This window comes from Procambarus clarkii, chromosome 18 (genome assembly GCF_040958095.1).
Source record: "Procambarus clarkii isolate CNS0578487 chromosome 18, FALCON_Pclarkii_2.0, whole genome shotgun sequence".
Classification (NCBI taxonomy): domain Eukaryota; kingdom Metazoa; phylum Arthropoda; class Malacostraca; order Decapoda; family Cambaridae; genus Procambarus; species Procambarus clarkii.
Genome location: NC_091167.1, coordinates 24911390 through 24977232, shown reverse-complemented (window position 1 = coordinate 24977232; position 65843 = coordinate 24911390). Strand labels below are relative to the sequence as shown.

General features: G+C 50.6%; 3 protein-coding genes across 3 annotated transcripts; 2 read left to right on the top strand and 1 right to left on the bottom strand.

Annotated features, from left to right (window-relative positions):
* Positions 1-7727: 7727 nt before the first annotated feature.
* LOC138366024 (keratin, type I cytoskeletal 9-like) lies at positions 7728-23231 on the bottom strand. Its single transcript, XM_069326744.1, has 2 exons — positions 23207-23231; positions 7728-8116 (listed from the first exon to the last, which is right to left on the bottom strand). The coding sequence occupies exons 1-2, from the start codon at positions 23229-23231 to the stop codon at positions 7728-7730; spliced, it is 414 nt and encodes a 137-aa protein (XP_069182845.1).
* Positions 23232-25321: 2090 nt separating this feature from the next.
* Positions 25322-26758, top strand: LOC138366023 (uncharacterized). The gene has a single exon (XM_069326743.1). It carries the CDS (start codon positions 25322-25324, stop codon positions 26756-26758), a length of 1437 nt encoding a protein of 478 aa, XP_069182844.1.
* A 7596-nt stretch (positions 26759-34354) lies between these two features.
* On the top strand, positions 34355-34747 carry LOC138366022 (probable basic-leucine zipper transcription factor K). The gene has a single exon (XM_069326742.1). The coding sequence runs from the start codon at positions 34355-34357 to the stop codon at positions 34745-34747; it is 393 nt and encodes a 130-aa protein (XP_069182843.1).
* Positions 34748-65843: the final 31096 nt, after the last annotated feature.

The window sequence follows — 65843 nt, the reverse complement described above, 5'->3', positions numbered from 1 at the left end:
TGTGTGTGTGTGTGTGTGTGTGTGTGTATGTGTGTGTGTGAGACATACATGTAATAGTAGCAGACAAAGAGGAAAAATAGATTGGCTAGAAAGGCGGGGTCCGAGCGGTAATAGCTCGATTCTGCAGGGACAAATAGTACATACACGTCATGACGACGACAGCCACACCATGGCCCGTGACGACGACAGCCACACCATGGCCCGTGACGACGACAGCCACACCATGGCCCGTGACGACGACAGCCACACCATGGCCCGTGACGACGACAGCCACACCATGGCCCGTGACGACGACAGTCACACCATGGCCCGTGACGACGACAGCCACACCATGGCCCGTGACGACAGCTCAACACACCAGCACTAGGCTGTAGCCGACCAAGGTGTGGGTAAGGCCTGAGGAAGACGCTGTAGTTACGGGTCGTAAACACTGTAAGGCTGAGCAAGATATCAAGATGATGCCATAGGGGAGAGATCCCACAAGATATCATGGACAATGAAGGTGTGGATGCACGCTCTGCCGTCTCGCCCAGCCATCAAGATATTACCCCCCGTCATAATAGCTCTACAGAGCTCCCTAGAGTGTCGGCACCCCGTAACCCTGCCCTCTACACCGCCCTTGTGAGTACCGCCGGAGTACAGAGTACCGCTGGGCTCTCTGCTCTCCCTCACAGTACCACAGAGCGTTGGTGGTGGTCTAGGAAGAACTATACGACCACAGAACTTCTTTTCCCATTTGTTTTGTTTGGGCCCCTCCCTCTATCTCCCCTCTCCTTAATCGTTCCTCTCCTCCCTCCATCCCCTCGTCCTCCCTCCCAACCACCCTTCCCACCTCCCCCCTCCCTCCATCCCCCCCTCCCCCCTTATAGAGTCGTATATTACTGGTGTGTTATCCCTGAGTATGGATGGTTGAGTGTACTCGCCTAGATGTACTCACCTAGTTGTGCTTGCGGGGGTTGAGCTTGGGCTATTTGTATATCAACTGGTGTACAGGTTCCTAAGCCTACTGGGCTCTATCATATCTACACTTGAAACTGTGTATGGAGTCAGCCTCCACCACATCACTACTTAATACATTCAATTTACTAACTACCCTGACACTGAAAAAAATCTTTGTAATGTCTCTGGGCTCATCTGGGTACTAAGTTTCCACCTGTGTCCCCTAGCTCGTGTTCCACCCGTGCTAAAGTGTTTGTCTTTGTCCACCCTGTCAATTCCCCTGAGAATTTTGTAGGTGGTTATCATTTCTCCCCTTACTCTTCTGTTTTCCAGGGACGTGAGGTTCAACTCCTTTAGCCTTTCCTCATGGCTCATACCTCTCAGTTCCGGGACGAGTTTGGTGGCATACGCTATATCTTCTCTAACTTTATCTTGTGTTTAACTAAGTATGGACTCCAGGCTGGAGCTGCATATTCCCCAGGGGGAGGAGGAGGGGGAGTGGGGAATTATCATTCCAGGTGGTCGTGAGAGCCAAAGATTATGGTCACACCACCACCTCCTCCCACACACTTGGTCAGTCTGGTCGTACGATGAGATTCTGGGAAGCGTGTATCGGGGCCCGACAGGACAGCTAATTATATCAGTTCCAGTAAGCCAAGGGCACTGCAATCAAGGGGCGACGCGAGGCCGTTTGAGTCATATCTTTAATTTTTTTTCCTACCTGGTCCTGTGATCGAACCTGTGAACTGACAGATGCTTCACTCGTACTACCAAGACACACATACCAGCCTAACCTAACCTAACCTAACCTAACCTAACCTAACCTAACCTAACCTAACCGACAGATGCTTCACTCGTACTACCAAGACACACATACCAGCCTAACCTAACCTAACCTAACCTAACCTAACCTAACCTAACCGACAGATGCTTCACTCGTACTACCAAGACACACATACCAGCCTAACCTAACCTAACCTAACCTAACCTAACCTAACCTAACCTAACCTAACCTAACCGACAGATGCTTCACTCGTACTACCAAGACACACATACCAGCCTAACCTAACCAAGGTCTACCTATGCACTAAATCTCTCTTGTAGTACACAAACTTAGTCAGTTCACAGGTCAAGATTTGTACTTATTCCAGAATAGAAAGTTTTGATTTGTACTTTGTCATAGATTGTAATTTGTGATAGATTTTACTTGTCACAGATTGTACTTGTCATTGTAGCTACAAGCCAAAGGGTGGGTTAATGTATACTCAGATGAGTATACTCTGGGGAGGTCACGCCCCCAGGGGTCACGCCCCCAGAGGCGTGACTTGTAGGTCTGAGGAGGAGGAGGGGGGGGGGGGGGGAGGTGGGAGTAACCAGTGACCCTCACTTGAGACAGGCATGTCGCTGCTTGTACTCTTCTCGTTAATTACCAATCACTGACAAGAGTCCTTAATGGCCTCGTTAGTCACCGGCTTGTTCAGTAGACTCTAATTACTCCTTAGGCCGGTACCGAGATGGTAGGTAAATCTTCGTGGTGTGTTTAGCGCGTCAAGAGAAGAAAACCTCTCACGGCCGCAGTTATACGAACATTATCGGTATTAATCTTATACGAGAGCAGTTCTTTGTTATGTTGGCTTCGTCGAGCACAAGGATGGAGAGTGGTGAGCCCCGCTGTAATGTATGGGCAGGTGGCCGTGGGCGACGCCACCCACGCTCCTCCACTCTCCAAGAAGAACTAGCAGTTAGTACCCCTCGATCGTGACTGTCAGCTGGTTGAGTGGGACGGAGGGCAGCTGGTGACAACTAGCCGTCAACTGACAAGAACTGTCAGTCAGCCGACGTCGGCAAGTAGGGCCTCATTGTCAACTAGGAGACATGACGTTAGTATCAAGGTGTGGCCCACATGACGTTAGTATCAAGGTGTGGCCCACATGACGTTAGTATCAAGGTGTGGCCCACATGACGTTAGTATCAAGGTGTGGCCCACATGACGTTAGTATCGAGGTGTGACCCACATGACGTCAGTATCAAGGTGTGGCCCGCATGACGTTAGTATCAAGGTGTGACCCAACATACCCCGATACTTGGCCCGCATTGCATGTGCTTTACGATTCCATGTGGTCCGTGTCAAAGCTTCGTATCGTGGAAATGTGAACTGAGCCACCCGCACGCGGGTAACGTGCTAGTAATGCACGCCTCCGGAGCCTCGTGCTGTCGTGATCAGGTTCAGTCCGTGTCGGTGAACACCCGGGCGACGGATCAGCTGTACGTGACGTTGTTGATCAAGTGTGTATATGAACATTTAGGAGGGGAGGTTGAGAGATTACTTCACTATCTTCTGGAATGTGAAGCAACCAATGACCTTAGAAGACCTTTAAGAGTTCCTGAATCATGCAGTGGCCACCCTGAAGCCATCAACACAGCCACTCTCCTGGTCAACAAAGGTGTCCAGCAGCTGGACACCCTCATAAAGACTGTGAAGCAGTATCCTCCCCGCGATAACAGCTTGATGGTTAAATGCAACCTCAGAATACTGAGAAAAAAAAATTGTACCACTTACGGGCTATTCATGCCCGTGCCACCTCTTAGGTGACTTTAATCTTCATCAATCGAGGTTGAGAGAGAGAGCCGGTTAGGTCACCTGGCTTCCATTAACGTCCTCTTCCACATCAGAGGGAAGAGTTTCGTCGCGTGTTGGCAAAGGGGAACAATCCCTGGCGGGATGATATGGCTGTGTGCCTGGTCGCTCTCCCTGGCCTTAACGACAGACCAGGCCGGTTATCATGTCATTAGTCGTGCCTCATCGATAACTTCAAGGGAGGGGGGGGGTAGGGTGGGGAAGGAGGGGTTTAAGGTGGTGTATTACCGTGGAAATTCTTGGCTTTTGGCAGTGACTCGTTGAGAGATTATTGCTGTCACTGTTGTGTTTCTGTGACTCTTTGATTCAGCTTGGAAATGGTTTAAACGCGCGTGTCGAAAGGTTTAGTGATGGTCGGCCTTATCACGAGACTCAGCGGTCGTGGGAGGCCTTTCCTTCTTCCGCCCTGCACACCTTCCTTCCCTCCCCTCTCCCTTCATTCTTCCTCTCCCTCCCAACACCATTACCTGCACAACAACAAAAGTAGGTGAGTACTGGCTGCTCACCCCCCCACCTACATCTCTCTCTCTCTCTCTCTCACACACACACACACACACACACACACACACACACACACACACACGCACGCACGCACGCACGCAGGAACACAAAACAATTATCCTCGCATAATCGCGACGGAGCTGATTTTGGCTACGCCTTTATAGTGTGTAAATGCAGCAGTTGGGGGGAGGGGGAGGGGGGGGGGAGGCCCGGGGCGGCAGCATGGGCACAGGACCACCAGTACTGGTACTGGTGGAGTGCCCGACGACTCCTCTGGCCCCGCACCTGGACGTCAAGTTACCGGTGTAGGGAAGCTGTTATTGTAGGAGTTAGTTGTGGCAGTGTGGCGCGGGCGGGAGGAAGACAGTGCCACGCCAAGCTTCAGGAAGCATTGGTACCTCGGTACGGTGGTGGAGGTGGGTGGGGGGGGGGGTTACGCACGAGTGCACGTGCCTTGATAAAAGGCGTACTCCGTGTTACCGTGGAATGCGTGTTACACCTGCATATGAAGATTTCGAATTCATTATGAGGGCGCCGGGCGGGTCGGACCATAGAAGCCGCCAGTTGTCGCCTGAGGAACGACGACGGCTTCGCCTGGTTAGAGGCGCGCGTGCGCATACAAGGTGCCGGTTAGGTGGTTGGGTTGTTTACTGGAGTGAACGGCGCCCTGAGTGGAAATGACCTTCTTAGGAGGGAATCGGGAACATCTTTCGGCATCTTCCCAGAATCTCAAGAACCCATATCTGCCCCAACCCCCTGCCACCCACTCACACCTTGCTTGTGTCACACCTTCGGTACACCCACACCTTGCTTGTGTCACACCTTCGGTACACCCACACCTTGCTTGCGTCACACCTACGGTACACCCACACCTTGCTTGCGTCACACCTTCGGTACACCCACACCTTGCTTGCGTCACACCTACGGTACACCCACACCTTGCTTGTGTCACACCTTCGGTACACCCACACCTTGCTAGTGTCACACCTACGGTACACCCACACCTTGCTTGTGTCACACCTACGGTACACCCACACCTTGCTTGTGTCACACCTTCGGTACACCCACAAATTGCTTGTGTCACACCTACGGTACACCCACACCTTGCTTGTGTCACACCTACGGTACACCCACACCTTGCTTGTGTCACACCTTCGGTACACCCACACCTTGCTTGTGTCACACCTACGGTACACCCACACCTTGCTTGTGTCACACCTACGGTACACCCAACAAATAACGACGCAGCGCCATCCTCAGCCTTATCGGTGCTGCTCCCAAACGGTGCTGACTAAAAACCATGAACCTTGACCTCAGAGACTAGCGGGCCACCAGTCAGGTGGGGCCCGTAGTGACCTCGCGGGGCGGCGGGTGAGGGCCCACTCTTAAGGTCCCCCTAGAAGGCCGAACGAATAAGGTACCAATTTATGTCCATCTTCCACAGTGTTAGTCCTGGATGGCTCCCCGCCCCGCCATTATCTCTCGCTCGTAATTTCAGGCTGATCTTATTAAGGTTTTGTAATTTGCGAGATGCATTTGTGTCGGGCTCCGCAGGGCTCTTTCGTCCGCCCTCAGCTCATCCCTGAACACCCGGCGCTGTATTAGGGCATCGAAGAAGTGAGGGTTAGGACTTTTAAGGGCACCAGGAAATCCAATATGAGCGCTGAATACGCCACGAAACTGGTTTGGGACTAATAGGGAATCTTCAGGATATCAAGAAAATTAAATTATTAGTCTTGATTGGCAACGAACCAGAAAATGAGTTGGTACAGGATATTAGGACTTGAGATGTTTAGAGAGTAGACACATAATATTAGGGTTTCCAGATATTTACTTCAAGTCAATAAAAACTGGATGTTCATTTTTCATACAATTTTAGAAAGAAGGTATTGTGACTAAAGGGAATCATACACAAGATTACCAATAATCGAAGAACGGGGCTCAGGAGTTGTAGCTCATCTCTTACATATACAGTTAAATAAATGCACACACAACATCCCCCCCAGAGGACGCTTTTTGTAAGCATGGGTACATGGTCATTTGTGCAGCTACCCTGGACTAGGGGTGGGCAACCCTTGGCACGCGTGCCACTTTTGGCGCGAGTGCCAAGGGTTAAACCCCTGACCTAGACTCTGAGGATGTCATAGCACTGGCACACTTAAGATTCGTTATGAGGATATTCTCATAATTGGATTGGATAAGGTCCAGCTCCAGCGACCTTATATTGGCAGGTAGGAAGGGTCTAGTAACTGGATGTTTGTAAGGTAATGTCGGAGAGCCTGGACGCAGGAGCCGGGGCGTGTTATCTGCCGCGTATCATGACGAAGGTTGGTAATCTTCACAGGCGTTACAAGAGCCAGCCGTAACAGCTCTAAGTTGACTTGATCATTCCCTCACGAACGAGGGCCCCTCGGCTGTGGTGGTGGGTGTCGAGGGCCCCTCGGCTGTGGTGGTGGGTGTCAAGGGCTCCTCGGCTGTGGTGGTGGGTGTCGAGGGCCCCTCGGCTGTGGTGGTGGGTGTCGAGGGCCCCTCGGCTGTGGTGGTGGGTGTCGAGGGCCCCTCGGCTGTGGTGGTGGGTGTCGAGGGCCCCTCGGCTGTGGTGGTGGGTGTCGAGGGCCTCTCGGCTGTGGTGGTGGGTGTCGAGGGCCCCTCGGCTGTGGTGGTGGGTGTCGAGGGCCCCTCGGCTGGACACCAACACAGTCGACGCTCTCTCCTCTTGTCATTATCGTTCGATGGAGGTTGTCTGGACGTGACGGTTGTGTGGATAACCTGGAGTGAAGATGTTAGGATAGGAGGAGGTTGTCCGGACGTTAACGGGTGTACGGATATGGAGGAGTCAGCGGTGTTCGGTTATGGAAAATACATTGATACGGGGGAGGCAGACGGTGGTGCTGGCTCCCTAAACCTTAAACTCGATTAAACCATCACAAAAGCATCCATATATTGAGTCCTTTCCCCCCCCCCTTCATCCCCCATCTCATTCCCCTTCACCCTCCCCCCTCCCCTTTAACCTTCCCCCCCCCCCCTCCCCTTCACCCTTCTACGCAAAGGAAATCGATTGCAAATAAATTTTTGCTCCAGTTTATGAGAATCCACTTTTCCGTTACATTTCTAGAGTTTCGCTAAGCAATTTGTAACCTTCATCGTGTTAAGCATTTAAGCGTCGATAATGCTCCTTTAAGACCCGGATTTGATAATGTCGTGAGGATGGAAACGGTCGTGGCGGCTTCGTCGTGGGGGCAGGAGCGCGCAGTGTTCCTAAAATACCCGGAGCTGGCTGGGTGAGCGCCGTGAGAATGAACCCAGGAGTCCTTAATGTTATTCGGTGGACTGTGCCAAGGCCGCCACATCCCGCTCCCACAAGGGCTACTCCGGCATGACAAAACGACGGATAATTTGGAAGGTGTAAGATTCTTGCTTGTGTAAGGGGCGCCATGATGGCTCCAGGTGGCCCAAGGCGGTTAGTTGGCTCGCTGCCTCCTTAACCAGCACGCCCCGTGAATGCTAACTACCGCCTTAAGAAACACTGATAATAACTGGGGGGATTTGTATTCGCGACAAGCGGGCTTTGTTTTTAACATTAGTGTTTCACCCACGTAGTCCGCTCAGTGGGTGACTTGAATGCTCTGTAAGTAGCGATCCTGCAGCTCTACGCCGCCGTGGCTGCTGCTACCGCGCTATCGTAGACGCCGCCACTGATGCCGCCGTCGTAGACGCCGCCACTAATGCCGCCGTCGTAGACGCCGCCACTAATGCCGCCGTCGTAGACGCCGCCACTAATGCCGCCGTCGTAGACGCCGCCACTAATGCCGCCGTCGTAGACGCCGCCACTAATGCCGCCGTCGTAGACGCCGCCACTAATGCCGCCGTCGTAGACGCCGCCACTAATGCCGCCGTCGTAGACGCCGCCACAAACGCCGCCGTCGTAGACGCCGCCACAAACGCCGCCGTGGTAGACGCCGCCACTAATGCCGCCGTCGTAGACGCCGCCACAAACGCCGCCGTGGTAGACGCCGCCCAGGAGCCTGGCGCTGAAGACTGGTATAGGGAGACGTGGCGTGACTCAGGGTCGGCCACTACCAAAGGGGGGTCCCCAGCTGTGTTTATGAGTGTCGATGAGGCAGGCGATGAGGATGACCCCCACAGCGACGCCCTTTGTCGCTCCACAGGCTACACACGCCGCTACCACCCCTTACATCTCCCTCCCCCCCCCCCTGCCCACCACACGCCCCTGCCCACCACACGCCCCTGCCCACCACACAGCGGCGGCCCTAAGAACATAGATCTACTAAATGGAAACAGAGCCCCACCATACATATTCCAAGATGAATTACAAGCCTGAACACCCCATAATCCCTAATGAAAAGATTCGGATCCAAACATACACGCAAGCATCTGAGTGTATATTTAAAAGCTGCACATTATTCACTCATAAACATACACATGTGTTGAAAAACGTTTGAAGAACCTTACGCGCGCGCGCGCGTACACGTTTTTTTTAAGGTTCAAGAGAGAGCAAGCTTAGCTTAGCTGCCCAGCACATACACTGTGTCAGCAAGGCGGACAGCCCGCCTGCTGTCGTAACTGTGTCAGCAAGGCGGACAGCCCGCCTGCTGTCGTAACTGTGTCAGCCAGGCGGACAGCTCGCCTGATATTTTATTTATTTCTCACCCTTTATTCCACATTTACAAAACTTTTCCTTCGCATACACCTCTCCATCAGCCTCATTCCGCCCCCCACCCCGTCCCCCCACCCCGTGACCCCACCAAAAAAAAAAAAACTTGTATTAACCCTATTATACTTACCCCTGTACACCTACACCAGTACATCTACCCCCTATATGCCTTCATCAGTACACCTGCCTACAGTACACCTGGCCACAGTACACCTGGCCACAGTACACCTGGCCACAGTACACCTGGCCACAGTACACCTGGCCACAGTACACCTGGCCACAGTACACCTGCCCACAGTACACCTGGCCACAGTACACCTGGCCACAGTACACCTGGCCACAGTACACCTGGCCACAGTACACCTCTCCCCGCGGGCTCCACACATCAACCTGTCACCCGTCTCCAAGACAAGCAGCCTCCTGAAATGATTGTACTTATTGGTACTTTTGAGCAAATAGTTACTATGATTTAGTGATGGCCTATTTTTGTACTATTCATTTGATAGTACGGAAAAAAAATTAAGCTGAAAACCAAACCTAAATATTCTTAGGCCTAGTATAACACATGTTACATTAGGCCTCAGCGTGAGTGTAGGCCTAGACGTTCTAGGAGGGATTAGGTGTTGTATTAATGTCGCTGATAAAAATGTTGCCGGTTTGTCCTAACTCAGTACCGCAAACGTCAACTTTCTGGGGGACCGTCACTACATGTTCGTACCTCCCCCCCCCCCCCACAGTTGCTTGGGCTGGGGCGGAGGGGGGGGGGGGTAGTGTGACCGCCCCCTCACCCCTCGAATTACTCCCCCCCCCCTCCCTGCCCATTCCCCCCACCCTCGTCCACCTATCCCCCCCCCCTTACGTTCAGTCAACTGACCCATATTCGAAAACAAATATCTTGACGATATTATTTTAATAATTTCCCCGGTGTCGAGTGAGTCCGGAGTCAGCACTAGCGAGGCCAGTACGGCGTGGGTGTGGGCGGGAGGGTGTGGTGGGCGGGAGGCGTGGGTGTGGGCGGGAGGGTGTGGTGGGCGGGAGGCGTGGGTGTGGTGGGCGGGAGGCGTGAGCGTGGGCGTTTACAGCACATCCTCCAACCCTCCAAAATCTTTCCAAGTTAAGAACTGTCTTAAGTGGTTTGGAACAGGTCAGTATATATATATATATATATATATATATATATATATATATATATATATATATATATATATATGGCTTGTACATCTGGCAGCCAGCTGCCGGAGTGAAGATGTACAAAAATTTAATAAATAGCGGATTTTCCCAAATGTAAATAAATATTATTGTGAATTTATGTTTATTAGGCCTATATAAGGTAGGCGATGATAAGATTAGGTGTTTTAGTTATGATAATTCAGGCAGTGTGTGTGTGTGTAGCTTGTGCCCAGACATGACTTCGAACACGGTCAAGTGTTCGATCATACGTCAAAGACTGAATTCCGTAGATTTCACTATCTCAATGATGGCCCAAACCCCACAGGATGGTTAGTCATACAGAGACATGTGATAGGCGGTCTGCACTGGCCTGTGTGATGGGGATTTTATAGCATCACCTAGTTAGCTTTTTTGACACACTGTACTCCACTTCATATAGTCTAGGGCAGCTGCACTAATGCACATGTACCTCATAACTTAAAAAAAAAAAAAAAAAAAAAAAAAAAAAAAACACACATCATCAGAAACTGAAGAAACGTCGACGTTTCGGTCCGTCCTGGACCATTGTCAAGCACGCGTCATGATCCAAGTCCAAGACGGACCGAAACGTCGTCTTTTCTCCATCTTGTGATGTGTGGTTTGGTCATCCAGCATCTTCAGCTCCGGTATTGTGACTCGTCGTCTCAATATCTCAATACTTGACTAATAGATATAATGAACCCCGCGGCCTCTTTGTGTTCGTAATGGGCTTCTCTCCCGTTTACTCTGGCGGCCGCTCGCCCACGCGTAGATGAGGTGTCCTAATAAGGCAGGCTGGGGTGGGCGGTGGGAGGTGGTTAGGGATTAATTATGGGAACAAGAACACCTGCCTCAGGGCAGGGCGGCCCGGGTAACCTGCCCTCCCCCTCCCACACACCACTACTTCTACCCCACAAACTTATTTTCACCATTATATTATATTATATTACATATATATATATATATATATATATATATATATATATATATATATATATATATATATATATATATATAAATATATATATATATATATATATATATATATATATATATATATATATATATATATATATATATATATATATATAACAGGAATTACCTTAAGTACTTTTTCGTATTTAATAATACATCTTCAGATGGGCGAGTTACATGTAAAAACATATGGACCTATATAAGCAGGAGAGAGATGAAGTGAAGTGAGGTACAATGATAACAAAATTTATGACTGGGATTGGGTGGGTATGAATAGGAGGAGCATCTTATGGGACAATAGGTTTTCTGCAGTTACCTTTATGTTCTTATGGCCCATACATGGATAATAATAGTATAAGATAGAGAATATTAACAATGAATTAGTGAGACAAATGTGTATCAATGATCCTACTCAATTCACTCTTTAACTGATCTATCAAAAATAGATCTAAATTATATAAATCCCTGCTAATGTTCAAATTACATGATATTGTAATCTGTATTAAAGCAGATTCAATTATGTTCCTATTGAAAGAGCTTTTACAATTCGTTATTGAAGAAGACATCTCCCAATCAATTTGGTGAGAATTTTCTGACAAATGAACAAACAAAGCATTAGACAATTGGCCATGTTTTACTGATTATTTATCATAGTAATTTTTTTTATTGTTCCTCACTTCACCTCTCTCCTGCCTATATATGCCCATATCTTTTTACTTGTAACTCACCCATCTGAAGATGTATTGTTAAATGCGAAAGTACTTAAGGTAATTCTTGTTTCAATTCTTCCTCCGTCGTCTGACACTGTCATATATATATATATATATATATATATATATATATATATATATATATATATATATATATATATATATATATATATATATATATATATATATATATATATATATATATAATATGGAAGGGAGTACCACCTCTAGCTGGAAGAAGGGGGACCCATAGCCTCGGAGGAAACCACGCATAACGCATTAGAGGGAATGTTTAGATCCCCTCCGATACAGTTTCTGTGTGCTTTTCTCCTACCACCCCCTTTCTTTTTTTTTGTGCTTTATTATGCATTTGATGGTTACAAGATATACATGGGATGATACAAAAATAATAATGCAAAAAGGTGCTTAAAGGTTATGGATCTCTTGAAAAACACAACAATGGGAAATATTGATGAATGTCACAGACGAGTTCGATCATTGTTGCAAGTCAAACACTTCTTCGAATTCCTCTGAAGTTGGACTAGTGCCCAAGACGCAACAGGCATTTCCCCTCTGAATCGCAACACTGAGGCGCTGGAACAAGAAACTTTTTGCTCTCTGGTCTTTTGTAGCGCTGATCAATTTGTCCCCCAATTCCTTCAGGAACTTCAATGCACATTTTCCCCACGAACCGAGGGTCTCCGAGCCGATCGGAACAAAGCTGTAGCAGTGTGCTAGACCTCTGTATTTAATAATTTTCTGCGATTCCCTGAAAGAAGCAGCACCACCGCTTTCACGTGTGCTGTAGTGGAGGTAGGTACTGGCCAGTGTGGCAGCGCACGTGTAGTCCCATACCACTTGCTTACCATCCTTCCAAGGTAGCAAGGTGACCCCATCAGGGCGCTTCTGAGGGTCGTTAGGTCTGGATAAGTGTGGTTCTCTTTGTGCCGGGCAGCGGGCTGTGGCGAGGCTCCTCTTGATGATGTCGTTGACTTCTTCATGTCGTGCAATTTTACCCTGTGATTTACGACATACCAGACCATGACGGCCATATTGGTCTGCCATCGCAGTTCCGCAGATGCACCTATGTTCGGTGAGGATGGGGGCGGCAAGGCGAAGGGCAACTCCAATGCGGAGAGCGTCATGACTGAGGCGAGTTCCCAGGGCTGCATTGGGCACAGCAAATAAGAAATCCCCAGCGTGGGGTGCTGTTACCGCTAGGAGGCGGGCTTTGTTTTCAGCATCAGCGTTGTCAATCATTGCTGTGACAGTCTTTTCCATTATGGGGCTATCCCAGTGGGCCTGCTTGTGGTCTTTTGGGACTTGTGGTCGGGGTTGAGGGTGTGCAATGGTGTCCCATTGTCTGGCTGCTTCGATGAACGTTTGATCATGAGTTCCCGCTGTCTCTCTCATACGCTCTGGTAGGATCTGCCCTACCAATTCGTTGGCTGCTGTACATGAGGATAAGAATGCTGGAAGTGCTACCTCAGTTGCCTTTCGTATGCCTATATATATATATATATATATATATATATATATATATATATATATATATATATATATATATATATATATATATATATATATATATATATATATATATATATATATATAATATATATATAATATATATTATTTCATTCACTTGGGCCATAGGAGCCTCGAACCACAGACCCCAAACGAGAGAGCGAGCGAGCGAGCATGAGATGACAGGGTGGTGGTTGAGAGGGGGCGGTGGTGAGAGGAAGAGACGCTTGGGGAGGGTAAGGGTAGGTAATGCTGGTCGGAAGAGAGGACGGTGTTTTAGGGACAGACGGAGGTTGTCTGTCAGTCTCGCTTTGCCGGGGGTGAGCTCCTGTTCCTTGTTTACCGTCTGTCTGTGATGTGGGGGTGGCCGACCCCCCCCCCCCCCCACACTCACCCTGGCCAACGCCACCCCTCCCTACTCACCCTGGCCAACGCCACCCCTCCCTACTCACCCTGGCCAACGCCACCCCCACCCCCCACACTCACCCTGGCTGTTTACCTCCTCTCATTTTATAATTAATTTTCAACTGGCGCAACATTTCTTTTGATCTGTGCCGGCATGCCTTATATGCATTCATACACGCCCTGACCCACGCCCTGATCAACACCCAAGATCACGGCAGATGCTGCTCCTCCCTCACCAGAAACAAGAGAAAAATCCTTATCACTATAGCATCCTTCTTTAGTTTGAAGTCTTGCTCTCGTAGCCCCTCTAGGCTGTCCTCTTTTCCCCCTTCCTGGAGGCCTGGTCGACGACCGGGCCGCGGGGACGCTAAGCCCCGGAAGCACCTCAAGGTAAGGTTCCTAAGAACAGCTCTGACAGGGGCTGACGCAGCAAGCACTGTTTGCTTGGCTGTTCCTGCTCTGCCTCGACCACCTCTAGTACTTAGGCTTGTGTTTAACCACGCATCAAGACGCTATACGAAGCCTTCTTTAGATTTATGAGTCTGGAAGATGCGTTGATGGCTCCGTGTTGGCGGGCAGGGGCTCTCTAAGCCTGTCTGTGCAGCGGCCCAATACTCAAGCCAGGGCGCCGGCCTCCCCCATCTCTCCCACAGACCTGCTCAACACCCTCCCCGCAGCTGGATCACCATTCAGATCACGATGGGCGCTGTGCAAATGGATCTGAAAGTCTAATTGGTAGTCTTGGCCAAGTAACAAATGAAGCTCCCACGGTTGCAAGCAGGCAGGTGGTCGACGAGTGCAACAATTGACATAAGCAACATAACAATTTAAAACGTATCCCATATTAAAATCGTGTATATCGAGAGACCTGCATTCCCACTTTCTGTCAGAGGACCAAGGGAGGTGGGGGAGACTTAACTAATACGACACCTGTTACCCGACATACATGGAAACTCATTAGGATCAGAGCGGCACTGGCACTCTGGAAGTGCCACTCAGGGAGTTATACTCTGCAAGTGGCTGGCACTGGGTTAGTAGCAGCCCCTGCTAGAGGCTGATCATATCTCTACTCCTCTCGCCAATATTAGCATTCTGCTCAACAACTTGATGGAATTTCTTGTATTACAAGTGAGTATGTAATCTCTCATCTCGGCCCAGGTACCGGTAGCACGGGTCTAGGAGCCTGGGGTACCGGTAGCACGGGTCTAGGAGCCTGGGGTACCGGTAGCACGGGTCTGGGAGCCTGGGGTACCGGTAGTACGGGTCTGGGAGCCTGGGGTACCGGTAGCACGGGTCTAGGAGCCTGGGGTACCGGTAGTACGGGTTTGGGAGCCTGGGGTACCGGTAGCACGGGTCTGGGAGCCTGGGGTACCGGTAGTACGGGTCTGGGAGCCTGGGGTACCGGTAGCACGGGTCTGGGAGCCTGAGGTACCGGTGGTGCGTACTGCCAGCAACAACAATTGGCTTAATTTACTATGAAAACAAATCTCTTCAGGGTGCCACACACACCCCTGGTCCCCCCGAGGGTGCCACACACACCCCTGACCCCCCGAGGGTGCCACACACACCCCTGACCCCCCCCCCCCCGAGGGTGCCACACCCCCCCCTGGGCCCCCCGAGGGTGCCACACACACCCCTGGGCCCCCCGAGAGTGCCACATAACCCCCTGGGTCCCCCGAGAGTGCCACACACCCACCTGGGCCCCCCGAGGGTGCCACACACCCCACCTGGGCCCCCCGAGGGTGCCACACACCCCCCTGGGCCCCCCAAGAGTGCCACACACCCCCCTGGGCCCACCGAGAGTGCCACACACACCCCTCCCCCTCCCCCCTCTGGCCCCAGGAGATAAGTCCTTAGTGATCAACATTAGCTGGAAAAGTTGAACATGTTATCAGCCGCGATAATGTTGCAGCAAGCAGAGGTGGACGTGCTCTGGGAGGGTTATAAGCGCACGACTTTGAACAATTGACTTGTTATTCTGCTTGTGAGGAGTTCACAACACCTGCTCCCTGGGGACACTTTACTAATGATCAACACTTTACAGGCTATGACGCCAGCCAACAAGGAGCACGTGTTATCTCTATTCTTGCTACAGTATAATATATATATTTATATGTGTGCGAGCGCGCTTTAATATACAAAATTGATTAGTATAGAAGAGTAAGGCATTAACATATTACAGACCTGTTGATGTGGAGTGTTGGACAGGAGGCTCACCTGGCCTGCCTGCTGGGGGCGACTCTGGGTGCTGATGGCCGCTCTTCACCTGATTGTGTTGATTTTTAGAACCCAAATCCTTGAGGACGCTCCCAGAGCGCGCTCTCTTTCCCAAGGGCAAGAGATCGGGTCTTTCTCTCTCTCTCTCGGGAGCCAAGGGCAAGAGATCGGGTCTCTCTCTCCCTCGGGAGCCAAGGGCAAGAGATCGGGTCTCTCTCTCCCTCGGGAGCCAAGGGCAAGAGATCGGGTCTCTCTCTCCCTCGGGAGCCAAGGGCAAGAGATCGGGTCTCTCTCTCTCGGGAGCCAAGGGCAAGAGATCGGGTCTCTCTCTCCCTCGGGAGCCAAGGACAAGAGATCGGGTCTCTCTCTCTCTCGGGAGCCAAGGGCAAGAGATCGGGTCTCTCTCTCTCGGGAGCCAAGGGCAAGAGATCGGGTCTCTCTCTCTCGGGAGCCAAGGGCAAGAGATCGGGTCTCTCTCTCCCTCGGGAGCCAAGGGCAAGAGATCGGGTCTCTCTCTCGGGAGCCAAGGGCAAGAGATCGGGTCTCTCTCTCCCTGGGGAGCCAAGGGCAAGAGATCGGGTCTCTCTCTCGGGAGCCAAGGGCAAGAGATCGGGTCTCTCTCTCCCTGGGGAGCCAAGGGCAAGAGATCGGGTCTCTCTCTCGGGAGCCAAGGGCAAGAGATCGGGTCTCTCTCTCTCTCTCTCTCTCTCTCTCTCTCTCTCTCTCTCTCTCTCTCTCTCTCTCTCTCTCTCTCTCTCTCTCTCTCTCTCTCTCTCTCTCTCTCTCTCTCTCTCTCGGGAGCCAAGGGCAATAGATTTTTGCGCTCCTTCTCTCGGCCCGACGGGAGAGAGCGTCCTTCATGCTGCTGCTGACTTCGCTGTATCTTGCGAAACATCGCAGGAAGTGTCCGTTGTTCACACTCTGCTTCCCATATTAAGGAATTTTCTGCCTGGGCGCTAATTTAGTTAATTGTTGTGTGTACTGTGGCAACAAGGTGGAGTGCCACTGTGGTGGGGACGGTTGCCGGCCGGAGACGCGTGCCTCTGGCCCGTATGGCAACTGGTTGTCATCTTGAGGACTCTTAGTCTCGGAGAAGAGAATGATTAGCATTCAGGGGAGTCTTGAAGGCTCTCAACACACACACACACTGCTTTGTTGTCTTCTATCTTTGCTTTCTTTTTTCGCCTCCTTTCTCATTCTTCCTCCCGCGTCTCCCTCATTCTTTCTCCCGCGTCTCCCTCATTCTTCCTCCCGCGTCTCCCTCATTCTTCCTCCCGCGTCTCCCTCATTCTTCCTCCCGCGTCTCCCTCATTCTTCCTCCTGCGTCTCCCTCATTCTTCCTCCCGCGTCTCCCTCATTCTTCCTCCTGCGTCTCCCTCATGGTTCTCCCTCATTCTTTCTCCCGCCTCTCCATACATAGTGGCCACCGTGCTGCCCACACACACGGTGGCCACCCAAAGTCTTAATTATTTTTGTTTAGCAATAATTATTCCAAATTTACTTTTAGACTATTTTAAGAATAAACTGCTTGTTCTCCCCATCGGTATAGACGGTGGTTGTAGGTATTTTGGTGCTTGTTTAAACGGCAGGAATTTTAGTAAGCAGCTGGTCCAGGTGGTCGTAGATTGACTGACTGGGTGGTACTTGTGCTTGTGCGTGTGGGTGGTGCTTGTGCGTGTGGGTGGTGCGTGTGGGTGGTACTTGTGCTTGTGGGTGGTGGGTGTTGCGTGTGGGTGGTACTTGTGCGTGTGGGTGATACTTGTGCGTGTGGGTGGTGCGTGTGGGTGGTACTTGTGCTTGTGGGTGGTGGGTGTTGCGTGTGGGTGGTACTTGTGCGTGTGGGTGATACTTGTGCGTGTGGGTGGTGCGTGTGGGTGGTACTTGTGCTTGTGGGTGGTGGGTGTTGCGTGTGGGTGGTACTTGTGCGTGTGGGTGATACTTGTGCATGTGGGTGGTGCGTGTGGGTGGTACTTGTGCGTGTGGGTGGTGGGTGTTGCGTGTGGGTGGTGGGTGCGTGTGGGAGCGGCTGCTTTGTGTGACAGAGATAAGACTGACTCGGTCCACGACGATTTACCTAACTAGACTTAAACGTCAGGATCAATTGAGCCAGAAATTGCTAACTTGTCTAGCACTGCCCTTTGTGTAGACGCCGTGTGCTGTGGGGCGTCTCAGGACGGGATCCACCCAACTGTTTGGTGGTGTTTTAAGATTCAGCTCCTCGGTACAAAGCAGCACGGGCTATGGTGAGCCCGTCGTACACACCCAGCACAGATGTGCCTGGCCAAGCAACTCTTCTTGTACATTAATGGAGAAAGCTCTTCCGTGGGGGACTGGAGATATGGGAGTGAAGCAGGTGTGCCAGAGTAGAGTTGTGATGCTGCCTAGCGTGATGGGAAGTGTGCTAGAGCAGAGTTGGTTGTAACACAGAGTGTTTTATGGTGGTGGCGGTGTGCGTGTTGCCCACCATTGCCTTAGACGCAGTCCCAGGTGATTGGGATCTCTGTGAGGCTTCATCTTCATCTGACTATCTGTTGCACGCTCTCTACCCTGTTGCATCGTCCACGCCCACCCCCTCTACCTGCCCACCCCCTCTACCTGCCCACTACTCTACCTGCCCACCCCCTCTACCTGCCCACCCCCCTCTACCTGCCAACCCCCCCTCTACCTGCCCACCCCCCTCTACCTGCCCAGCCGCCCACATCCAAGAGTGTCGGGCCGTAAGCCTGGCCGCCCACGCCCACAGCACCGGCAGATGCAGCCCAGGATTGGTTAATAAGGAGCGTCCAGCCCCCAATAGCTCTAATTATCAGGTATTAAATAAAGATACGAACAAATAAAGACCAGACCCAATCCTCTCGTCTGACGCCGCCCACAACCCCCCCTTCCCAGTCCTCACTACTCTGCCCACTCTACTACTATTCTTTCCAATCTCCCAGTTCTTTCTAGTTCTTCTATTCTGGTCCCTAGTTGTCCCTTGGCCTAGTTGTCCCTGGCCTAGTTGTCCCTGGCCTAGTTGTCCCTGGCCTAGTTGTCCCTTGGCCTAGTTGTCCCTTGGCCTAGTTGTCCCTTGGCCTAGTTGTCCCTGGCCTAATTGTCCCTGGCCTAGTTGTCCCTGGCCTAGTTGTCCCTGGCCTAGTTGTCCCTGACCTAGTTGTCCCTGACCTAGTTGTCCCTGACGTAGTTGTCCCTGGCCTAGTTGTCCCTGGCCTAGTTGTCCCTGACGTAGTTGTCCCTGGCCTAGTTGTCCCTGGCCTAGTTGTCCCTGACGTAGTTGTCCCTGGCCTAGTTGTCCCTGGCCTAGTTGTCCCTGGCCTAGTTGTCCCTGGCCTAGTTGTCCCTGGCCTAGTTGTCCCTGGCCTAGTTGTCCCTGGCCTAGTTGTCCCTGACCTAGTTGTCCCTGGCCTAGTTGTCCCTGACCTGGCTGTATTTGTGGGGGATGAACTAGGGCTACCTGGTTGATACCTGGTTGATGGGGTTCTGGGAGTTCTTCTACTCCCCAAGCCCGGCCCGAGGCCAGGCTCGACTTGTGAGAGTTTGGTCCACCAGGCTGTTGCTTGGAGCGGCCCGCAGGGCCACGTACCCACCACAGCCCGGCTGATCCGGAACTTCTCTTAGAAAACCGTCCAGTTTTCTCTTGAAGATGTCCACGGTTGTTCCGGCAATATTTCTTATGCTCGCTGGGAGGACGTTGAACAACCGCGGACCCCTGATGTTTATACAGTGCTCTCTGATTGTGCCTATGACACCTCTGCTCTTCACAGGTTCAATCTTGCATTTTCTTCCATATCGTTCACTCCAGTACGTTGTTATTTTACTGTGTAGATTTGGGACCTGACCCTCCAGTATTTTCCAGGTGTATATTATTTGGTATCTCTCTCTCGTCTCCTTTCTAGAGAGTACATTTGGAGAGCTTTGAGACGATCCCAATAATTTAGGTGTTTTATCTCGTCTATGCGTGCCGTATATGTTCTCTGTATTCCCTCTATTTCAGCAATCTCTCCTGCTCTGAAGGGGGAAGTGAGTACTGAGCAGTACTCGAGACGGGACAGCACAAGTGACTTGAAGAGTACAACCATTGTGATGGGATCCCTGGATTTGAAAATTCTCGTAATCCATCCGATCATTTTTCTGGCTGACGCGATATTTGCTTGGTTATGCTCCCTAAACGTTAGATCGTCGGACATCATTATTCCCAAATCCTTGACATGCTGTTTTCCTACTATGGGAAGATTCGATTGTGTTTTGTACCCTGTATTATGTTTCAGATCCTCATTTTTGCCGTACCTGAGTACCTGAAATTTATCACTGTTAAACATCATGTTATTTTCTGCTGCCCAATCAAAAACTTTGTTGACATCTGCTTGTAGTTTTTCAATGTCTTCAGCAGAGGTAATTTTCATGCTGATTTTTGTGTCATCTGCAAAGGACGACACGAAGCTGTGGCGTGTATTTTTGTCTATATCAGATATGAGAATAAGGAACAGTAGCGGTGCAAGGACTGTACCTTGAGGTACAGAGCTTTTAACATCGCTTGGACTCGATTTTATCTGATTGACTGTTACTCTTTGTGTTCTGTTCGACAGGAAATTGAGTATCCAGCGTCCTACTTTTCCAGTTATTCCCATTGACCTCATTTTGTGAGCTATCACCCCATGGTCACATTTGTCGAACGCCTTTGCAAAGTCTGTGTATACAACATCTGCATTTTGCTTTTCTTCTAGGGCTTCTGTGATTTTGTCATAGTGGTTGAGTAACTGTGACAGACAGGATCTTCCCGCTCTAAATCCATGTTGTCCTGGATTGTGCAATTCATTGTTTTCCATAAAACTAGAAATTTGATTCCTAATCACTCTTTCAAACACTTTTATTATGTGTGATGTTAGTGCAACTGGCCTATAATTTTTTGCCAAGGCTTTACTCCCCCCCTTGTGCAACGGAGCTATATCTGCAGATTTAAGTGCTGCTGGTATCTCCCCTGTATCCAGGCTCTTTCTCCATATTACGCTGAGTGCTCTCGCTACTGGTACTTTACATTTCTTTATGAATATTGAATTCCATGAGTCAGGCCTTGAGTCAGTTCCATGAGTCAGGCTCTTGGTTGTTATTGATGGTAGAGTGTGTGTGTGTGTGTGTGTGTGTGTGTGTGTGTGTGTGTGTGTGTGTGTGTGTGTGTGTGTGTGGCATTTATTCACATTGAATTCCATTTGGCACAGGATGCAAAACCCTTGAAGCATCACATACACACACCACACACCACATACCACACACCACACACCACACACCACACACCACATACCACACACCACATACCACACGCACACACACAGAGGAAGCAGTCAGTAACAGCTGTCTAACTCCAGGTACCTACCTATTTACTGCTAGGAGAACAGGAGCATCAGGGTGAAAGAAACTCTGCCCATTTGCTCCTGCATCCGCCGGGGATTGAACCCGGAACCTTAGGACTACGAATGCCAAGCGCTGTCCACTCAGCTATCGGGCCCCTTCCCTACCACCAGTTGTCTAATTTAAAGGCTCCTGACCTATCAAAGCTCCTTTTTAAAGTATGAATGTCGTTTTCTTCAGCGCCTAATGCTTTAATTAGTTCTATTTTCCTACTACTACTACTACTACTACTACTACTACTATTACGCTCAAAAATAACAACCTAACCCCTCTCTGGCTGCCTGCGCGAGTTGACGCGCGCGTTAAAGATTCTGTCTAATATTAAGAACCTTAATTCGGAGGAAGATGATAAAATGGTAGATTATGGGAGACTTGCGCACGAAGGTGGAGTTGATAGCAGGTCCTGCGTCCCGGTCCAGTCCTGCCCGGACTGCCCTCCCCAGGTCCAGTCCTGCCCGGACTGCCCACTCCAGGTCCAGTCCTGCCTGGCCTGCCCACCCCAGGTCCAGTCCTACCTGGACTGCCCACCCCAGGTCCAGTCCTGCCTGGATTGGACCTGACCTAACAGCCATAATGGCTGTTAGCCCTTCGGAGCGCCTCCATTATGCAGCCAATCAAGCCACGTTTTGTAGAGTAAGATCTCGCTAATTACCCCAGCTGAGATCTCTTCATCTTTCAAGTAAAAAAATGACTTAATTCCCCCGCCCGGTGGAAGCAGTCTGATCATGGGGCCGATGACTGGAAGTCTGTTATTAGCGAGTTGTGTACGAGGGGGACCCGCCTGGGGCCGTTATTAGCGAGTTGTGTACGAGGGGGACCCGCCTGGGGCCGTTATTAGCGAGTTGTGTACGAGGGGGACCCGCCTGGGGCCGGCACCGCTCAGTTTTCTCTGCTGTTTGAGGTCTTCTGCCCGGCTGCTGCTGGAGCGCCAGGCTCCATCCGGCCGCGGCTGGCACCTCCAGGAATACTGCCCGGGCTTGACACTTTGACACCTGACACACCCTTGTCAAGACCTATGGAGGGAAGGGGGGAAGGGTGGCTGCCCCCAGGGAAGATCCAATTCGAAATCAGTCGACTCAGGGGCGTAGGCCCGGAATCGCTCACCTGTCCAGATGACGGATGAGAGGTGAGAGAGACGGGAAGATATATAGAAGGGACGGAAGCAGACAGAAGGATGTACAGGGGAGCCATGAAACACTCGGTGCCGTCATTGTGTTGTAGTCCCTCACAAGGTCAACACGAAGTATGTTGAGAGTACAGTACACTTGACTTTTTGTAAACCCAAGTATTCCTTAAACCGATTGTACTCCTTAACCAACTAAAGATCACATAACAATCTTCATTTTAGATAAAGACGAGGTACTGGTCGCGGGAACATCTCTGAACTGATGCCATTGGCATCTTTAGCCGCCACTAAACCCATCACTTGGTTCAGTAGTTTCTTTATGAATAAGTGACTGTAACCCTCGGCCTCCAGCCAGTCACAGGACTCTCTCAATCAAACAATTCGGAACAAATAAAGCACTGTCTTGCCCCAATTGATATCCTCAACCAATCGGCAATAATCCCGCTCACAGCCTCGACCAATCACCAATACATCGCATCAAGACAGCGACCCGTATCCTTAACCAATCAACAGCGTTCCTGCCCTCCGTCTTCAACCACTCAGCAACTTTTCCGTTCTAATCCACCAATCCGTCCTCCTAAGGTTTCCCAACGTCCAGAAAACGGTCAATTTGAAGTTCCCTTCTCCTAACCTACCAGAGGACCCAAAACAGAAAACGGGACAGTACGTCACTTTGGCCAGCCGCTTCCATTGTCTAGTACGACAATTTTTTGGCCTTGTGTAACGCCTACGAGCGAAAAGCGACGCTCTTTTGTCGCTTTTATTTATCAAGAATTTGTTTTAAACTCATTTTTTGGGGGGTAGGAGGGGGGGGGGGAATCATGACTTTTTTTTTATTTTCGTGGTATTATTTTTTATTTTGCAATATTCGTTTACTTTATTGATCTCTTGTAATTATTTACTTTGTTGCTTGGCTTCTTCCTCCATCTTTCCCTGCAGGTGTTGTGGTTGTTGCTGTTGTTACTACTGCTAGTACTTGTGGTAGTACTTGTGGTAGTACTTGTGGTAGTACTTGTGGTAGTACTTGTGGTAGTACTTGTAGTAGTACTTGTGGTAGTACTTGTGGTAGTACTTGTAGTAGTACTTGTGGTAGTACAAGTACAAGTACACCACAAGCAACACACTGTGGGTGAGGGGTGGGTGAGGGGGAGGGGGGAGGGGGGGAGGGGGAGGGGAGGGGGGGAGGGGAGGGGGAGGAGCGTTGGGAGGAGACACGGGGAGATGGGCGATAAAGATGAAGAATGTGGAAGACCGAGGAAGCAACAAATATATGCGACAAGCAACATTATTCGCAAAAACACTCCCATGTGTTGTAGCTGTCGGCTGGTGCGTTTGTTTGTTTGTTTGTAACAGGGGTGGAGAGAGAGGGGGGGGGGGGGAGAGGGGGGATGACTAGTGTTGGTAGATTGTGTTTTGCTTCACGTTTTCTACTTATTTTGTTCTCTTGTATTGCTCTTGTTTTTCTCCGTTTGTTCTATTTTCTTTGGGTTCTTATCATTGAAGGTCGACGCCGTCCAAGTCTTACCTGATCTTGCGAGGAGTTCCTCTCATTACCTGTTTCTTGATGCGTCAAACACAATTATGTTCATGAAGGACATCTTCTATATCATTATAACTGACACCCCGGAGGTCACGAAGCCCGCCCCGCCAGGCGCGCGGCCCCGGCTGGAACATCCTCCCTGGAACACCCTTCCTGGAACACTCTCCCTGGAACACTCTCCCTGCAACACTCTCCCTGCAACACTCTCCCTGCAACACCCTCCCTGGAACATCCTCCCTGGAACATCCTCCCTGGAACACCCTCCCTGGAACATCCTCCCCGGAACACCCTCCCTGGAACACCCTCCCTGGAACACCCTCCCTGGAACATTCTCCCTGGAACATCCTCCCTGGAACACCCTCCCTGGAACACCCACCCTGGAACACCCTCCCTGGAACACCCCTCCCTAGAACACCCCTCCCTGGAACACTCTCCCTGGAACACCCTCCCTGGAACACCCTCCCTGGAACATCCTCCCTGGAACACCCTCCCTGGAACACCCTCCCTGGAACACTCTCCCTGGAACACCCACCCTGGAACACCCTCCCTGGAACACCCTCCCTGGAACATCCTCCCTGGAACACCCTCCCTGGAACACCCTCCTTGGAACACCCTCCCTGGAACACCCACCCTGGAACACCCTCCCAGGACACTTCAGGGAGCGCCTTCGGGTCTGGACAGCGTGTGTGTGGTCGAGGACGTTTATCGTGGCCTAAGACGCTGTCATTCTTGATGCTGAACCAAGTGACAGGAGCAGCATGATGAAGATACTTATCACTATCATGATGAGCCAATTCCCCTGTTTTGCAACTACGCATGTGTGTGTGTGTGTGCCCCTTCATACGCACTGTGACACAGTGCTTATTTCTGACACTGCGTAAGGATCTGGCACAACCCGCGCATGGCTCCACGGCCACATTTATAAATTTTCAGCATTTATATATTTTTCTCACAGTTTCTTATCGCGTCATCTAGAGTCGTGTTCCCGCCTAGTGAGATAAGCCGATAACGCACAAATTAGAGCGTAGAACAGTGACATGTAATAAGAGGTGAAATAGTAGCGCCTTGCGCAAGGATAATTTCGTGCAAGCAGATTACAGACGTGTAATTATGATTAAACCATTGCGTATCAGATTATGCTTGTGTGAACCCGAGCCTTCACCACACGCAACCACAGTTAAAGTAGCCGGCAGCAGCAGCAGCAGCTGGAGGCGAGGCAGCAGCAGCAGCAGCAGCTGGAGGCGAGGCAGCAGCAGCAGCAGACGAGGCAGCAGCAGCAGCAGCAGACAAGGCAGCAGCAGCTGGAGACGAGGCAGCAGCAGTGAATGCTGTATTGTGCTTTATATCGCCTCTATTCTTATAATTGTGTGCATACATGTAGTTGAGTAAGCTCTGTCCTCCGGCGAAGAGAAATGTAATTAAAGCCATTTTAGCAGATGTTTCAAGCTGTTATTGCTCTTGAGAGTGGAATATTTAAATGAGCTGCCCATCTCTCTCTCTCTTCTACAACGCCTCAACATCCGCAGCCCCTGCCACCGGCAGTCCCTGCCACCGGCAGTCCCTGCCACCGGCAGTCCCTGCCACCGGCAGTCCCTGCCACCGGCAGTCCCTGCCACCGGCAGCCCCTGCCACCGGCAGCCCCTGCCACCGGCAGCCCCTGCCACCGGCAGCCCCTGCCACCGGCAGTCCCTGCCACCGGCAGTCCCTGCCACCGGCAGTCCCTGCCACCGGCAGCCCCTGCCACCGGCAGCCCCTGCCACCGCAGCCCCTGCCACCGCAGCCCCTGCCACCGCAGCCCCTGCCACCGGCAGTCCCTGCCACCGCAGCCCCTGCCACCGCAGCCCCTGCCACCGGCAGCCCCTGCCACCGGCAGCCCCTGCCACCGGCAGCCCCTGCCACCGGCAGCCCCTGCCACCGGCAGCCCCTGCCACCGCAGCCCCTGCCACCGGCAGCCCCTGCCACCGCAGCCCCTGCCACCGGCAGCCCCTGCCACCGCAGCCCCTGCCACCGGCAGCCCCTGCCACCGGCAGCCCCTGCCACCGGCAGCCCCTGCCACCGGCAGCCCCTGCCACCGGCAGCCCCTGCCACCGGCAGCCCCTGCCACCGGCAGCCCCTGCCACCGGCAGCCCCTGCCACCGCAGCCCCTGCCACCGGCAGCCCCTGCCACCGCAGCCCCTGCCACCGGCAGCCCCTGCCACCGCAGCCCCTGCCACCGCAGCCCCTGCCACCGGCAGCCCCTGCCACCGGCAGCCCCTGCCACCGGCAGCCCCTGCCACCGCAGCCCCTGCCACCGGCAGCCCCTGCCACCGCAGCCCCTGCCACCGGCAGCCCCTGCCACCGGCAGCCCCTGCCACCGGCAGCCCCTGCCACCGGCAGCCCCTGCCACCGGCAGCCCCTGCCACCGGCAGCCCCTGCCACCGGCAGCCCCTGCCACCGGCAGCCCCTGCCACCGGCAGCCCCTGCCACCGGCAGCCCCTGCCACCGGCAGCCCCTGCCACCGCAGCCCCTGCCACCGGCAGCCCCTGCCACCGGCAGCCCCTGCCACCGGCAGCCCCTGCCACCGGCAGCCCCTGCCACCGGCAGCCCCTGCCACCGGCAGCCCCTGCCACCGGCAGCCCCTGCCACCGGCAGCCCCTGCCACCGGCAGCCCCTGCCACTGGCAGCCCCTGCCACCGCAGCCCCTGCCACTGGCAGCCCCTGCCACCGCAGCCCCTGCCACTGGCAGCCCCTGCCACCGCAGCCCCTGCCACCGCAGCCCCTGCCACCGGCAGCCCCTGCCACCGGCAGCCCCTGCCACCGGCAGCCCCTGCCACTGGCAGCCCCTGCCACCGCAGCCCCTGCCACTGGCAGCCCCTGCCACCGCAGCCCCTGCCACTGGCAGCCCCTCCACGACTGCCTCTGCCATTTTCAGTGAAAAGTCAGTTCCATTGTTTATATTGTTTTATCCATCTTCGTGTCGTTTCGTTTTTTAAATGTTTTTAACCAATTTGATCAATCGAAAATTGTTCTCTGAGATTCGTATTCTCGTCCTGCTGTGGGAGGCGTGGCCGTGGGGGGGGGGGCGTGGCCGTGGGGGGGCGTGGCCGTGGGGGGGCGTGGCCGTGGGGGGGCGTGGCCATGGGGGCGTGTGGGTGCCGCGGCCACGCCCCCCCACGACCGGTGGCCGAGGTCACCATAAATCACACAGAAGCGCTGTTGGGACGAGTTTTACGACGGGCCTGAGCGACTTGTGGGTTGCCCGCTTCCATAGTTTTAATTACTCGGGTACACACCAAACGGCTCTTCCTCCGGCTCGATCCTCACCCCCCCCCCTCCCCTCCTTCATCCCAAGTATCGTATCTACCCATTCTCGTTTTACCATAAAATGTTAATGACAACATTTTCCGTTCGTGCGAAGGTGGAGGGGGGGGGGGGAGGGGAGGGGAGGGGGCAGGCTCAGGCCTCGTGGGGGGGGGGGGGGTGCACGTCGTCCCTCCCCCCCCCCCCCATCGCCTTTATCAAGTTGTGTGTAAAATTATCTGTCAACATTGAGGGGCCGAATATGGCGACCGTCACTATGGTCCGTGACTTTCAACTTCTGTTTTGTATTAATAATTGCCAGTGGGGGGGGGGGGGAGGGGTGAAGGTGTTCCTCCAGCATGGTGATGGAGGAACACCTTTTTCACCCGGCAGTGTTCACCCTGGGTGCTGGAGGAGCACCTTGCCAACAATACACATTAATAATAAGATATAATCCAAGGCTGGCACCTGGGCCGGGAGCCTCGACCGCCGCCCATATTAGCGACCTGAACTTAGGAACAGTTGTTCTCTTTTTGTTATTCAGTTTACCTGGTTATGAACGGGGGTAAAGAGCTCGCAACACACCGTCTCGTCCAACCCGTCCTCAGAGCAGCTCCATTCCATCCAGCGGCCGACCCCCAAGGAAGCATTCATCAACTTTACAACCTGTCCTCGCAGTAGGCTGGTTAAAGCAGCGGCCGTCTTCCCCCAGATGCATTCATCAATTTTAACATACTGTGTATTAAAAAATGTTTGTTCTCGTATATAAATTATTCTTATTATTACTAAAAATTCTATGTACAGTTAGGTTAGGTGTTTAGGTTCTGTTGTTGATTATTTGTAGTACGTGGGTGAAGGATTTACAGCGTTGTGGTTCGAACAAAAGTCATTAGCGAAGTACTTGTTCCGGAAGTGTTCGAACGAAATCAGTTGTGAGTCGTGTGTAAACCGCTTTTCATTCATAAACAGCTGGGGGTTTGGCGGGTGCATGCCAGCCCGTCTTCCAAACAAGACCCAAAAGTGATTCCATCCACCCGCCAAACCCCCTGTTTATAAATGAAAAACGGTTTACACACGACTAACAACTGATTGCGTTCGAACACTTCCGGACCAAGTGCTTCACTGACGAATTTTGTTCGAACCACCACGCTGTAAATGCGTGTAGCACCCACGTACTACAAATACAAATAATCGCCAACAGAACCTAGACACCTAACCTAACCTATGCCTATATATGTACAATATGCTAATATATTATAATATTAATTTATATTTGAGAACATTACCGTTTTGAATAAACAGCATGTACAAAGTTATGAATGCGTCAGTGGGGTCGACCGCTGGATGTAATGGACTTGAGTCGAGGACGAGTTGTGCATGGAATGGACTTTGGGTCTTTGTTTATGAGGATGGACTGCTTCGTCACTGGCCATGAAGGCAAGGACGCATCCCTGACAGCGAGCGGGCAAAGAATAAAAATTAGTAAGAATAGGTAAAGGCAGCACTGGCACCCCACACCGAGGAGGAGGAGGAGCTAGTGGTGGTGGAGGAGCCACCACGCAGGTGGAGGAGACTAAGGTGTTGTCAGACACCTTAGTCTCCTCCACTCACCAACAGCACAACAAACGTCACTGTTAACCCAGACTGCTTTTACGGCAATTCCGCGAGGCTATATAAATGTAATAGGAAAGTATCTGCCAGTGGCGCGTTGACGCCGGGATGGCGAGGGCGGCCCACCACGCTCTAAACAAGTGTATAGCCGTCAACACAATTTGTGGCACCTTCAGTAGTCACCTCTTGAAGTGCTGCGGCGCCGACACCTTCTGTATTAGCTCACTGCGGCTTCCCTTTGAAGCACCGCGAGGTGGTAGAGGAGGACTACCCCACAGGGGAGAGACGCAGTGCTGACGGAGGCGCAGCGACTGAGGCATGCAGCTTCTTAAGTCCGCCATTAAGGAGGCGCAGTTGATGCCATGTTGCAGACCAATCATGAACGGTGGAGGCGCAATTTCTGTAGACAAGAGTCGTCGACGACAGAGGCGGAGATCCTGGTCGTCTTGGCGACCAGACGAGACTCGCTTAATCCCCCTCCACCACGACACCTTTACCAACGTCTGAGTTACCACACTCACCCCCGACGACCCCCAAGTTTTCGGAACGTTGTGAATACGTCAGGGTGTAACAGGATACGCTTACGCTTCATCAAGAGGACTGGTGCTTCATCAAGAGGGTGGGAAAGATCACAGAGGGGCGGCACTGTGCCAGGAGGATGTTAGAGTGGTCACAGGCCGCTCACACAGCACCGAGCAACTGGGGATGAAGGCTGACGAGAAGACTGACAACTCGGAGAAAGGGGGTAAAAAGAGAGAGACGACAAGACTTATTGGTGGTGATAAGAGTGTTGGGTGTTGACCCTGAGACCAGGCTGGGAAGTGGAGGAGCACGAGGACAAGACAAGGAAGTGGACTTCGGCTCCTCGGAACGGTGTTTCTCAGCAGACCTAACAACCCCCCACTCCCCCCCCCCCACACACACACAGACGGAAGATGATGATGTTGTTATAGATTCAGCTACTCGGAACAAGTTCCAAGTAGCACGGGCTATGGTGAGCCCGTAACTTACCTGGCACAGGAGCGGGGCAAGTAGCACGGGCTATGGTGAGCCCGTAACTTACCTGGCACAGGAGCGGGGCAAGTAGCACGGGCTATGGTGAGCCCGTAACTTACCTGGCACAGGAGCGGGGCAAGTAGCACGGACTATGGTGAGCCCGTAACTTACCTGGCACAGGAGCGGGGCAAGTAGCACGGGCTATGGTGAGCCCGTAGTGGACTTGCCTGGCACAGGAGCGGTGTGCAGACGGAAGATAAGAAGTCGCCTGTGTTAAGAAGGATTAGTACCAGAAGCCGCTTGCCCCGCAGCTTAGGGCAAAAGTGGACTCGTCTCCGTCTTAAGGGAATTGTCAAGATTTTTTTAACTTTACTTTTCTGTTAAGATTGTTATTTTAGCTCAAGCGGAGACCTGAATTACTGACGAGCAAATGTAAATGAGGACATATTTCCCCGTATTAGTATGGACGGAAATGGCGATAGTGGCATAATATGGGTCGTAGTTGGACGAGTTTGCTGTCAGGGTTGATGGGTGGGACCTGCAGGAGATGATTTCCCGCTGAGATAAGATCTCTGTGGCCAGCCAAGAGGAAAACAACACGGGCGTCTGTGCCTCCCGCGTGATCGCTGTACGCGCCTTGACGCTAAGAACGACTCTTGTGTTAAGAGATTAGGGAAAGTCAACTTTAATTATATTGTAGTTTAGCATACTCTTCTGTCTGGGATTACTAACTAACCGGCCACCCACGCACGTGTGTGTGTGTGTGTGTACTCACCTAATTGTACTCACCTAGTTGTGCTTGCGGGGGTTGAGCTCTGGCTCTTTCAGCCCGCCTCTCAACTGTCATTCAACTTTTTCTTGTCTCCTCCCCCCCCCTCACCCCTACACACGCCCAGGAAGCAGCCCATAACAGCTGTCTAACTCCCAGGTACATATTTACTGGTAAGTGAACAGAGCATCAGAGTGAAAGGAAATCTGCCCATTTGTTTCCGCCTTCGCCGGGGATCGATCCCCGGTCCCTTGGATTACGAATCCCGAGCACTGTCCATTCAGCTGCCAGGCCTCCCCTCACACACACACAAGAAGGTGTGTGTGTGTGTGTGTGTGTGTGTGTGTGTGTGTGTACTCACCTAGTTGTACTCACCTAGTTGTGCTTGCGGGGGTTGAGCTCTGGCTCTTTGGTCCCGCCTCTCAACCGTCAATCAACTGCAATCAACTGTGTGTGTGTGTGTGTGTGTGTGTGTGTGTGTGTGTGTGTAAGCGCGCGCGCGCACGCAGTGGTGATACCTAAGAGGTACTTTACTTACGACATAGTATCTTTGACCCTCTCAGCTGGTCTTACCACGCTGGATTAACCAATTATATAGTACACCTTTGCCTAATCGGAGTAATTTAGTTAGGTTTTATTGGAGTGAGGATGTTGCTCACCTTCGCTCACACTCGTACACTGTACTTGAGTAATACTTGAATACTTGGCTTTCATATAATAAGGTACTTAATCTCACCATCTTGATGACCCACTGTGGAAATGTAGTGAAGAACTGCAGTGCTCTCTGCCGCCATCGTCTTTCCGGGGTTGGTAAGGCACGTCAATGTCTGTTTTAAGTCCTATGAGATTCACAGGAAGCGATGCTACTTTAGGATCTGCAGGTTTGAGACATGTGAGGGTACACTGAAGTAATTCGATTACCATTAGCAATTCCACATGTATTTTTCGAATCTACAGAGGAACGAGCTGTGTGTTCGTGCGAGCACCTGAGCACCAGGAAGGTGAGGAGGTGACGGAACCTCTTCCAAAGGAGGCTATGTCTCTGCTTCAGCACCAAAATAAGACGTTTTATAGAATGTTTTCTTCTTTCCGACGGTGTCTTCAGTTGAGGCGCTCGAGACCCGACTCACGTCAAGTTAAGCCCTCTTAAAGAAGACTCATGGGCGGGGTTTACTGTAGGTCAGGACTCCAGCGCTGACCTGTAATGTGAGTCCCACGTGACCTTCCCTCTCACTCTGACCCAGCTTGACCCGGGGTTAATTCTCCTCTCATTTCGCCTTATCTTCTCTTTCTGTTTTTGTTCGTGTTCTCCTTTCTTGGTGCTGTACCTTCCTCACTGATTCTTCACCGAGAGTCTCTATTGCAACCACCCTCTCTACCACAGACCACAACCACCCTCTCTACCACAGACCACAACCACCCCCCTCTACCACAGACCACCCCCCTCTACCACAGACCACAACCACCCTCCTCTACCACAGACCACAACCACCCTCCTCTACCACAGACCACAACCACCCCCTCTACCACAGACCACCCCCCTCTACCACAGACCACAACCATCCCCCCCCCCCACACACAGGAAGCAGCTCGTAACAGCTGTTTAACTCCCAGGAACCTATTTACTGTTATGTAACAGGCGAATTAGGGTGAAGGGAGCTCAGTACATTTGTTTTTCTGGCGGTGCCGGGGATCGAACCCCGGTCCGTATGTCCACGAGTCTAGAGCGCTGTCCACTCAGCCACCAACCCTCCCCCCCCCCCCTCCGTGTTTGTGTGTTTGGCAGCTAAGCTTGCTGTTTTTTGTCAGGGAGCTGCGAGTGCAAGGTTCTTCACATATATTTCAACATATGTGGATGAATACTGTGTAGCATTCACATATACACAGATGTTTGTGTTCATGTTTTGAAGTTTTTTTTTCAAGTTGTATTGTGTGGCTTAGTGTCCATCAAGTAGATGTTAAGCTCTTAGATCTCCAGCTATTGCGGCGGGGCGTCTCATCTTGGAGTAATGTTTCTAACATTGGGTCTTAACATTTCGCTGGTGTTCCACACCCTGGTGGCTCGCTGGTGTTCCACACCCTGGTGGCTCGCTGGTGTTCCACACCCTGTTGGCTCGCTGGTGTTCCACACCCTATTGGCTCGCTGGTGTTCCACACCCTGTTGGCTCGCTGGTGTTCCACACCCTATTGGCTCGCTGGTGTTCCACACCCTATTGGCTCGCTGGTGTTCCACACTCTGATGGCTCGCTGGTGTTCCACACTCTATTGGCTCGCTGGTTTGTTCCACACCCTGGTGGCTCGCTGATGTTCCACACCCTATTGGCTCGCTGGTGTTCCACACCCTGATGGCTCGCTGATGTTCCACACCCTGGTGGCTCGCTGGTGTTCCACACCCTATTGGCTCGCTGGTGTTCCACACCCTATTGGCTCGCTGGTGTTCCACACTCTGATGGCTCGCTGGTGTTCCACACTCTATTGGCTCGCTGGTGTTCCACACCCTGGTGGCTCGCTGATGTTCCACACCCTATTGGCTCGCTGGTGTTCCACACCCTGGTGGCTCGCTGGTGTTCCACACCCTGGTGGCTCGCTGATGTTCCACACCCTATTGGCTCGCTGGTGTTCCACACCCTGGTGGCTCGCTGATGTTCCACACCCTGGTGGCTCGCTGGTGTTCCACACCCTGATGGCTCGCTGATGTTCCACACCCTATTGGCTCGCTGGTGTTCCACACCCTATTGGCTCGCTGGTGTTCCACACCCTGGTGGCTCGCTGATGTTCCACACCCTATTGGCTCGCTGGTGTTCCACACCCTGATGGCTCGCTGATGTTCCACACCCTGGTGGCTCGCTGATGTTCCACACCCTGGTGGCTCGCTGGTGTTCCACACCCTGGTGGCTCGCTGGTGTTCCACACCCTGGTGGCTCGCTGGTGTAGTCAGGTGTTTATAGTGGTGGTTGTGTGTGAAGGAGTTCCTGGAGCTCCTAGATTATCTGATCACTTGATAGACGGTGTTTTTGCGGCCTTATTTTGCACTGCGTGTGGTTTTGCATGTTATTTTTGTTGTTAACGTATGTAGTAATACTGGAGGATATTTTAGATGCGGACGGGCTAAATCCTTATATCCATATCTTGGACAAGGCGGTTGTCAAGAATATTGGGCTCTGGATTTATTTCTTGCGATGGGCATTTGAAAGGTTTTGTTTATTTTCCTCTGCATTTCAAGATTGTTTATGAATTCAGTTGCTGCCACTCTACTACCACAGACCACCAATACTGGCCCACATATTTCAACACATGTTTAAGTGGCCAGATAATTTGTAATCAACCCATCAAGATTCTTTACCACCCATTACCCAGTCGTCAGTATCGCCACCTCCCAAGGACTAAACCGCCCCCCCCCCCCCCCCAACGTTCACTGTAGCGGGCATACGCCCCCAGCGTTCACTGTAGCGGACATACGCCCCCAGCGCTCACTGTAGCGTGCATACGTCCCCAGCGCTCACTGTAGCGTGCATACGTCCCCAGCGCTCACTGTAGCGGACATACGCCCCCAGCGCTCACTGTAGCGTGCATACGTCCCCAGCGCTCACTGTAGCGGACATACGCCCCCAGCGCTCACTGTAGCGTGCATACGTCCCCAGCGCTCACTGTAGCATGCATACGCCTCCAGCGTGGGCGTGTGCGTGGGCGTGTGCCTGGTGTAGTGCTCACTGTAGCGGGCACGACACCAGGCAGAGGTCTTGGCGGGCATTAGTACCCCATGATCCACAGGCGAGAGCAGCAGGCAACGCAGGCAGCTGTACATTTTGCATCAAAAGCGAACGTAGAGGAAGCCTCGAGGCCCGGCGTGTCAAGATGGGTGACATCAGGAGCTCAAGGACCAGGCACATGCCTTACGAACAGCAGGAGTGGGAGCAAGATGAATACCGTCAGCAGCAACAGAGCGAGGAAGGAACAGAGGTCCGTCAGCAGCAACAGAGCGAGGAAGGAACAGAGGTCCGTCAGCAGCAACAGAGTGAAGAAGGAACAGAGGTCCGTCAGCAGCAACAGAGTGAAGAAGGAACAGAGGTCCGTCAGCAGCAACAGAGTGAAGAAGGAACAGAGGTCCGTCAGCAGCAACAGAGTGAAGAAGGAACAGAGGTCCGGCAGCAGCAACAGAGTGAAGAAGGAACAGAGGTCCGTCAGCAGCAACAGAGTGAAGAAGGAACAGAGGTCCGGCAGCAGCAACAGAGCGAGGAAGAAGAATAGGTTGTGCAGGCGGAGGTGTCAGCGAGGGCGGGCGGGCAGGCATGCCGGCCACGCAGCGCACAACATTTAAGGAACAAAGGTGCCGCCTGGCCATGCATGGGAGGCTGTCCGTCGCCTGCCATCCCCACACACCCACACGCCTCCACTGCTCCCCATTACCTCCTCATTACTCACCTCCCGTTTATCCGGACACTCTAGTTATACGGCATCTGGTTTTATACACGCCCCTATTCACACGACCGCTCTTGTTATGCGAATGGTTTGATTGTCAGCGACAGACTATGGGTATCCGGACATGGGGTGATGCTGACGTCTGCTCACCCGACCCACGACGGGGCGCCCGTAAATTGCAGCGGGAGAGACCTTATTATCTACGATGGATGGCGTAGCTTTTTTAGGATTTCATCCAGGCTAATAGGCAGCCCACTCATGGTAAATGTATTCCAGTTGACATGCTTATTAATTGTCGACACGAGACGCGCTTGGCTTCCAGAACCAGCATCTTGGCGGCCCTTGTGTTGCTGAGCTGCCCACGCGCCTCCGTCAGCCAGGGTGTCTTAACTCTGCCTCAAGCCCATCATTTACACACATATTTCCTAATGGAGTAACAGCAAAGACATGTAAGCAAGTAACCCTGGGTGATGGATGTCTGGGGTAACGATATATACGTGAAACAAGGACGTGAGCAGCAGACTTGAAACTTTATGAGAATTTCCTGCCCACCTAACCTACTAGACGACCCTTAACTAACTGTTGTTGAAAAAAAATCCCAAATATATTTTAATTTTTTTTAATTTTAAAATAACGTCCACTTTCGGCCGTACTTTCGACGGCCAAAAGCGACGTTATTTTTAAGAGAACAGGTTGGAGGTCGCTGCTCAAGGTAACACTGTTTCGAGAATACAAAGAGCATTAAAGCTTTATATATATGTGTGTTTGTGTGTGTATGTTTTTATATATGTGTTTGTCTGTGTGTAAATCACGAAGAAATTAACACATGATGAATAATGCGACAATGTCACAAAGGAAATACTAAGCACAATACTTAGGGAAATTCCTGTCTTAATCATTTCTTCGTGGTCTGACACCGCCATTCATAATATATATATGTATGTATATATATATATATATATATATATATATATATATATATATATATATATATATATATATATATATATATATATATATATATATATATATATATATGTCGTACCTAGTAGCCAGAACTCACTTCTCAGCCTACTATTCAAGGCCCGATTTGCCTAATAAGCCAAGTTTTCCTGAATTAATATATTTACTATAATTTTTTTCTTATGAAATGATAAAGCAACCCTTTTCTCTATGTATGAGGTCAATTTTTTTTATTGGAGTTAAAATTAACGTAGATATATGACCGAACCTAACCAACCCTACCTAACCTAACCTAACCTATATTTATAGGAAAGGTTAGGTTAGGTAGCCAAAAAAAGCTAGGTTAGGTTAGGTTAGGTAGGTTAGGTAGACGAAAAAACATTAATTCATGAAAACTTGGCTTATTAGGCAAATCGGGCCTTGAATAGTAGGCTGAGAGGTGCGTTCTGGCTATTAGGTACGACATATATATATATATATATATATATATATATATGTCGTACCTAGTAGCCAGAACGCACTTCTCAGCCTACTATGCAAGGCCTGATTTGCCTAATAAGCCAAGTTTTCATGAATAAATACATTTTCTCTAATTTCTTTCTTATGAAATGATAAAGCTACCCATTTCATTATGTATGAGGTCAATTTTTTTTATTGGAGTTAAAAATAACGTAGATATATGACCGAACCTAACCAACCCTACCTAACCTAACCTAACCTATCTTTATAGGTTAGGTTAGGTTAGGTAGCCGAAAAAGTTAGGTTAGGTTAGGTTAGGTAGGTTAGGTAGTCGAAAAACAATTAATTCATGAAAACTTGGCTTATTAGGCAAATCGGGCCATGAATAGTAGGCATAGAAGTGAGTTCTGGCTATTAGGTACGACATATATATATATATATATATATATATATATATATATATATATATATATGTCGTACCTAGTAGCCAGAACGCATTTCTCAGCCTACTATGCATGGCCCGATTTGCCTAATAAGCCAAGTTTTCCTGAATTAATATATTTTCTCTAATTATTTTCTTATGAAATGATAAAGCTACCCATTTCATTATGTATGAGGTCAGTTTTTTTTATTAGAGTTAAAATTAACGTAGATATATGACCGAACCAAACCAACCCTACCTAACCTAACCTAACCTATCTTTATAGGTTAGGTTAGGTTAGGTAGCCGAAAAAGTTAGGTTAGGTTAGGTTAGGTAGGTTAGGTAGTCGAAAAAACATTCATTCATGAAAACTTGGCTTATTAGGCAAATTGGGCCTTGCATAGTAGGCTCAGAAGTGCGTTCTGGCTACTAGGTACGACATATATATATATATATATATATATATATATATATATATATATATATATATATATATATATATATATATATATATATATATATATATATATATATATATATATATGGGGCCTGAGGCCAGCCTCACCAAAATTGTTATGGAAAATGGTTGGGTGTACAACATGGATATAGTGAACATGGAAGGCATAAGTTTTAAATGTTTTAAGAAATATAGCGTGTTACCCCTCCCCCCCCCCCCCCCGTGCGATTTTTAAGATCGAAAATGAAATCGGGGATGAGTTGTCCGTAGAGTGTCGACGTTTTACTCGCGCATTTTCATGATTTACTTTATATAAATTGAAAGGTCTATATAACACTGAGGTTGGAGGCAAGGGGAGGGGGTAGGGAAATGGATGAGAAGAGGGGAAATGAAGAGGGGGGGAGGGGTGTGGATTGGAGAAAAAGGGTGAAATAATTAATGTTGGGATAAGCTATCCCGGGCACAGCATGGTGGTACCTCATAGTCTATCCCACGGTGAAGGGTTGACTCTCCTATGATAGAGAGCAACGAAGCTCCCCTAAGAGGCTTCGCGGTTGAAGCAGGCAGGCGTTCCCCTGTGTGCGTGTGTGTGTGCGTGTGTGTGTGCGTGCGTGCGTGCGTGTGCGCATGCGTGTGTACTCACCGAATTGTACTCACCTAATTGTGCTTGCGGGGGTTGAGCTCTGGCTCTTTGGTCCCACCTCTCAACCGTCAATCAACAGGTGTACAGGTTCCCGAGCCTATTGGGCTCTATCATATCTTCACTTGAAACGTACACTACGCTTGAAACATACGTGTGTGTGTGTGTGTGTGTGTGTGTGTGTGTGTGTGTGTGTGTGTGTGTGTGTGTGTGTGTGTGTGTGTGTGTGTGTGTGTGTGTGTGTGCGCGCGTGCATGAAATGACCATTGTTAGGTAAATTCTCGTAAATCAATTTTAGGGAGGTGGTTGTAGCCACCTGCCGCAGGTAGCGGTAACCCAGCCTGATCCTGGCAACCACTGTGTCGCACAGTCTGGTCCACGTTTTGTGTTGCCCTTAAACATAAGTTTCAGATCTGAACAAATCCTAGATTTTTATACTGGTATCTGCATTTGTGCAGCTGCCCTAGACTATATGAAGGGGAGTACAGTGTGTCAAAAAAGCTAGCTACGTGATGCTAAAAAAGTCCCCATCTCGCAGGATGGTTAGTCATACAGGGCCATATGTTCAGTAGCCTGCACTGGCAAATTTTGGGTACAATATGAGGATATCTTCAAGAACACGAGAGTGAATAAAGTAATTGCAAAGCTCAAGGTACCTTATGCCAACTGGTCTGAATGGTCTAATAACTGGGAATTCGGTGATGTAGTGTGGGAGATCATGCCGCAGTTCCTGCTCACAGAGTTTGCACCTGGAGTGCTCAGGATTGGGAGATCCGTCACCTGCAGCCACCTGCCACAGGTAACGGTAACCCAACCTGATCCTGGCATTCATTATTTTGATATTTTTATTAATAAATTAGGTACATCTGCATTTGTGTAGCTACCCAGTAAAACGTGAAACTCTACGGAAATCACATCCACGATTTCATTTAAGACTAGGAAAATCGGACTGGGTGGTGGATGGGGAGGGGGATGTATGGAGGTTTCCAAGCTGATATTTCATAACGCCTTAGGTCTACCTCGCCCAGCCTATATACGTCCCTTCCCTAGACCCATTCCCCTGCCACCTGAGTGAGGCTAGCCCTATGCCTCCAACTTTGGACAGACTGACAAACGGCAAACACACACACACACACATCCATCTCTTATAGTTTAGACTTTGAAATGGATTGCAATACGGAGGAATTTAACTAAACTTAACAGAGTTTGAGAAACTTGTACTTAACCCCAAGTTGAGGTAGGGAAGATAAAATGAGTTACATTTAGTATTATTTTAGAGCCATATGAGGGGAAACTTAATTGTTTGACTTGTTTTGTTGTCAGTAGCAAGAGTTATATATTATGACTATTGCCCATTAACCTTTAAACCCATATTTTATAAAACTACAACATTTTACGTAGAAAATGTTATAGTTTTAGATCCTGGCCCTATTTTCTATATATTTCACCTCGAAATATTGTATTATTGAATTACCTAAGAAATCAAGAAAGTGTATACGTCCTATTTTTAAATTAAAAACAAACAAGTGAGTATAATTTAAAATTGTTATAATACTCCAACGCCGGAGAAGAACCCCCCCCCCCTCGCTGCTCACTCCCTCAGTTCATAGAGTAATGACACAAACATTAATTATTTTTGTATTTCAATTATAACAAGCCGTACATAACATATTCAGTTTATTTTAACCTTCACTCACAGTCAATTTGCACAAATAAAATCATATTGGTAGACATTTGAAAAACGCATATTTAAATTTTTCTATAGTGTTAAAATTAAAATACAATTCATATCAATGGTACCAGCCCCTCATCCCTCCCTCACATGAGACTACAGGAGCTGCAGCCATGTATTAATACAACTGCAAGTGTTGTATTGTACACCTGCAGGACACTACAGGACACGTAATTAGATGACATACACGATTCAGGTTGTATGATACACCTCACTTTGTCAGATTTTTGTCGTAATGAGGGAAATTTTTCACGAAGGAAATTTCTCATAATGAGGCTGTACAAAGCTTGTTATAATTAATGACAGGATGAATCCTTGCGTATTCACTGCATGGTTCCTATTAATTATATATCTCTTATCGCCTTTTTGTATCCCTCAAATAAGCCTGATTAAATGTATTTTTTGTAATACACAACAATGCAGGGGTTGTGTATTACACAACCCCTGCATTGTTTAAGTATAAATAGTATAAATATTGTATAAATAGTATAAATACATTGTATAAATAGTATTTATACTATTATATATAATATAAATTACAGTACAGGCTACTATTATTATATAAATACTATTCTATAGTATTTATACTATTTATATACTACATATATACTATTTATATGTAGTATTATACTATTTATACTACACGGACCCCCTTCCCCCCCTTAGGGGGGGAAGGGGGTCCGTGTATTTCCCAGTCAAGTGGTGATTTTGCTTCATACTAACGATTTTGACGAGTCTGTACTGCTGTAAATGTTGTTCACAATAATTTGTCGGATTGGTTGGCGTTCATGGTTGCCAGCAGCCCGTCCTCCAAAGATCCAAAAGTGATTCCATCCACCCGCCAAACCCCCCAGCTGTTTATGAATGAAAAGCGGTTTACACACGACTCACAACTGCTGGCGTTCGAACACTTCCGGAACAAGTGCTTCACTGACGAATTTTGTTCGAACCACAACGCTGTAAATGCTTCACCCACGTACTACAAATACAAATAATCGCCAACAGAACCTAAACACCTGACCTAACCTAACCTATTCCTATATATACACAATATGCTAATATATTATAATATTAATTTATACTTGAGAAAATTCCTGTTTTAAGTGAACAGCATGTTAAAATTTATGAATGCGTCTGTGGGGTTGACCGCTGGATGTAATGGACTTGAGTCGAGGACGGGTTGTTGCAAGAGCTGCCCAGAGGAGCATGTAGGTATTGCACGACCTACGTGTGCATTGATGACGCTTCTCATATACCTGTGAGTGCATTCACTCTTATCGTTGATTCATTTTCCTGCGTGAGTTGGTTTACGATACACATCCGGGATGAAAAAATATAACATCTATGCCTCTGACAAAAAATTTTGTGTTATTGCGTGCTTAAAAAAAAGCTAGGAAACAGTTGTTTGATGGCCGTTGTTCTCATTTATTTTGTAATCGTTTAGTTACATTTATACACTCTGAAAACGTGTTCATCTCCTTAATGATGGTGACCACGCCTAGGCCTCGTCCTTGACCCTGGTTGATGGGGTTCTGGGAGTTCTTCTACTCCCCAAGCCCGGCCCGAGGCCAGGCTCGACTTGTGAGAGTTTGGTCCACCAGGCTGTTGCTTGGAGCGGCCCGCAGGGCCACGTACCCACCACAGCCCGGCTGATCCGGAACTTCTCTTAGAAAACCGTCCAGTTTTCTCTTGAAGATGTCCACGGTTGTTCCGGCAATATTTCTTATGCTCGCTGGGAGGACGTTGAACAACCGCGGACCCCTGATGTTTATACAGTGCTCTCTGATTGTGCCTATGACACCTCTGCTCTTCACAGGTTCAATCTTGCATTTTCTTCCATATCGTTCACTCCAGTACGTTGTTATTTTACTGTGTAGATTTGGGACCTGACCCTCCAGTATTTTCCAGGTGTATATTATTTGGTATCTCTCTCGTCTCCTTTCTAGAGAGTACATTTGGAGAGCTTTGAGACGATCCCAATAATTTAGGTGTTTTATCTCGTCTATGCGTGCCGTATATGTTCTCTGTATTCCCTCTATTTCAGCAATCTCTCCTGCTCTGAAGGGGGAAGTGAGTACTGAGCAGTACTCGAGACGGGACAGCACAAGTGACTTGAAGAGTACAACCATTGTGATGGGATCCCTGGATTTGAAAGTTCTCGTAATCCATCCGATCATTTTTCTGGCTGACGCGATATTTGCTTGGTTATGCTCCCTAAACGTTAGATCGTCGGACATCATTATTCCCAAATCCTTGACATGCTGTTTTCCTACTATGGGAAGATTCGATTGTGTTTTGTACCCTGTATTATGTTTCAGATCCTCATTTTTGCCGTACCTGAGTACCTGAAATTTATCACTGTTAAACATCATGTTATTTTCTGCTGCCCAATCAAAAACTTTGTTGACATCTGCTTGTAGTTTTTCAATGTCTTCAGCAGAGGTAATTTTCATGCTGATTTTTGTGTCATCTGCAAAGGACGACACGAAGCTGTGGCGTGTATTTTTGTCTATATCAGATATGAGAATAAGGAACAGTAGCGGTGCAAGGACTGTACCTTGAGGTACAGAGCTTTTAACATCGCTTGGACTCGATTTTATCTGATTGACTGTTACTCTTTGTGTTCTGTTCGACAGGAAATTGAGTATCCAGCGTCCTACTTTTCCAGTTATTCCCATTGACCTCATTTTGTGAGCTATCACCCCATGGTCACATTTGTCGAACGCCTTTGCAAAGTCTGTGTATACAACATCTGCATTTTGCTTTTCTTCTAGGGCTTCTGTGATTTTGTCATAGTGGTTGAGTAACTGTGACAGACAGGATCTTCCCGCTCTAAATCCATGTTGTCCTGGATTGTGCAATTCATTGTTTTCCATAAAACTAGAAATTTGATTCCTAATCACTCTTTCAAACACTTTTATTATGTGTGATGTTAGTGCAACTGGCCTATAATTTTTTGCCAAAAATTTGACCCCGTGGTGGGGTTAGACGGCCCTCTAGGACTAGACTCTGGCAAGATCAATTATTGGTTGATGGCGGAGCTGTGAAGGTCTGGGCGCGCGCGGGAGCCCTTGTGGTAGGCGCGCCTTCCTCTTGAGTGAGCGGAGGCCATCAGCAGCCTCCAGAGTGAGCACCTCACAAACACTGGATACATTAAGCCTTGTCATTAACGAAGGTCTACTGTGAGTGCAGGCCTGTGTCCGTTGACACAGCAGCCACGGACTGCCACGGGCCCTGCCCCCTCACACTAACCCGACCGCTGCCATAGCCGTTGCTGCTCCTCTTCGTCCTCCTGCCGCTGCTCCTGCCGCTGCTCCTGCCGCTGCTCCTGCCGCTGCCCCGCCGCTGCCCCTGCCGCTGCCCCTGCCGCTGCCCCTGCCGCTGCCCCTGCCGCTGCCGCTGCCCCTGCCGCTGCCCCTGCCGCTGCCCCTGCCCCTGCTCCTGCCGCACCTTCGTCAGTTGCCATAATTGTGTAAAGGTAATGTATTCTGGAAACTCTGTTCAGGGGGTTATGCCAGTTGGCTGTTGTATAGGTGAGGTTGACGGCAACCTGCTGTGGTGTGGTTGACGGCAGCCTGCTGTGTTGTGGTTGACGGCAGCCTGCTGTGTTGTGGTTGACGGCAGCCAACAGTGTTGTGGTTGACGGCAACCTGTTGTGGTGTGGTTGACGGCAGCCTGCTGTGTTGTGGTTGACGGCAGCCTGCTGTGTTGTGGTTGACGGCAGCCAACAGTGTTGTGGTTGACGGCAACCTGTTGTGGTGTGGTTGACGGCAGCCTGCTGTGTTGTGGTTGACGGCACCCTGCTGTGTTGTGGTTGACGGCAGCCAACAGTGTTGTGGTTGACGGCAACCTGTTGTGGTGTGGTTGACGGCAGCCTGCTGTGTTGTGGTTGACGGCACCCTGCTGTGTTGTGGTTGACGGCAGCCAACAGTGTTGTGGTTGACGGCAGCCAACAGTGTTGTGGTTGACGGCAGCCAACAGTGTTGTGGTTGACGGCAACCAACAGTGTTGTGGTTGACGGCAGCCTGTTGTGTTGTGGTTGACGGTACCCAGCTGTGTTGTGGTTGACGGCACCCTGCTGTGTTGTGGTTGACGGCAACCTGTTGTGGTGTGGTTGACGGCAGCCTGCTGTGTTGTGGTTGACGGTACCCAGCTGTGTTGTGGTTGACGGCACCCTGCTGTGTTGTGGTTGACGGCAGCCTGTTGTGTTGTGGTTGACGGTACCCAGCTGTGTTGTGGTTGACGGCAGCCAACAGTGTCGTGGTTGACGGCAGCCAACTGTGTTGCGGTTGACGGCAGCCAACAGTGTTGTGGTTGACGGCAGCTTGGGTCGTCGTTGCCAGCGGAAGCAGATGACACATCTCACCTCATGCAAATGAGCACGCCATCTAGCCGACCACACCAGGCTACCTGTCCCCCACACCCAGTAGGTTTGTGTAACCCCGGAAGAGGCGTCTCCCCTCCACACCCACTCCACCCGTCACCACTGTCACCCCCCATCACGTCCCTCCACCCGTCACCACTGTCACCCCCCATCACGTCCCTCCACCCGTCACCACTGTCACCCCCCATCACGCCCCTCCACCCGTCACCACTGTCACCCCCCATCACGCCCCTCCACCCGTCACCACTGTCACCCCCCATCACGTCCCTCCACCCGTCACCACTGTCACCCCCCATCACGTCCCTCCACCCGTCACCACTGTCACCCCCCATCACGTCCCTCCACCCGTCACCACTGTCACCCCCCATCACGTCCCTCCACCCGTCACCACTGTCACCCCCCCCCCCCATCACGTCCCTCCACCCGTCTTCCATTTTTTCCCCAGGAGGGTGCGGGAAAGGAACTATCAGGGAGAAAGCGCCAAGCCATTACGACTATATAGCACTGGGAAGGGGGTCAGGATAAGGGTTTGGGATGGGACGGGGAAAAGGAATGGTGCCCAACTACTTGGACGGTCGGGGATTGAACGCCGACCTGGATAAAGCGAGATCGTCACTCTACCGTCCAGCCCAAGTGGTTGGGTGCGGGAGTGGACACCTATATAACTATAGTGTCCGCAGGCTCAAAGCTTTTCCTTCCTTTAGCCCAAGGTAAGCCTTACCCTAGTAGGTAAGGTAAGGTAAGGTAAGTAAGGTAAGCCTAACCCCTTCCCTGGAACACGATTCGCCAATCTGTTTTACTTCCAGCTCCACTAACTACTGGCGAGCGAACATTGGAGGGGGGGGCCGTTATGGATTGGTGTGCAGTCAATCCTCCCCGGGTCTTGTCGCGGAGTTACTGTATCATGTGTGTCGTGGGTCTTGTATTCGGCGGTTGTGTATTTACTATTTGTATTTAATGTTTGTATCTTCAGAATCTGGGTACTATTAGTTCTTGGACCCCGCCTTTCTAACCAAATCTATTTTCCGCTGTTAATATCTACCACATATATTAACTCTCTCTAAAACACACACACACACACACACACACACACACACACACACACACACACACACACACACACACACACACACACACACACACACACACACACACACTCACTCCATACACAGTTTCAAATGTAGATATGATAGAGCCCAGTAGGCTCAGGAATCTGTACACCAGTTGATTGGCAGTTAAGAGGCGGGACCAAAGAGCCAAAGCTCAACCCCCACAAGCACAAATAGGTGAGAATAAATAGGTGAATACACACACACACATCCCCAGGAAGCAGCCCGTAGCAGCTCTCTAATTTCCAGGTACCTATTTACTTTAAGGTGAATAGGGCCATCAGGGTGAAAGAAACTGCTCATTTAATTGTTTCTACCTCTGCCGGGGATCGAACCCGGGCCATTAAGACTACGACCCCCAGACGCTATCCATTCAGCCGCGAGGCCAGCCGCACAAAAACTGTGTGCGTGTGCATGCGTGCGTGCATGCGTACATGCGTGCGTGCATGCGTGCGTAACTACTAGGCCAACTCGTGCCCAACCCCAGGATTAATTACGTTCCAAAATTGAAACTTATAGTAAGCTCGAAACAGTGAAATAGCGTGTTTAGGATCTGGCTTCAGGTGAACAGAGGCACGAGGCGAAGGCAAACGCTGCCAATTTCTTTCTGTTCCGGCCGGGATTCGAACCCGGAACATAAGAGGCGAGAATCGAAGTCACTCTCCCCCTCTGTCTTCAACTCGGCCAAGGGATCATAAGGAATGCAGCTTGAGCTCTTCATTCAAGCTAACAGCTATCATCAGCTCATCTGAAAACTGACCCAACTATTTATGTTATGAGTTTTATTTATAATCAGGAGAAAACCTTAGTGTTCGGTTGCTATCACGATAAAGCCGGAGCCAACGGTGTGACAGGGCCTTCATGTGGTGGGTTAACTTGACCTCACACACACTTACTCTCCGTGTTGAGGCAACATGTTCCAGCACGCGAGTCTCGGCTGAGGATGTTCTCTAGGATGGTACCGGCAGCCTGAGGCAGCTGGTGGCTGAGCGCCTTGTGTTGTGGCTGCCAACTTCTGGTGGTTCACCAGGTTGGGCCAGAGGGAGAGCCTTGAGAACATTGTCTTCGTGCGTAACTAAGGCCGCCGACGTCTCCTGTGTGTCTGTCTTCATCTCGGCTCCTCCTGGGGTGCTGGATGGAGGGGGAGGCCGCCCCCCTCGATGACGTCATCGCCTCGCCCCCGCACATATTGTTTGCTCACAAATTTTCCAGATAATAAGAGAGCGAAGGTGACCACAGGGCATGAGGGGGGCGGACCCCTTTCTCTTCTCTTGGTGGGGGGCCGCGACCCCTCTGCCTCGACTGGAGGTCGCACCATCACACCCACGCCATCACCACCATCACCTCCCTCTCACCCCCTCACCACCACCCCCCTCACTACCCCCTCACCACCCCCTCACCACCACCACCCCCTCACCACCACTACCCCCTCACCACCACCACCCCCTCACCACCACCACCCCCTCACCACCACCACCCCCTCACCACCACCACCCCCTCACCACCACCACCACCACCACCACCAACAACAACAACTACCCGTCACCAGCAACAGGAAATTTATCTTTTCGTGGCGGCATTATTGGGTTGTGTGGCACCACCACCGACCCTAGTGTTGACACTCACCTCCTGCTGCCCACCTCTCTTAATACATAGGACACTATGCTCTTGCCTCATAGTGTCGTATGTGTCATTACGGTCGTATGTATCAGGTCGCCCATTCCATGGGTCATATGTATGTGTATTCGTGGCCTGGGGGAAGGTGGCCATGTGTGTGTTCTAGGTGACCTGGGACTGTCAGTCCCCCCCCCAGGCCACCTAGGTCCATGGGTGTCAAGACCCCCAGGGCCACCTAGGTCCATGGGTGTCAAGACCCCCAGGGCCACCTAGGTCCATGGGTGTCAAGACCCCCAGGCCACCTAGGTCCAGGGGTGTCAAGACCCCCCACACTACTCTTAACGTAATCCTCCCCTGCAGGCATCAGCCCCCAGCTGAAGTTCTTGGGCTTGGTGATGTTAGCAACGTCTTCACTGTCTCGCTACTGTCTGCCAAGCGGGTAACCCCCCCCTCCCCCCCCCCCTCCCCCCCCTCTCTCTCTCTCTCTCTCTCTCTCTCTCTCTCTCTCTCTCTCTCTCTCTCTCTCTCTCTCTCTCTCTCTCTCTCTCTCTCTCTCTCTCTCTCTCTCGCTCTCTCTCTCTCGCTCTCTCTCTCTCTCTCTCTCTCTCTCTCTCTCTCTCTCTCTCTCTCTCTCTCTCTCTCTCTCTCTCTCTCTCTCTCTCTCTCTCTCTCTCTCTCTCTCAGAGGGGGGAGGGATCTTTCTATTCAGCCACCTCCCCCCATTACACCCTATTTCATATCCCCCTCACTGCCCCCCCCCCCTCCATCACCACACACTATGCTAACAAACTCTTTCCTCCATACATGGACGGTGATTAACCTCCAATACCCTCCCCCCCCCTCCCACACACACACACACACACACACACACACACACACACACACACACACACACACACACACACACACACACACACACACACACACACACAATAGGCTTCCATTTTTGTATGCTACATAATGAAGAACTCCAGACAATCACGAGAACCTTAGACAAAAGAAAAATGATGAATTGAGAAGAGGCAGAACCGCTCGAGCGCAGGAGCGTGCTCGCGCTCTCCAGGCCGGAGTGCTCCACTCAACACCTGGGGGCCAGATTCACGAAAGCACTTACGCAAGCACTTACGAACGTGTTCATCTTTCCTCAATCTTTGACGGCTTTGGTTACATTTATTAAACAGTTTACAAGCATGAAAACTTCACAATCAACTGTTGTTATTGTTATAAACAGCCTCCTGGTGCTTCGGAGCTCATTAACTGTTTAATAATTGGAAACAAAGCCGACAAAGATTGAGAAAAGATGGTCAGGTTCGTAAGTGTTTGCGTAAGTGCTTTCGTGAATCTGGCCCCTGGGCCCAGAACACCACCCCCCACGCCAGAGGACCCCAGTTCCTTGATCACTACATGCTCTCACAATGGAGACGCTAGCCAAGGTGTGCTGCCATGCTCCAGACGTAAGAGATTATCAGGCAGTCGTGTGTAGTGTTGCTAGGGTGAGGGTAGGTCCATAAGTCATGTGTGTAGTGTTGCTAGGGTGAGGGTAGGTCCATAAGTCATGTGTGTAGTGTTGCTAGGGTGAGGGTAGGTCCAGAAGTCATGTGTATAGTGTTGCTAGGGTGAGGGTAGGTCCATAAGTCATGTGTGTAGTGTTGCTAGGGTGAGGGTAGGTCCATAAGTCATGTGTGTAGTGTTGCTAGGGTGAGGGAAGGTCCACAAGTCATGTGTGTAGTGTTGCTGGGGTGAGGGTAGGTCCACAAGTCATGTGTGTAGTGTTGCTGGGGTGAGGGTAGGCCCACAAGTCATGTGTGTAGTGTTGCTGGGGTGAGGGAAGGTCCACAAGTCATGTGTGTAGTGTTGCTGGGGTGAGGGTAGGTAAACAAGTCATGTGTGTAGTGTTGCTGGGGTGAGGGTAGGTCCACAAGTCATGTGTGTAGTGTTGCTGGGGTGAGGGAAGGTCCACAAGTCATGTGTGTAGTGTTACATCATAACGGAGGTCACTAAAGCCATCACTCGGAGGGTTCCAATTCTAATTAGCACTCAAGGAGGGGGCGCTGTTACTCGAGGACGTCCTTGAGGAGCTTCCCTTCCTCAACACACCATATACAGGAGGTGGAGGACCTGCCTGCCGATGGGCGGTGGCCCAAGGTACAGTCAGGAGGGTAAGCCCTCCCTACACACCTGCCTCCCTGCCAGGGTGCTACACTCTATATACATCTCCGCCAATTGCTTCAACCACTTGTAGCTTGCATCTGCCGTCGGTGGGGGCGCGTTTGTGCCCTTCTGCAAGCTCCTGTCCTCCCTACGTCTACACACACCCAGGAAGATGTCGCCCGTTATCTTCACGCGGTGTATAATGTTACCCGTTATCTTCACGCGGTGTATAATGTCGCCCGTTATCTTCACGCGGTGTATAATGTCGCCAAGAGGCATGTAATAGCGACTGAAATTTAGGAGGAAAAAAAGAAGCAACAACCATTGTTGATTCTTGAGGTTTTGGAGGGCGATCTAAGAAAGGGAAATATGCGATGGGTTGTTTACTCAGGAGGTGGTGGAGGGCAGGTGAAGGGGGCGGTGGTTGGGGCTCGGTGCTCTCAAGAGGTCTGGGGAGGCGGCAGCAACACAGGCCGTAAACGATGCCTGGGCCCCCAAGAGGCAAATACCAACGGGAGAAGTGCAGAACGGCGAGGCGGGGCCGCTGGCGCCGTGGCGGGAGCTGCGTCAAACACGCGCACGCCGCCGTACCCGTGACGCGCAGCTGGCGGACATAGGGTATAATTGAAGCAGGATTATTGAGCGCTTGAGCTGGGATTACCATCAAGGTGCAATTGAAACTATGATTGGTTGAGACTGCTGTTGGTACTTGAGGGGTCAGAGGAAGGCGAGGTATGGAAGAGTTGTTTGGAAACACCTGGTGTCTGTGTGTCCGTGTTGGGGAGGGGACACTTGGTGTTCGTGTCCGTGTTGGGGAGGGGACACCTGGTGTCCGTGTTGGGGAGGGGACACCTGGTGGCCGTGTTGGGGAGGGGACACCTGGTGGCCGTGTTGGGGAGGGGACACCTGGTGTCCGTGTCCGTGTTGGGGAGGGGACACCTGGTGTCCGTGTCCGTGTTGGGGAGGGGACACCTGGTGTCCGTGTCCGTGTTGGGGAGGGGACACCTGGTGTCCGTGTCCGTGTTGGGGAGGGGACACCTGGTGTCCGTGTTGGGGAGGGGACACCTGGTGGCCGTGTTGGGGAGGGGACACCTGGTGTCCGTGTCCGTGAGGGGTCACCTGGTGTCCGTGTCCGTGTTGGGGAGGGGACACCTGGTGTCCGTGTCCGTGTTGGGGAGGGGACACCTGGTGTCCGTGTTGGGGAGGGGACACCTGGTGTCCGTGTTGGGGAGGGGACACCTGGTGTCCGTGTCCGTGTTGGGGAGGGGACACCTGGTGTCCGTGTTGGGGAGGGGACACCTGGTGTCCGTGTTGGGGAGGGGACACCTGGTGTCCGTGTTGGGGAGGGGACACCTGGTGTCCGTGTTGGGGAGGGGACACCTGGTGTCCGTGTTGGGGAGGGGACACCTGGTGTCCGTGTCCGTGTTGGGGAGGGGACACCTGGTGTCCGTGTTGGGGAGGGGACACCTGGTGTCCGTGTCCGTGTTGGGGAGGGGACACCTGGTGTCCGTGTTGGGGAGGGGACACCTGGTGTCCGTGTCCGTGTTGGGGAGGGGACACCTGGTGTCGGTGTTGGGGAGGGGACACCTGGTGTCCGTGTTGGGGAGGGGACACCTGGTGTCCGTGTTGGGGAGGGGACACCTGGTGTCCGTGTTGGGGAGGGGACACCTGGTGTCCGTGTTGGGGAGGGGACACCTGGTGTCCGTGTTGGGGAGGGGACACCTGGTGTCCGTGTTGGGGAGGGGACACCTGGTGTCCGTGTCCGTGTTGGGGAGGGGACACCTGGTGTCCGTGTTGGGGAGGGGACACCTGGTGTCCGTGTTGGGGAGGGGACACCTGGTGTCCGTGTTGGGGAGGGGACACCTGGTGTCCGTGTTGGGGAGGGGACACCTGGTGTCCGTGTTGGGGAGGGGACACCTGGTGTCCGTGTTGGGGAGGGGTCACCTGGTGTCCGTGTTGGGGAGGGGTCACCTGGTGTCCGTGTTGGGGAGGGGACACCTGGTGTCCGTGTTGGGGAGGGGACACCTGGTGTCCGTGTTGGGGAGGGGACACCTGGTGTCCGTGTTGGGGAGGGGACACCTGGTGTCCGTGTTGGGGAGGGGACACCTGGTGTCCGTGTTGGGGGAGGGGACACCTGGTGTCCGTGTTGGGGAGGGGACACCTGGTGTCCGTGTTGGGGAGGGGACACCTGGTGTCCGTGTTGGGGAGGGGACACCTGGTGTCCGTGTTGGGGAGGGGACACCTGGTGTCCGTGTTGGGGAGGGGACACCTGGTGTCCGTGTTGGGGAGGGGACACCTGGTGTCCGTGTTGGGGAAGGGACACCTGGTGTCCGTGTTGGGGAGGGGACACCTGGTGTCCGTGTTGGGGAGGGGACACCTGGTGTCCGTGTTGGGGAGGGGACACCTGGTGTCCGTGTTGGGGAGGGGACACCTGGTGTCCGTGTTGGGGAGGGGTCACCTGGTGTCCGTGTTGGGGAGGGGACACCTGGTGTCCGTGTTGGGGAGGGGACACCTGGTGTCCGTGTTGGGGAGGGGACACCTGGTGTCCGTGTTGGGGAGGGGACACCTGGTGTCCGTGTTGGGGAGGGGTCACCTGGTGTCCGTGTTGGGGAGGGGACACCTGGTGTCCGTGTCCGTGTTGGGGAGGGGACACCTGGTGTCCGTGTTGGGGAGGGGACACCTGGTGTCCGTGTTGGGGAGGGGACACCTGGTGTCCGTGTTGGGGAGGGGACACCTGGTGTCCGTGTTGGGGAGGGGACACCTGGTGTCCGTGTTGGGGAGGGGACACCTGGTGTCCGTGTTGGGGAGGGGTCACCTGGTGTCCGTGTTGGGGAGGGGACACCTGGTGTCCGTGTTGGGGAGGGGACACCTGGTGTCCGTGTTGGGGAGGGGTCACCTGGTGTCCGTGTTGGGGAGGGGTCACCTGGTGTCCGTGTTGGGGAGGGGACACCTGGTGTCCGTGTTGGGGAGGGGACACCTGGTGTCCGTGTTGGGGAGGGGTCACCTGGTGTCCGTGTTGGGGAGGGGACACCTGGTGTCCGTGTTGGGGAGGGGACACCTGGTGTCCGTGTTGGGGAGGGGACACCTGGTGTCCGTGTTGGGGAGGGGTCACCTGGTGTCCGTGTTGGGGAGGGGACACCTGGTGTCCGTGTTGGGGAGGGGACACCTGGTGTCCGTGTTGGGGAGGGGACACCTGGTGTCCGTGTCCGTGTTGGGGAGGGGACACCTGGTGTCCGTGTTGGGGAGGGGACACCTGGTGTCCGTGTTGGGGAGGGGACACCTGGTGTCCGTGTTGGGGAGGGGACACCTGGTGTCCGTGTTGGGGAGGGGACACCTGGTGTCCGTGTTGGGGAGGGGACACCTGGTGTCCGTGTTGGGGAGGGGACACCTGGTGTCCGTGTTGGGGAGGGGACACCTGGTGTCCGTGTTGGGGAGGGGTCACCTGGTGTCCGTGTTGGGGAGGGGACACCTGGTGTCCGTGTCCGTGTAATTTACCAGTGGAAATTTGTTTATTTAATTTGATTTATTTTATTCATTAAATATAAATATTTTAATTATTAAATTATTATTATTATAATTATAATTATAATTATAATTTATTTATATAAATATTATATATTATATATTTATAATATATTATATATTTATTATTATATAATATTATTAATAATTTTTAATAATAATATTTTTAATATTAATTTATTATTTAATAATTTAATATATAATAATATATATAAATATATAATATATAAATATATAATTATAATTATATAATTATTATTATAACGGGATATATTTATCAGGTATCAAGGTATCGGGTACCTTGTACCAGATCAGGAGCAGGTACCAAGGTATCGGGTACCTTGTACCAGATCAGGAGCAGGTACCAAGGTATCGGGTACCTTGTACCTGATCAGGAGCAGGTATCAAGGTATCAGGTATTTACTCTGGTCTTCTCTTAATAAATAATTATCTAAATAATCCGTTATTATATCGCCACCACTTCCAACTGGATTTCTTCAGGCCTAAGGCCTACCAAGTGCACGATGGTTAGTAAGGCCGCAGTAGGAGTTTACTGTCATCCAAATGATATACTTTATTCCTGAACCTATTTAGGTCAAAATAAACTATATCCCAGGTACACCGAGAAGTGGGGTAGGCCTCTCTCTCTGAACCCCCTAGGTACGTCGGGGGTTAGGCAGGTTCTCAAGGACCTGCCTAACACACCCACTTAATTAATAAGAAGAAATGCATGCCAGTCTAAATCCTGGCGTTAAACAGGAGACTCCTGGCTGCCCCAGCACCTGGTGTGCTTGTGACCTGCTTGTTGAATGGCTGGCGGTGGCCTCGTCCCACCAGGTGCCGCCGGCTCGCTCTTGGCGGCAAGCAAATGAGCCGCGGCGCGATAGTGGACACGCCGCCAAGCAGGGACCACTCTGGCCGCGTCCCACGCTGTCCTGCCACCGGACATTATCTTGCCCCCTCAGGATCTAGTCTCAACACTTCCGTCGTTGGGATTTTTTTTTATATCGATTCAGGTGTCAGCTGGTTATTAAAACAATATGGCGTGCGTGTGTGGTTGTAGAGGTCCCCCGTCACTATAGCTGCAGGGCAGCGTTGAGTGAGGGGCCCTGGGGAGGGTGTAGGCCTACACGCGCCTGACGACGCTCTCACCAACGCTCTTGTTGTCGTTGTGACAGTCAAGCTGCGACTGTGACGGTTAGGGTGATCAACTGGGCTGTGGTGGGTATGTGGGCCTGCGGGCCGCTCCAAGCAACAGCCTAGTGGACCAAACTCTCACAAGTCGAGCCTGGCCTCGGGCCGGGCTTGGGGGAGTAGAACACTACCCAGAACACCATCAAGCAGGTGAGGCGGTAACAGTGAACATTTATAACAATGAAAATACGTTTTAAAGTAAAAAATACTCTTTAAAATAACTGACCTAAAAGTTAAAAAAAAAAAATAGTGAATCTTGGGCTGATTATTGTGTCTTTAAGTGTAGTGACGTGCACTAGTTAAGTCTGCGGTGTGTCTGGGGACCCTTGGACGCACCCGGGACCCACAGTGGCGCTCGAACTCAAAAAAAATTAAGCAGCTGCCTAATTCGAGGAGCGTGGAACTTTGGAACACACGGAGAGAGCACACGCGCAACACAGGGCTAAAACCACCTAACTTTACGGATATAACTCCTCAACCTTCCAACATTTGATCATCATCTTGGAGCATGGAACACCAAGGCCGTATACGTACGTATGTGAGGATTATATTATATATATCAAGAGCCACCAGTGACAGATGAAGGTCTTGACACGCCTCACCTGAGTATGCAGTTAAATTTGTTGTACAGAAACTTCACGACAGATTTTATATATACTAAAGTGTAAAGTCTACTACTGCAAATTTTACAGTACTGAAGTGGTTAAAAATTCTGGTGTGAGGGGGTCTTGGAGGAGTCTTGACGGGAGGGGAGGTGGTGTGACGGGTTTTGGAGGAGTCTTGAGGCGGAGGGGGGGGGGTTATGAGGTTTTGGAACAGGTGAGGTTTTTGGAGTGTGAGTTTTGAGGGGAACAGCGTAAGCCAGACACCTGTAATTGACGTGTGAGCAGTGTTACAACCCGAACAAAAACCATAAGTATTTATTTTGGTGCTGCAACAGCTGTTAAAAATAATAAGAATGATAATTTGCAAGACACTTAAGAGATGATTTGCGGCAACATATATCATAGTGTTGCAAGTACTTGCTTATGGATCCCAGGGATAAATGATCATACAATATTTCCAAAAGAAAACACAAAAATGTGTAAACGAGCCTCAGTGTTATCTCTGCCGAGAGACACATTCAAGATATAACTCACTCGTTTGCATTTTTATAAGTGTGTGGAGGAGGGGAGGGGGAGGAGATAGCCAGAGTTACCACCCCCTCCCCATAACCCCACCCCACAACCCCACCTTGCCTACCCTCCCCCACAACCCCACCCCACAACCCCACCCCACAACCCCACCTTGCCTACCCTCCCCCACAACCCCACCTTGCCTACCCTCCCCCACAACCCCACCTTGCCTACCCACCCCCACAACCCCACCCCCCACAACCCCACCCCACAACCCCACCTTGTCTACCCTCCCCCACAACCCCACCTTGCCTTCCCTCCCCCACATTCTTGGTCCAGTGTGCCGTGATTGTATAATTCCCGGGCACGGTGTCCCCCAGTGGGTCTGGCTGAGAATTATTATGTGGCTCGACAGCAGCATATAATTACCGGGCCAAGATTTATATGAGACATATTGGCTGTATTCTGAATTCCAAGTGACTAGGGGGGGGGGTCGGGGAGGGGGGGATCCAACCGCCTCCCAACGGACGCGCGGCAAATACCACCGCTGTTAATGGCGTCATCTTACGATCTCCATTCGTTGGCGCGTATGGAGATCATCGGGTTCCTCTTAGACGGTTTAACGTTGTGGTTGAGTTAGATACTGGGTGTAGTGGGGGAAGCTGGAGGAGGGGAATAAGGGGTGGGGAATAAAGTGAGGCGAATGGAATATGGGATACAAGGGGGGCATCATTGAAGGGGGGGAACACCCCCTCTCACCCCTACCGCTCCTTTTCCTCAGCTCCTACAGCTGCTGAAGGTAAACAAACAGGGGGCGAAAGCTGGTCGCCAGTTGGTGTGATGATCGCCATCTGGGCAGTAATTGACGATGGTCCGATTGAGGGTTAAATGTGGGATGGAAAAATAACCTCCCGGAGCTGTAGGACGTTTAATCGCCGGGAAGCTGTCAGTTACGCCATTATCTCCGCCATTTTTATTTTTGTTCTACAGGTGAATATTTTTACCCCGAGGGTTGCTGTACTCTTCTCCAGTGGCAGCCAGGCTCCACGTTGATGACCTTGGTGTTTAGACGGGCGAGACTACCACTGGGCCACTTCCCCCAGTGGGGGGGGGGGGGAAGTGGTTCTCGATTCTCATCTCAGGGAGATAGAGCCTCGCGGAACTGCCTCTTCCTATAATCGTGAGGCTGCGGAGGCAGGTGTAAGGAATCTTCAGAAATGCTCTTGATGCGAGAAGCGAAAGTGTTGATTCAATTGCAGTCCTTCCAGACGCGGTCCTGTAGTCCACCTGACTGTTTTAGTGATGGAAGACTGGCAGATGGTCCTCAGGTGGTGAGAGGGGGGGTGTTGGAGCCACACCGGGTGTGGCCTTCCTAGGGTGGTCTGTCATAGCTAGTAGCGCGTACTAGGGAGGCGGCGGCGGAGGATGGTACTAGTGAAGGTTGGGACAACCCCCCCCCCCACCTGGCTGAGGGGGGCGTCGCTGTGGCGCCAGCCACCTGCATGGGCTGTATCGGGGGAGGGGAAGGGGGTGTGGGCAGTGTGGGGGTACTAGAAACAATTCCTAGTATCCATACCTCACGCATTAGGACGTTGCGTATCAACGCGACAAGATAATACGCCATCTTGAGCGTTGTGTGGGGGTGTGGGTGGAGGCGGGCGGCGTGTGTCAGGGGTATAGGGCGCGACCCTCAAGCTTACAACACAAGCTTTACCGCCGCATTAATTGACTTGTAATTGATTACGGTTGAGTGTGGCGGCGGGGAGCCCACAGGGCTGTGCCCAGCATGTCTGTCGCTGGGGTGGCACTGACACCCTCAGGATAGCAGCAGGACCCTTCGGCTGTGGGCGCCTCCCCGCTGCCGTGGCTCCTGGCGGCCTCGCTGCCCTCCTAATAATTAACATTTTCCGGGAGAGAAATGTATAATGTGCACATGTTGTGTGAGGGCCACTAGCCGCGGGTGCCCCCCCCCCCAGTCTTGCGTGATACCTTGATAATGTCATCACCATCAGGGCGCCCGAGACTGGGGTTGCGTCAGTGATCATGACGCAGGCTGCGTCTCCGGGACACGCGATCGCGCCCGTCCCCCATCATCTGCGTAGTTGAGAATCTTGGCCTCGGGATGATAATGTTTGGCAGATATTTGCGAGATCCTTCACTTGTTAACATTATTTTTCACTGTTAACACAATTTCCATAGTAATTTATCCTCTTGACAACGAAATATGATTCTCATATCTTCTATATCTATAAATAAAAATGTTTGCCATTTTTCCTGTCTATCTGAGGCTGGAAGTTATGAACTTGGAGCTAGCTTCAACCTCATTTATCCCAGTAATTACTGTAGGGTACGTGCCCAACATGAGCAGGTCGGAATTGGCGTCAAACTAAATAACGACACATGACACTGGGGCCAAAGTCTTTCTCCCACGATATTTCTCACAATATTGTTACACTCGATTATTTATTATCATTATTGGCCTAAAAAAAACTTAATGGTGCTGAAGATTCCAGAATCGTCATTCTAGCCATCTGAATAATGGGGGTAAAAGAGGAGTGTGTGGCAGCATGAGATGTTTGGGCACCGCAGCAACACACACACACACACACACACACACACACACACACACACACACACACACACACATACACACACACACCCACCCCTACCTACCTACCTACCTGTACGGAACTGGGTCCACCACGTCACTCATACCTTGGGCCCTACTTCACCTTGGACCGCTAATGGTCTGTCTGTCTCTGTCTCTGTCTCTGTCTGTCTGTCGGTCTGTCTCTGTCTGTCTCCCCTCTCCCCCCTCTCCCTCTCTCTCCTCTCTCTCTCCTCTCTCTCTCCTCTCTCTCTCTCTCTCTCTCTCTCTCTCTCTCTCTCTCTCTCTCTCTCTCTCTCTCTCTCTCTCTCTCTCTCTCTCTCTCTCTCTCTCTTTCTCTCTCTCTCTCTCTCTTTCTCTCTCACTTTCACTCACTCTCTCTTGCTCGCTCGCGCCCCCCCCCCCCCCACACACACACAGAAAGAATTTTTTCAGTGTCAGAGTAGTTAGTAAATGGAATGCATTAAGCAGTGATGTGGTGGAGGCTGACTCTATACACAGTTTCAAATGTAGATATGATAGAGCCCAGTAGGCTCAGGAATCTGGGGCCAGATTCATGAAGCAGTTACGCAAGTACTTATGAACGTGTTCATGTTTCCTCAATCTTTGACGGCTTTGGTTACATTTATTAAACAGTTTACAAGCATGAAAACTTGCCAATCAACTGTTGTTATTGTTATAAACATCCTCCTGGTGCTTCGGAGCTCATTAGCTGCTTAATAATTGTAAACAAAGCTGCCAAAGATAAATAAAAGATGTACAGGTTCGTAAGTATTTGCGTAACTGCTTTGTGAATCTGGGGATTGACGGTTGAGAGGCGGGACCAAAGAGACAAAACTCAACCCCCCCGCAAGCACAAATAGATGAGCGTACACACACTCACACTCTACCTGAGACAGCAAGGAAGAGGGAGGGAGGGAGAGACTGTGACACAGACTATGGCTAGGTGAACAGGCGCATCAGGGTGAAAGAAATTCAGCCCATTTATTTCTGCCTTGGCCGAGAATCGAGCCCGGGCCCTCAAGACTACGCCTCCCGAGCGCTGTCCACTCGGCCGTGAGATCTCCTTCACTTACACACCCCTTGTATGTGTGGGGGGGGGGGGAGGGGGGGTTAATAGTCAGCGGGCCACACTGACGCTCAGTCTGCTGGACACTGACGCTCAGTCTGCTGGACACTGACGCTCAGTCTGCTGGACACTGACGCTCAGTCTGCTGGACACTGACGCTCAGTCTGCAGGACACTGCTAGTCTCCTGCAGGACACTCAAGTTGAGGGCTTAACTATAACATAGACCACTCAAGAAGGTGAACTGTCTCCAGCGACTTGTACCTCATCCTCTGTATCATCGCTGAGGGTGTTGACGAGTGCCAACCGATGGTGTCAGACGAAGAGGTGCCAGCAGCAGGGAAGCATTGGCACTTCCCCATTGGAGTAAAACAAGGGGGAGACGGTGTTGACGCCCCCCCCCCCCAAGAAACACTTGGGGATGGGGGGAGGGGGCAGGGTGTGCCATCAGTTGCCACGGTGGTGTATAGTGCCATTGGCAAGGCAGGTTCCGGTGGAACTTGAGACCACCTGTGCCACAGTATGGCACTATCGTTCCTCGTGGCACTCCCGCCTTTGGGCCGCCCACCTCTGCTTTAACGACATTGATTCCCTGTGGAGGCGGAGGACAGCACCGGCCAGGGGCGGCCTCCGGGATATTTAGAGCAGCAGCCTCCTCTTATTGTCCATAGTCGACCCCGGCTTTCACTACACAACTTGTCAAAGGATTTATTTTTAACCGAGGTTGAAGCCCTGACACCGCAGCTGCTGCACCGTGGCGCCTCCTCGCGGGGACGTCAGTCCTTCTTCCTAAAATATTTATAGCAACTCCTTCGTCAAATTGGTGGGGGGGGGGCGGGTTGGGGGGGACTTGTGAGGACCTCCCCCCTCCCCCCCTCCCCCCCGTCCCCCACCTCCCCCCCCCCCAAAAAAAAAAAACGGTTTATTTAGGAACCTAAATTAACCTAACCAGTCCAAGATCTAGGAATGTTTAAATTAGGCTTTTAGTTTATTTTTTTATGCCCTCTACAACATGACTAGTTTAAATAAGTCGATGGGTTGTGAAAATCTGTCTTTAGGGAGGAAATTCACTCGCTGAAGTGGATTGAGAACTACATAATTAGTGTTATTTACTCTCTCTCTCTCTCTCTCTCTCTCTCTCTCTCTCTCTCTCTCTCTCTCTCTCTCTCTCTCTCTCTCTCTCTCTCTCTCTCTCTCCATGGTGAGGTTATGTTAAGGGTTAAGGTTAGGTTAGGTTTCATTACGTTTGGTTACGTTAATAGTGTGTTACCGACAGTAATGTGAAATATGGAATTCGAAAAGTATTTGAGTGTACCTGAGAATTTTGTTTGCAGAAAATCAGATATGCCAAAGAAAACTTTTTCATCATTATATATATATATATATATATATATATATATATATATATATATATATATATATATATATATATATATATATATATATGAATGAAAACTCACAATATATATATATATATATATGAATATATATATATATATATATATTGTGAATATATATATATATATACTCACAATATATATATATATATATATATATATATATATTCATATATATATATATATATATATGAATGAAAACTCACGTGAGGAACTTTGTGTTCCTCACGTGTGCCCCAAAGAATGAGGTGATTTGGTGAAATGCTATGCCCAAGATTACCATCCGAGTTGCCGTCGGGGAAGTGGCTCAAATAGCCTCGGCTATCACTTCCTTTTGACGGCCGTGATGGTCAAGCGGATTAAGGCGCCCTGTAGTTACCAGTTGCGTTGCTTCTGGGAGTATGGGTTCGAGTCACTTCTGGGGTGTGAGTTTTCATTCGCATATAGTCCTGGGGACCATTCAGGCTTGTTCGCATATATATATATATATATATATATATATATATATATATATATATATATATATATATATCGTACCTAGTAGCCAGAACGCACTTCTCAGCCTACTATGCAAGGCCCAATTTGCCTAATAATCCAAGTTTTCATGAATTATTTGTTTTTCAACTACCTAACCTAACCTAACTTTTTCGGCTACCTAACCTAACCTAACCTATAAAGATAAGTTAGGTTAGGTAGAGTTGGTTAGGTTCGGTCATATATCTACGTTAATTTCAACTCCAATAAAAAAAATTGACCTCATACATAATGAAATGGGTAGCTTTATCATTTCATAAGAAAAAAATTAGAGAAAATATATTAATTCAGGAAAACTTGGCTTATTAGGCAAATCGGGTCTTGCATAGTAGGCCGAGAAGTGCATTCTGGCTACTAGATACGACATATATATATATATATATATATATATATATATGTCGTACCTAGTAGCCCGAACTCACTTTTCAGCCTACAATGCAAGGCCCGATTTGCCTAATAAGCCAAGTTTTCATGAATTAATATATTTTCTCTATTTTTTTTCTTATGAAATGATAAAGCAACCCATTTCATTATGTAAGAGGTCAATTTTTTTTATTGGAGTTAAAATTAACGTAGATATATGACTGAACCTAACCAACCCTACCTAACCTAACCTAATCTATCTTTATAGGTAAGGTTAGGTTAGGTAGCCGAAAAACTTAGGTTAGGTTAGGTTAGGTAGGTTAGGTAGTCGAAAAGCAATTAATTCATGAAAACTTGGCTTATTAGGCAAATCGGGCCTTGCATAGTAGGCTGAGAAGTGAGTTCTGGCTACTAGGTACGACATATATATATATATATATATATATATATATATATATATATATATATATATATATATATATATATATATATATATATATATATATATATATATATTTTAAACCAACTAGTTATAATACAATAAAGTTATAACATGAGAATAATATGTTTAGCACAAAGGTTCACTTGCCAGTTTACATGTAGATTATTACTGGAACTGTTATATGGTTTCAGACCATCACAGATATCTAAGTAACTATCCTGGTGGTTTGAGGGGGGGGGTTCTCATGGTAATGAATTTGCTCTTAGGACGAGTTCGGAAATTGAGGGATTGAATCGAGTCGGACAACAATCTATTGAATTGTTGATTGTAATCGTTAAGTGACGTTTTCCCAAGGTTGTGGACGCCGACGGGCGTGTCGACTGGCGGTGTTGCAGCCAGACTGCCTTCGGCGAGTCCTGACGGCTGCCTCGTATTATTGCATCTTCTAGATCTCCTCTTTATCAGGTGGCGCCAGAGGTTATCAGGTAGCATGACTGTGGGCTGGTCGCGCGCCACGCCGCTCTTGTCGCCCACGTCGCCCACAGCAACAACTAAGTGACCACTATGACGATAACACCTCGAGCTGTGTGAGCGGAAGAGTGACACAACTCCACTCAAATAACATGCGGTGCACCTTTGGCACAAAGGAACGCCTGTGTGTCAACTGGTCGCCATTCCATTCATTCATGTCTTCCTGCGACCAAGCTTCCTGCGCCAAATTCTTAATTTGGCGCAGGAAGACAACGCCAAATTAAGAGGGCCCTGTGGTGGTGGAAACCCCTCGCTGATTGGCGGTTATGACTGCCTCAAGTGGGAACCACTTTACATCTTGATCGCATTATCTTACAAATATGTTTCGACATTGGGAAACACCACCTTTACTTTTATGTAACTTGTAGTTCTTTTTATATAGATTATATGGGTTTGGAGCCAAGATGGACTTGGTGATTCAAATCACCCGCGGCGGGTGATTTGAAGCTTTTGTTCACATGGTGTGTGCAGGTCCGGCCTCGAGCCTGGGTTTACCTCGTGTTACACGGAGTGGACTCGCGCAAGCCTTGGAGACGAGAGGCATGACGTCATCTCTTCCAGACATGGACGAGGGTATAGTGTTTGTTAAGTATTCTTGCTTGTTAAGGGTTCCAGGGAGAGATGTATTCAGCTTCCGGGGTGTAGAGTGTCGGCACTGTGGGCGGCATAGCTGGGCGGGGCGAGGACTGACCCTCCGTTCTCCAGCATCTTGACGCAGTCTTCTTATCTTGAGGTTGTCTTGGGATGATTTCGGGGCTTAGCGTTCCCGCGGCCCGGTCCTCGACCAGGCTTCCTTTTTGTTACATATCCCCAAAAAGCAGCCCGTAGCAACTGTCTAACTCCCAGGTACCTATTTACTGCTAGGTGAACAGACGCATCAGGGTGAAAGAAACTCTGCCCTTTTGTTTCCGCGTCCGCAGGGGAATCGAACCCGGAACCTTACGACTACGAACCCCGAGCGCTGTCTACTAAGCCGCCAGGCCCCCCCGGTAACCTAACTATATTTCAACCCAGCAATGAACGTGGTTGTAATTCTTTTTGTGTTGTAGTAGCAACACTGATGCACCGCCCGTGATAACAGCCCAACCATCTATCAAACTATCGCCTTAACTGTGCAGCCATGATGATTGTGTCCAGTTTTTACAGTCCTTGACGCGAGTAGAAAAGGTACTCATCTGACGACCTTAATCATGTCTCGTGTAATCGTTTTTCCCTTTTCACTGCTACAGGCAGACTGATTGGTGGTGTCAGAGGTGAGGATGGAGGGGCGGCGGTAAGACCATTACCACCCTCGAGGTGTTCCGCGCTCTCTAACGCTATCTCTGATCTTTTTTTTTTTTCCTCCATTCCGGCGTGGGTGAGGTAAGGCCGCGGCCCTTTAGCGGAGATAACTCTGCCTCATCCATAACATGGGACTCTAGTGGGCACTATGTCCCTGCTTGATCGCCTTCCCCCCCTGATGTAGGCTGTCAGTGTGTCATATATATATATATATATATATATATATATATATATATATATATATATATATATATATATATATATATATATATAATATAATATATGCCCCAATGTTCCTGTGGAGTAGTACGCGCTCTCCTGCCCCCTCCTCCAGGACCCCCTCACGCAGCCACTCAATCTCACACACACACTCACTCACACACACTCTCACTCACTCACACACGCTCTCACTCTCACCATTAATTCCGTCTAGCACCGTGCAAAAGGCAGCAGGTGATAATTGCTAAAATACATTACCGTAATTGGCTGATAAATGATGCCCTCCATTTTACCAATTTTGGTCAAAATTTGCCCATCTAACGTGTGTTCCAGCTTGGCGGGCAGCTTCTCTTATGCTGCCGCTGCCTTCCTCCCTCATACTTATGGTCGGCTCCCTCATACTTATGGTCGGCTCCCTCATACTGACGGCTGGGTCCCTCACACTTCAGGTTCAGTCCCTTGTACTGATGGCTGAATGCCTCATATTTAAGGCAGGGGTTACCTTCAAGCTCCTGGTCTCCAGATCAAGATCAGTACATGATCTATACACACACCACCAGCTATACACACACACACCACCAGCTATACACACACACACCACCAGCTATACACACACACACCACCAGCTATACACACACACACCACCAGCTATACACACACACACACCACCAGCTATACACACACACACCACCAGCTATACACACACACACACCACCAGCTATACACACACACACCACCAGCTATACACACACACACCACCAGCTATACACACACACACCACCAGCTATACACACTACACCAGCTATACACACACACACCACCAGCTATACACACTACACCAGCTATACACACAAACAATGGTGTTGAACACCTCCCCCCCCCCCAGTGACGTTGACTGCCAAATATGTTTCGCAGTTTTTTCCCACTAAATGTCTCCTTCTTCCAGATAATTTAAGAGAACGCGACAATGCCAACACAGCCCCCTATTTTTTCTGTATTTGCGACAAGGAAAATGTCAGTAATTTGAAGTTAACAATTCCTAAAAAATCATTCCTTTGCCAGACGTTAAAGAAACTTTCTAGAATTGTCGCTCAGAAATTTCAGGCAGTTACAAACCTGCCACTCTGGGACCTGCCACTCTGGGACTTGCCACTCTGGGACCGGTCACTCTGGGACCGGCCACTCTGGGACCTGCCACTCAGGGACCTGCCACTCTGGGACCGGCCACTCTGGGACCGGCCACTCTGGGACCTGCCACTCTGGGACCTGCCACTCAGGGACCTGCCACTCAGGGACCGGCCACTCAGGGACCGGCCACTCCAAGGAATAATATTGTTACACTCTAGTGACAGGTGTCTACCTTGTGATGTGTACAGTAGACGTGTGGCATAGTTAGGAGGCAGTTACATAGTGACTGTGGCACCATGAGTGCCAGGGCACCATGAGTGCCAGGGCACCGTGAGTGCCACGGGCGGGGCTGGGGTTTACCCTCGTTTACAACAACACCTGCAGCTCCCTCGGTACTTGTTGATGTTCCTTCAATCTTCCCAGTCTCACCGGCCCCTCACCGGTCCCCTCACCGGCCCCTCACCGGCCCCTCACCCGCCCCTCACCCGCCCCTCACCGGTCCCCATACACCATCTGCCTCATTATTTCGTGCCAGCACGTATCTCTCACTCCACCTCCCCCCCCTCATTAGCGTCCCCTCGTGACGCCTTCCCCCTCATTTAGTCCGTCAGTCAGCGACTTGTACGAGGTGCACAAGTGTGGCCGGCGTCGTGCCGGCGTCGTGTCGGCGTCGTGTCGGCGTCGTGTCGGCGTCGTCCCGGCGTCGTGCCATGAGCACGACGGTCTCCTCACGGCGTGACACCTATACATGTGCTACCAGCACCTCTGTGAACCCATACCATGACGCATAATGGTGCCGCCGCGGAAGGAAGCGGACCGTCGTTGCCACGGGGTCGAGATCGAGGTACTATAAGATTCCCAACATTACAGGGAGGCGGGCCGCGCCCGTCACAGCCCCCCACCCCTCAGTAGGCTACACATTAGCCGTAATAAGGAGAGTGGGCGGGGCTGGGCGGCTTACGGCTCGGCCACTGTGTGGGCGTCGAGGTGAACTCCAGCATGCTATAGGTTTATGTTAGCGGCTGTCTGGCTGCCTCTTCTCACCTTAGGCTGGGCAGCCTCGTCCAGCCGTCACTAGTTGCTGAAGTAGACACATCTACTTACCGTCAGTTGTTGAAGTAGACGCATCTACTTACCGTCAGTTGTTGAAGTAGACGCATCTACTTACCGTCAGTTGTTGAAGTAGACGCATCTACTTACCGTCAGTTGTTGAAGTAGACGCATCTACTTACCGTCAGTTGTTGAAGTAGACGCATCTACTTACCGTCAGTTGTTGAAGTAGACGCATCTACTTACCGTCAGTTGTTGAAGTAGACGCATCTACTTACCGTCAGTTGTTGAAGTAGACGCATCTACTTACCGTCAGTTGTTGAAGTAGACGCATCTACTTACCGTTAGTTGTTGAAGTAAACACATATGAAAATAGTGGATAGTTGGAACTAACACCTGCAGAAACGCTTAAATATGTGACTCGCCTCCCTCCCTCCCTCTACACCTGTAGATTAAACACCTGCCCAACATGGGGCGAGTTACTGTGGGGGGAGGGAGAGGGGGTAGGGAGGGGGGTGTTAGGTGGTGACAGGGCCGCAAG

What these genes read in the sequence shown, in the direction of transcription:
- LOC138366024 (XM_069326744.1), bottom strand. Translation starts at nt 23,231, where the DNA reads ATGGAGGAAGAAGCCAAGCAACAAA. An exon ending in GGAAGAAGCCAAGCAACAAA is followed by an intron (nt 8,117 to 23,206) that starts GTAAATAATTAC and finishes TCCCTATACCAG; the next exon opens with TCTTCAGCGCCAGGCTCCTG.
- LOC138366023 (XM_069326743.1), top strand. Translation starts at nt 25,322, where the DNA reads ATGAGCTGCCCATCTCTCTCTCTCTTCTACAACGCCTCAACATCCGCA.
- LOC138366022 (XM_069326742.1), top strand. Translation starts at nt 34,355, where the DNA reads ATGGGTGACATCAGGAGCTCAAGGACCAGGCACATGCCTTACGAACAG.